Source organism: Vipera ursinii (genome assembly GCF_947247035.1).
Source record: "Vipera ursinii genome assembly, chromosome: 5".
Classification (NCBI taxonomy): domain Eukaryota; kingdom Metazoa; phylum Chordata; class Lepidosauria; order Squamata; family Viperidae; genus Vipera; species Vipera ursinii.
The window spans coordinates 57,077,110-57,149,198 of record NC_139518.1 but is presented as its reverse complement, the minus strand read 5'-3'; the positions used below and the strand labels follow the sequence as shown (position 1 = coordinate 57,149,198).

At 38.7% G+C, this 72,089-nt stretch overlaps 1 protein-coding gene across 4 annotated transcripts; it reads left to right on the top strand.

Moving 5' to 3' along the window:
- Nucleotides 1–25,669: 25,669 nt before the first annotated feature.
- On the top strand, nucleotides 25,670–65,495 carry CACUL1 (CDK2 associated cullin domain 1). 4 transcript variants are annotated; one of them, XR_014492609.1, is made up of 10 exons: nucleotides 25,670–26,227; nucleotides 28,103–28,229; nucleotides 29,889–29,991; nucleotides 47,467–47,562; nucleotides 52,912–53,014; nucleotides 57,525–57,614; nucleotides 58,052–58,190; nucleotides 60,489–60,532; nucleotides 61,884–62,051; nucleotides 64,826–65,495. XR_014492609.1 is itself a non-coding variant. In XM_083363397.1 (9 exons), the coding sequence occupies exons 1-9, from the start codon at nucleotides 25,885–25,887 to the stop codon at nucleotides 61,922–61,924; spliced, it is 1,086 nt and encodes a 361-aa protein (XP_083219523.1). In that variant the 5' UTR covers nucleotides 25,670–25,884; the 3' UTR covers nucleotides 61,925–65,495. The 4 variants fall into 4 exon arrangements, 1 of the variants encoding a protein (XP_083219523.1); XR_014492610.1 differs by having other exon boundaries at nucleotides 64,631–65,495; XR_014492608.1 differs by lacking the exon at nucleotides 57,525–57,614 and having other exon boundaries at nucleotides 64,631–65,495.
- The last annotated feature ends 6,594 nt before the right edge of the window (nucleotides 65,496–72,089 follow it).

Genomic DNA, 72,089 nt, shown 5'->3' with positions numbered 1-72,089 from the left:
AAGTTCAGACCAAATTCCATAGAAATGTTGTGTCAGGACATGATGTAAGCAGTTCATTCTAGGTAACACTCAAATGTACACGATGTAACAATATACTATTCAGTACTGAGTTAAGATTCCTACACTATCATGTAAGATACTGATAACTAGTTAATAACACTGGCCTCTAATTGATTTGGGGGTCTGCACCCAGTTTTTCACTACTTTTATATCTGTATAAGTTTACTTCTAATAAGCATTTTATAAATGAACAAAACGAACTAACAAAATGAAATTCAATGATGGGAAAAGTAAGATTCGACATTTAGGCAAGAAAAACCAAATGCCCAGGTATAGATTAGGTGATATCTGGCTCAATAGTAATGTGGAGAGGGAGTCCCAGTTATAATCACTTAAATTTGAGCCAGCAGTGTGTTGCAACTACCAAAAAAGCCAACACTATCCTGGGCTGCAGTAACAGAGAGACAGAATCAAGATCACATGAAATGTTAGTACCACTTTATAATGCCTTGATAAGACCACATTGGGAATATTGCATCCAGTTTTGGTTGCCATGATATAAAAATATGTTAAGACTGTAGGAAGAGTGCAGAGAAGAGCAACAAAGATGATTAGGGGCCTGGGGGATAAAACATATGAAGAACATTTTCAGGAGTTGGGTATGTCTGGCTTAATGAAAAGAAGGACTAGGGGTGACATGATAGCAGTGTTCTTTGTGGTAAGGACCACCACAAAAAAAGGGGGGGGTGTCAACCTATTCTCCAAAACACCTGAAGACAGAAGAAAAAGCAATGGATGGAAACTAATCAAGGAGAGAACCAACCTAGAAAGAAGGAGAAATTTCCTGCAGAACAATTACTCAGTGGAACGGCTTACCTTCAGAAGTTGTGGGTGCTCCAACAGTGGAGGTTTTTAAGAAGTGATTGGACAACCATTTGTCTGATTTGTCCTGTGTTGTGTTGTGAGTTCTGGAGAGCAGGAAGGATGCCAAGACGATGAGTACAGCACAGCAGCTCTTTATTAGGTGAAGGGACTGTACTTGGGGAATAGTGGTTACCTGTGCCCTTTATATACCTGGCCAGGTACACATCCAACCAATCAGGTTGAACCTCTGTTTCCCGCCAAAAGCTGATCCCGGCCACAACAGTTTCGGTTCAGCGCCACCTGGTGGTATCTGTTATGCCAGTGCTCAAGGTGTTCCCTTAAGCCCAATACATAACACCCTGAAAGCCCCCTTTCAACTCTATTATTCTGTTAATTATTTTTGCCATTAAACTAATTGTTATATTCTGGTACTATTAAGCATTAATAATAATGTGTACATTATTTGAAGTTTAAATTCAAAGTTTCTTATACCATAGTATAATATTTAACAAAATATTAATTATTTATAAAAATATGAGATATTAGTACATTGATACCTTGGTACTCAGCTGCTTTGAAACTCATGAAATTTGGTAATGCATTTTGATGCAAAAAATTTGTCCCAGTCCTTATTTGTTTAGTACTCGACACACAAGCTAGAACTTGTCACTGTCAGCTGCCTTGTGACTCACTACATCATTCCTTATGGGAAAAATCTGTTTGGTACTCATTGTTTTTGCTAATCATTGCATCTCCTGGAACAAATTAATGATGTAACATTTATGTTTGGAGTCCTTTAAGAAGAGATTCAGCTTTAAATCTGATAGATATAATAACACAAATCTATATTCAAGCAAGATCTTTTGTAAAAATACTACTGTATTGACTGAACTGAAACCCAATTCAATTAGATGCAAATTTGGGAAAGCTAATAGCATTAATGGAGTATTGTTCTATTACAAAATTAGACAGACAGACAGAAGGCATTTTTTTTGCCAGAGTTGTAAATATCTACTCCATTTAAAATTGGCTTTGCATTCATCATTATGGCATAATTCCAAAATTTCAACTTGATGTGTAATATTTACATCACACATATTTACTTCATTTTTATTGGATTATTGAACTAATTACCCATTTCATCAATGGATCTTGTATGACTAATTGGTCTGAAGTTCAAAATCTGTTAAATTTTGATGCACTATTATGAAAGAATAGTCTGCAAATTTGACATTGTGTTTCCACAACACTATGTGACTTACCACATTCACAATTACTGTAACATTAAAGTATAAATAATTAATACATCTTTGGCTTTGTAAAATATTTTTAAAGGGACTTTTTAGATACTGAATAATTCACATATTGATTTTTAAATATCACAAGTCTTTATCATGCTACTGTACATTTTACATGAAAATGGTCACAAAGAAAAGATGGTTTCATTGCTTTCATTAAAAAATTTATATAATAGTAAATATCACATAGAATTATTCTTAGTAAAAGATTCATTGCGGTTTGGTAAACAGTAACAGTAACACTATTACTTATTGAGAGCATGGTTTCAAAGTTAGGGGCAGCTGCATAAAAGCCACTTTCTTATGATAATCATGGCATGTTAATAGCTGCAGAGGAATTAAGCTGACTCACTAGTTCCATCTGTTCATTACATCAATGAACTTTGCAACATCCCACAGAATCCAGATTCTGAAGTTGTTCTTGGGCTGGTAAGCTGTCATCAACCAGTAACCATTTTGTTGTTGTTAGCTGCGAAATCGTGTCCGACCCATCACGACCCCATGGACAGCGTTCCTCCAGGCCTTCCTGTCCTCTACCATCTTCTGGAGTCCATTTAAGCTCACGCCTACTGCTTCAGTGACTCCATCCAGCCACCTCGTTCTCTGTCGTCCCCTTCTTCTCTTGCCCTCAACCTTTCCCAGCATTAGGCTCTTCTCCAGTGAGTCCTTCCTTCTCATTAGGTGGCCAAAGTATTTGAGTTTTAGCTTCAGGATCTGGCCTTCTAAAGAGCAGTCAGGGTTGATCTCCTCTAGGACTGATCGGTTTGATCGCCTTGCAGTAACCATAGAGGGCATTAATATTTCAGAAACTTTTAATGATGGAGTTGTTTCAACAAGTCTTCTCTATCCTGCAGTCTGTAAGTTTTCTTTTTCTTTTTTGCGCTTTGATGTTTGGCGGGTGCTAGTTTTTATTGTTTTTACGGTATTTTAGACCATAGATGTTTTATATTCTGGCAAAGCTGCCAGAGAGTCTTTTGTGATTGCAGTGGGATTGAAAAAAATTGGGCAAAATAAATAAAATGAATAAAATTGTGGCATATTCCAACCAACATTTAAGCCAGAACTGAACCATACATTTTTTAAAATTACATACATCTGATGAGCATAGCCACCTACCAAATTTTAAAAAAAGTGCTTACTGGTATTGCCAAGGTTTAAGACCAGTGACTCACGGGAAGTATTTGGCTGCGTTTACAATATTTTAGCTAAATGTGATACAACCAATTACTGAATCCAAGGTGGTAATTATTTTCTTCACATTGGACCACTACAAGCTGGATGACTTGGTTACGAAAGTTCATTCAGATCCTTATTTATCATTCAGTGGTATGATTAGGATTTCTAGGAGCTGATTCTTGACCAGAGATCTGATATCTAAAGCAGACATCAACTGTTGGTCTAACCAGGGCTGAGAATGTGATTAAGAATTATCGTTCCTGCACAAAATCAAGTCTTCCTTTTAAGGGATTAGCATTGGCGGAAGAAGATTCTGCAGAGCTTTGCACGATAATAACCCCTTTTTATTGTAGTTGATGTACACAATGCTTTCTGCAAGCCAGAATGTTATTACAATTGCTAACAGCAGATTGTGCGATGTTACATGTCAATTTCTTCAAAACAGAATAAAATCTTTCTGGGAACTTTATCAAGACATTAAAAAAAAAGTTATTGAATCGCATTTTGTGAAATGGGAAAGAAACAATCTCTGTGTTTCCTTCCTCTCGTGCCCTCAGGATGGTTTCTGGCCTTTTCTAAGAGCAGCTGGAATCAAAACAAGTTCCTTTTTTTTGTTTAATTTGTTTTCAATACATCAGAGCTATATTTAGCCTTTTGGCTTACTTTCTGAGACATAATCTTCCCTCCTTTGATTTAGTTGATACTTTATCAAATTTGGATCAGCAGAAAGGGAAAAAAAAACCAGTTGTGTTTATTTTTAAAAGAAAAGGGAGACAGTGCTTTTCTTACTAGGCAACTGGGCCTAAAGTGGATCTTCTGATTTAACTCTTTTCTTTCCAAACAGCTCTGATTCCTGTCATTATTTTTTTACTGTTGAGCACACTGGCTCACATTAAAAATGAAATTCTGTTGCCTGCTCTCAAAAGAAAGTATATATCTACCCATACACATACATAACACACATATACTCATGCTGGCTGCATGTGTGTGTGTGTGTGTGTGTGTGTGTGTATAAATATAAATATTAATATTAATCACAGTTGATTTTGAATATACAGAGGGAAAAAAAGAGTCTTGGGAGTTCACAAGGTTGATGCTATAAGGTGCAAAGCATTTTCAGAATCTGGTTGTTCTGCTTCGGATACCCTGAAGCCTCCTCTCAGGAGGTAATGAGGAAAACAGCTTGTAAAGAGGATGTGTAGCATCCCAGACAATCCTGCAGACCCTGCTCAAGCATCGCTCATATGCTTTGTCCTAGATAGAAGGAAGTGAAGTGTCAATAGTCTTTTCTGTCATCCTCACCACTCTCAGCACCGCCTTCCTGTCTGAAGCAGTGATGCTTCCAAACCAGACTGTGATGCAATATGACAGGATGCTCTCGATTGTTCCTCTACAGACAGTGGTAAGGACAGAGGAAGGAAGATGTGCTTTTCTCATGCAACGCAGGAAATGCAGATGCTGCTGTGCCTGCTTCATCAGTGTCTCACTGTTGAGTGACTAAGCATAGTAGTTGGTAAAAGTAGTGGTAAAAGATGACTTTTCTGGAGCACTGTAGGAATTGTAAATCATTTCTACTGATTAGGAATATTATGCTTGGATGCAACAACAAACAAACAGACATTCTGAAGAGCTGTATTCATCCAAGATAATAGTGGATCCATATGGAGAAGTGAAACATTTTTTCCTGGGAGAAAGCATGAGATACAACTCAGGCACAGAAATTAATGGTTCCAAGGCTTAAATGAGAGCTTCTTTCATATGGGACACTGGTCCCCAACCTTTCTAGCTCTGTGGACCAGTAGCAGTGACGGCGGCAGGTGGCAGAAGGGGATGAGGTAGTTTTGTGCGTGCAACCTAATTCATCGCATGCACAAATGAAAATTCGCACTCTCCCCCACCACTTGCACAGTCTTATTCCTAACAGGCCACAGCCCACTATCGGTCCACGGACTGAGGGTTGGGGACCCCTGATACGGGAGATACCATTTAACAATTATGCTTAATATCTTTGTTTATAATGTGAGCTGAAGGCATATATTTCCTATTGATAGAATAATTGAGAGGTGCAAGATAGGACAGGTGCTGATCTTAGAAAAAAGCTAAGCATGGTTGGACTAAGTAAGTAGTTAATAGGAGACCGCTAAGAAATCCCAGGATTTCATACTAGACTGGAAAGATAAAAATCCAGGAGAGGACAAGAGCATAACCATTCTATTGCCAAGAAAACAACATATGCCTACAATATATAGACACTAGGGCCTGACTTAATTTAAAAGAGTCTTTAGCTTTGTCTCAGATACATGTTTCCCAGTTGCTTTGTCTGTTCTCTTGTTTACAATGCTTCTTAATCCATGTGACACCTGAATTTTCAGAACTGAAAGATTCTTCTGGATGATATAAATAGGGCACACTTTCCTACTTCCACATGTAAAATTGGGAGTACCACTGATTTGGAGTGCAGAGTAATTGATAGAAAATAAAGATGTATTTTTCCAGAAAATATCAGATGGGGAGGTTGTGATGAGCACAGTGTGTTCGATCAGTGAGTAGGATATAATATTTTTATCTGTTTGCCCAGTGAACCACTTTTATTGCAAAACCCTCATTACATTCACTGAAGTTTCATATTCAAGGAGCTTCTGAATCTGATTTATTTTCTTACCTAGGTCCAAAGAAGGGCTGGAGTGTGTTAGTTCTGCCTGATCCAAGATGAAATGAGGTAAGGAAGGAAGATACAAGAAATGAAATAAAATTTGGCCTGCAAATTGTCACATGACTACTAGAGGGCAGTTAGTAGTTCTCTGTATTTGTTATTTAATGGTTGTCCGAATTTTGCCCAGAACTGGAAGACCTAGTGGAAGGCAACCAATGTCCTTTATATAAGGGAAAAGAAAGTAATAGTACTTGCTTTCTTTTTTTGGCTAGATTAAAGCTGGATATGTAGCACTCAGCTGAATTATATAAATTAAATTAAACTCATAATGGCATTTATGCATAACAGTTATCTTATAAAGCAGCAGGTAGATGTTCACTTACACTGTGTGATACTTCACATCTCACCTCTGTAGAAAACAATTTAAGTAAAACGTGTTAAAGATGAGTAGATTTGATTTGGCTATCCTGCTGTTATGGTAGCTCTTTGGCATGCTTTATCTTTTTATTTCCTTTTTTTTCTTCATCCAATTTGGAGTTCAGCAACTTGCAATAGATATTGTCCAGAACGTATAAGCAAATCCACTTTTAACAAATATTTTCAGTGTGTTCCTTAGGGCAGCCAGTGACCCACCAGTGGCTCGGGGGGGAGGGGAAGCGGGGATAGTTTCGTGCGCACGTGCTCTGCTTGCACAAATGCAGTTTGTGTGCTCACCCACTGCTTGCGCCATCCAGTTCCCAATAGGCCAAGGATTGGGGGTTGGGGGACTCCTGCCTTCGAGTTTTATTAAATATTTAGCTGATTTTTAAAAATCAGTTAAACTTGCTAACTATTAATAGGAATCATAGAAATTATTTAAATGTTCTCACCTCAGTGCAGATAAATAGTTTTCAAACAGAGGGAGAAATCTTACATTTGACTTCCCATCCTGTAAGATTCCCAACTTTTTTTTTCTGAAATCCAAAACCAGACATCCAACAGAAGGAAAAGGATGCAGTTGATAAGATGGGGAGAAGGTTAGGAGAACCATTGATCCGTATCATTTTGCTTCTCTGGGCTAACCCCTACTTGGGCTACTAATGCAAAATACACCAGTCCTGGAATAAGCATCAGTATATCTTTTTTGATACCATCCTGATGAATCCTCATCCAAGAAGGAACTGCAATAGGATGGGGAGCTTTGTTGACCAGATCACCCATAGTCAGACTCAACTGCTAAGAAAAATTACATAGTCAGTTCTACAAATGACCAAGGAAGAGGTAGATAAAGATAAAATCTGGCAATGGCTTACAACGTTAATAAAAAATAAAGAAAGGCTTTTGGTTGCTCAAGAGCAAGCTATTTGAACTAATGCAATCCCAGGCCAAAATTGAAAAATCATCAAATGATTCAAAATGCACTTTGTGCAAAGAAGGAAAAGAAACAGCAGATTATATACTCAAGAATCTCACACAGAGTGATATAACATGGTCAACAAAATGATTCATTGGAACATCTGTAAAAATTATCATGTGCCAGTAATGAAAAATTGATGGGAACATATAGTTGGAAAAAATAGTAAAAAATGAGCAGGTTAAAATATTGTGAGATTTACAATACAAACTGACAAAATCTTAGCTCATAATACATCAGATTTAACTGTAAGTAAAAATAAGGAAGTGTGGATAATTGATGTGGCAATACCAGGAGATAGTAGAACGGAAGACAAAGAACTGAAGTACATCACAAAGTATTATGATTTGAAAACTGAAAAATTGTGGCATAAATTAGTCATGGTAGTCCCAGTGATTACTGGCACTGGGTACCATACCCCAAAAATCTTTCATGACACTTAGAAACTCTGTGCATTGACAAAATTTCCACCAATCAATTATAAATGGTCCCACTGCTTGGGTCTGCACATATACTATACTGATACATTATAACTTCCTAGATTCTTGGGAAGAACTTGATGCATATGAAGGTCTACAGCAGCTAAAGGACTGTCAGCTGTAATTTCACATTGTTATGAGCATAATAATAACAAAACCACCATCAGTCAATTGCAAAAGGCAGTATTACTTGACACAGCTTACGTCCTGCAATGATACTTGCAGTTTGCCTGGGGACCCAATGTGGGAGTTTCACAGTGGAGGTAGCTAACTAGACTGATAGCAAACTCCTTCTCCTCCCCCCTCCCCCACACTCCTTGCTTCTCCCCATCCATTTTTAATCTCATATTACTATACCTTCATTGTTCATTCCATTGTTTATCTTTTTCTGATTCGTTACTTTGATACTGTTATGTTTATACCTTTTTTCATTTTTCCATTTTTTCTCTTGTAAGCCCCTCGGGGAGATGGGCGGCAAATAAATTTAACAAACAAATAAGTAATTCTTTTAACACCATCAAGCAACAATACCTGTCTATTCCAATGTGTGTCTATTAAGAAGGACTCACTTGGCAAATAAAAATGCCAAAACCAGTCTAAATATCTGGCTGACTGTGTGGCCAACCATAACATTTCATTAAACTTATATGTTGCCTGACTGTCAAGATTCAGGGTGACTCAAAATGTTCCTGGTGGATTTGAACTAGCACTCTCCTGCCTACAACACAAAATTCCTAACTATGCTATTTTAACCTCTTGTGAGATTTAAAAACCCCAAAATTTGATAATCTCAACTCGAAGACAAGACTGGTTAACAAAACCAAAGATTTATTGAAAAGAAAATTGAAAATAAAAGAAAAAGAAAAGCGATGGAAAGCGCGGCCTCTTAGACCCTTCCCAAATTGGATTAAGTTCAAAGAGCGCCCTGAGCAAGTTTCAAACTAGGCACTTTATACTCTTTCACGATACACACCACCCCTAAGAAGCTTAAGTCATTCTTTGAAGTTGTTTCCTATTTCTAAAGGGGTCATTCTGACCATTTCCTGACAATTTCCGTCCATCCGTTAGAACTTATCTCATTTACTTGTAATTTCCATTTTGGGCCGATGTTCCTGTCTCTCGGAAGCTTTTAGCAAGTCATTGCTGATTACCATTTGTGAGTCACTTTGCCTGGGCAGGAAACAGTTAGCCTCATACCTTGGTGTTACATTTTATACAATTCATTGGTGTTACATTTTATACAATTTATAAAAGAATAACCCTTATTTATTTCCTTCACTTTTAACCCTCTGGTTCCAGATTACAGCTATGATAAAAATTCCATTTTTCTATGGGAATCAAACTTCTTATCATATGCTGTATCTATATTTTATATCATAAAAGTTGTTGAAAATATTTGTATAACTGTCCATCTCAAAACCAACTCACATAAAATTTTGCCTTTTCTTTCTACTGATCATTGCATTAAAATCCTTCTTTGCTCATGGATCAAAATATTAAGGCTGACAAAATAGCCCAGATAACCCTGGACATCTCAAACAACTATTCTCTAGTTTAAGTGGATTTAATTAAATATTGCCATTTTGGTGTTCAGAATATCAGATTAGGAGCTGAAGGCACATTTATTCAAAAATGATATTGAGACTAAAGGAACACAGTTCAAACGCTTTGGGCATTTACAAATCACATCCCAAAATGGATAAAGTAGTTTTATATAATAGCACATATTGCAAATCCAAACAGATGACAGAGTGCATACAGTAAATCCAGTTAATGAGCCCCTCTTGAGTAAGGGGGCCACAATTTGTATTCCCCAAGTTACACTTTTTATAATGCAGTACATATATATAACATTTTAATGAGCTGCTCTAGGAAGACTGCACACAACACATACTGCATTACAGCTGCCTATCAAAAAAGGTGGAATGGAACTATCTCATTTATGTAATTATCACAGATCATTTGTCTCGGTATCAGGCTAATTAAATGGAAGGAAGAAGATTGTAATACAGTAATCTTCTGCATGAGACTTAGTTATAAAGCCAGCTACTGTTAATGCTGAAATAATTTTCTGCATTATTCAGCCAACAATCCAGCTAACTTTGCTCCTGATTAATTCAAAAGAAAATAATGGGTGAAAATTATGTTAGTTAATATTTCTATTGGCTTCAATATCATAAATGACTAACTTTAGTTAGTTAGGGACCATGATGTCAATCCTCCATTTATACTTCATAAATCAATAATAAAGTCCTGTTCTTATCCTGGATTTAACTTTTATAAATGTTGTTAATTTACACAGTACATTGGATCATATGAACCATATGAACATTTTTATTGTTCCCTAAATTTATACCTAAAATCTAACTCCACATAGGATATAAGGCTCTAATAAATAATTATATAATAGGTTTTAATAGTTCATTTTTTCAAAAAGATGCAGATATCAGGAAAGATCCCTGATTTTGGCTCCAAACAATTTGCTTGATGAATCCTGATCCTGATCCTGATCACAAAAATAAAAATATGAACTCATTTGAATGGAGATCAGGACCAGTTGATTTGTTGACATGTCCATTTCATATTTTTTTTTAGCTTTTGATTTGCCACTGCCAACCTCTGGAATATTTTCTGACTTTCTAGTCCATATTACAAACCATGATTTCCTAGGAGGTTTCTAACCAAATATTTACTTGCTCTTGCTTAGCTTTCCAAAATGTGCTGTCACCCATTTGAGTATATATCATGTTTACAATATTCTTAGAATAATGTATTTTTGAAATGGGAAGGAATTTATATTAATACTTACACAGGTAGTTCTCAATTTACGACCACACTTGAGCCCAAAATTTCTATTGTTAAGCAAGTCATTTGGTAAGTGAGTTTTGCCCCATTTTCTGACCTTTCTTGCCATAGTTGTTAAATGAATCATTTCAGTCATTAAGTTAGTAATACGGTTATGAAATGAATCTGGCTTTCCCATTGACTTTGCTTGTCAGAAAGTCACAAAAGGTGAACACATGATCCCAGGGTGCTATGACAGTCATAAATATGAGTCAATTGCCAAATGTCTGAATTTTGATCATGTGACCGTGGGGATACCGCAATGGTCGTAAGTGTGAAAAATGGTCACTTTTTTCAGTGCCATTGTAACTTTGAATGGTCACTAGATGAGATGTTGCAAGTTGTAATAATGTATCTATTAACCTCTTGTATTATTAGCAATTTTATTGATGGTGTTTTCCTGAGGAAAACTGACAGTATTTCCCTATGTGTAAAAGCTGTTATTAAAAATGAGTAAGTGCTTAAAATTTGTTTGAGTTGAGAAAGGAAACCTGGCTAAATTTCTGAACCTGTACATCTGGGGGAGGATTCTCCTATCCTAGGCTTGAATTGGCACTATCGAGAAGTTAATATGAGAACATTTAACAGTATGGGGGAAATGCACTTGGGAAAATGGGTACCATGGCATTCAGACCTTCAGAATGGAAAGCAAAATGTATGATTCACATCAACTAGGCCATCTTTAGGATGGAGCTGTTGCTGGCACTCAAATGGGACTGGTAAATGAAGGTTGCTTGCTGTTCTCTTATCTGACCTTTATATTCACATGAGCACCTTGATGAAGATTAGATTAGAGATTAGATTAGATAAGATAACCTTTATTGTCCTTTTTACTGTGGGCACAACGGCACACATTAAAAATGAAATTTAGTTGTTTGCTCTCACAGTGTACACATATATAATACACATTTAAACACAGTATACACTACACCCTTACATATAAGTAACACATAAATATTAATCACTGTCCATCTTGAATACATAACAAAAGGAGGAAACTTAAGAGTTCACAAGGTTAATACTGTATGGAGCAAAACTGGACTGAATCTGGATGTTCTGCTTCAGATACCATGGAGGCTCCTCCCAAAAGGTAACAAGGAAAACAAGTCATGAAGAGGATGTGTAGTGTCCCAGACAACGCTTCTGTGCTATGTCCTGGATTGAAGTGAGGGAACTGCCAATGTTTTCAGCCATCCTCACCACTCCCTGCACCGCCTTCCTGTCTGAAGCAGTGATGCTTCCAAACCAGACTGTGATGCTGTATGACAGGATGCTCTCGATCGTCCCTCTGTAGAAAGTGGTAAGGATAAGGGAAGGAAGATGTGCTTTTCTCATGTAACCCAAAAATACAGGCACTGCTGTGTCTGCTTCACCAGTGTTTCGCTGTTGAGTGACCAAGCCAGCCTACTTGTTAACTGCACACCCAGGAATTTAATGCTGGTAACCATCTCCACAGGTGAATCATTAATTCACAGAGAAGTGTGGCTGTGCCTACCTTTTCTTAAATTGTCAATGGTCTCTTTGTTTTTTCCAGTATTTAAAACTAGGCTGTTTTCCTTATACCAGTTCACTAAACCCTCAACCTCCTTGTGGTAAGCACCCTCATTGTCATCATGGATAAGGCCCACTACTGTTGTATCATCTGCGAACTTCACAATAGGCTTGGTGGCAAACCTAGCACAACAGTCATGGGTCAACAGGGTGAACAGCAGAGGACTTAGGACACAGCCCTGAGGAGAACCTGTGCTCAAGAAAATGGTGTTAGAAATATTTGTTCCAGCTCACACATATTGAGGCCTGCTAGTAAGAAAATTAAGAATCACAAAGGAGTGTTTAAGCCTAAAAGGCCCAGTTTGTCTACTAGATGCTGGGGAACTGAAGTTGACAAACAACATGAGTATTTCTTTCTTTAAGTGCTTCAAGCTCAGATGGAGAACAGAAGAAATAGCATTCTCCATACAGCGATGTGGTCATAAGATGTAAGTATGGGAAAAAGAGAGTTCAAGCCTATAAGGATCATGCAGAGGACAAAAAAGGAGAATACAGGAATCAAATCGGCCTGCAATAGCAATAGCATTGCTTTACAGCCCTCTCTAAGTGGTTTACAGAATCACCATATTGCCCCCAACAATTTGGGTCCTCATTTTGCCGACCTTGGAAGGATGAAAGGCTGCATCAACCTTGAGCTGGTGAGAATCGAACTAGCCTGCAGTACTGCATTCTAACCACTGAGCCACCACAGCTCATCTTTCCCTTAGCCTTTCATCAAGCCCTGAGGAGGTGATCTGCTCTGGTAGAATTATCCTCTGAACCAGGTATTTCAACAATAATCCTAGTGTATTTTACAATTGCATATGTTTCCCATCTTATTTTCAGCTACAGTTAGGCAACACAAAACAGGATTCAGAAGTTTAATACAGTCCAATGGATTTGGCTATCCCATTTCTTGTTTACTGAGTGAAACACTGGGTTCACAAAGCACATCGTGATATAATCCATGATGCAGTAACTAACCACAGCTAGGTTTGCACAATATTCTACACCAAAAATGTATCACATTTCGGTTGGCTGCTTACAAATGAACTCTGGTGTTGTGTTCCTATAATACAGTATATTTTAAATAACTGAAACAAAATTAAGTTACAATGATTTATTTTTCCTTTGAACATGACTGTTATGCAATTCAGAAGGAATATAGTTTTCATTTTAAAAAAAAGATAGTTGGCAGATTGTTGTGACAAATACATTTTATTTTCAGTTAGTTAGAGATGATTCCTTCAGCTTCAAGACTTTTAATTGGAACAGTTTTGTGTTGTCACGTCCTGTGATGAAGAAACAAGGAGCTTATAGATTGCAAAGAGCATTTTGCCTTCTCTTCATGCAAGAACATTTTGAGCTTTTGAAAGGTTATGATTGTCTCATCACACAAATATAAAATTAGTAATGGAGCAAGTCATATTTTTGAACATGTTAAAGAAATGGGATATTTTTGTATTGTTTGGTCCATCAGTTTTCTAGTACAAAACAAAACAAAAAAACATTACTAGATGATGGCAGATATAAAAATCTAGAAGAAAAGGGTGCTGTTATTTTTCCAGTTGTTCATAATTAATGTCAGGGCTGAGCCAAAATGTCCAATTATTCTTTGTCAAAAGCACACACTATTTTGAGCAGCGCCAAATCTTTTATATTTTTACTGCATGTTTTCACCAATTTGTCACCTCCGCTTGTTCTCACTGATGTTATCACAATGCTAGATCTGACTGAACATGTTGCATTGTGACATCCTATTTAGGGCATGATGACCCGTGGTGGCGCAGTGGTTAGAATGCAGTATTGCAGGCTAATTCTGCTGACTGCTGACTGCTGACTGCTGACTACCAGAAGTCTCACTCGGCTCAAGGTCGACTCAGCCTTCCATCCTTCCAAGGTCGGTAAAATGAGGACCCAGATTATAGGCTGACTCTATAAACCGCTTAGAGAGGGCTGTAAAGCACTGTGAAGTGGTATATAAATCTACGTGCTCTTGCTCTTGCTATGCTGTTAATTAGATGGGTGTCACTCATGTAACAATCCTTTCTTTTTCCTCCGTTATCATTATGACTGTAGATAAAGTGTAATCAAACACTTCCTATTTACAAATACAAATACAACGCAATGGCCTTCCTAAAAATTAACAGGGAAATTATTGTGTAATATATAAGATCTAGGGAATGCCTCTTAACGTCTTCAAAGTTTAAGGAAACGTCCCCTCCTGAAATAAAGTATTGCTCACCTCCTAGATCCAGGTAATCACATTAATTCCTGATCTCTGCAGAATCCCAGAGGAGCAGAGGACACATACTAAAAAGCAAGTATTTACTTCATTGGAATCCACATGCCCAAAGGAATCCCAGGAAACATGGCAAGACATTACCCCAGGATTAATACATTCTGAAAATCAAACTTTGCTGAATCTGAGCGATTGTGCAAGGGAAGAGATTTAAAAGCAATTGCAAAAGGATTTACCCTCTGCCCCCCATTCCCCTCAAAAAGACTTATGGCCAACAACTTGTGAAGAGAAGAATACTTCATTTACTGACACAGTATAGGCTTGAACTTTAGCTCATGCCTATGCTTAATCTGATTCACTTCTAGTCATCTTCCACTGGTGCTCCAGGTGTTGTTTCTGTCACTTCATTTCCTGCACTGCTCGGTAAACTAAGGAACCAACTGGACTTGGCAAACAGACTTGTGAGTGATTGATTCAAGAGTGTGTCCTGTGGCCTGTAGCTAATCAGGCAATCTGTAGAACCACCTACCAGATTGTTGGTGTTCTGTCTGAGGTCAAGCATGTGCATGCATGGTGGGTAAATGAGATTTACTATAGAGAGGCAAATATAGGTATTGGCAGACAAGGCATGAAGTACATGGAGATATAATTCCCAAGCAGTTCCCAAGTCCTTAAGAGCTTGTCTGGGTGAGCTTTCTGGTAGTCAGAGTCTAAAGGAGCAAACAGAGGAATAGTCTTAGTCAGAGTCTGAGGGACAGTGTATTGCAACATGATTGCCAGCCAATTTGGGTCACAAAGAAGCAGAGTGTCCATTAACAAGATTTAGAGGAAGCAAATGCATAGAAATGCATGATTCCAAAAAAAACCCCTGATGAGTAGTGATGGTTTTTAAATAGAGCTGGTGACCTGTGCAGGTAATCAAAGATGGGGATTCCCTTGATGGCGAGAGGCTGTGAAGGATGTCTTTATCCTACTTAGCAAACTTGGTGACATACCACTGGGGTGGATTTTGGATCTGATCTCTCATCACTTTATGCCACCAGCTCCTTAGCATGTTCCCCTAGAGCAGGGGTAGGCAACCTTGGCTCTTTTATGACTCGTGGACTTCAACTCCCAGAATTTCTGAGCCAGCCATGCTGGCTCAGGAATTATGGGAGTTGAAGTCCACGTCATAAAAGAGCCAAGGTTGCCTACCCCTGCCCTAAAGCAGGGGTGTCAAACCGCTGGCTGCCGAAACCGCCCCCACCCCATTGCCGGCAATGGGGGGAAAGTCATGATATATCTTAACATGTCACGTGATGTTGCGAGTTTGACACCCCTGCCCTAGAGCAACGCCTTCCAAATCTTTCTGGTGTTTGTATCATCAATGGCAGCATCTTCTAGTTCAGCTCCTTCCAAATCTGAGGTGACTGTGGCAACTGGGAAATTCCACAAGCAGTTGCTAAAATCCTTCTCAATCTATAAAGCATCTGGGGTAGGCCTTTCTACTTAGTCTGCTTACTCCTCAGGGAACAAGGGGCAGATAATTTCACTTAAACCAGAAATGAACAGACCGTGACAAAGTGCTAGATTTTAGTCTCAATATCCAGATCACTAAACAACTGTTCTGAGGCAAACACAAAGTCTAATATATGGTTGCTTAGATATTTGAAGCCAGAGCAAGGATTAACTCATGGCTGATATGGAGGCCATGAACTCCTCAGCTCTCCTAAATACAACACCTGAAACAAGGAGATTGAAGCCTCCCAACCCTTGCTGGCAAAGTGACTGCAACATCAGCCCTGAGATACACTAGCAGGATGCTCAGTTTTTCTCTCTGATCCACCTTAACAAATAGGCACTCATGCCAAGTCAGGAACAGATGCCCTGCTGGCAGGAAATTATTTTGAGTGCCACTCCAGGTTCCTAGTTTTGGCATTGAGGCTGAAAAAGAATCAAAACTTGGGAAAGCAGATATATGAGCGAGCAATATTAGGATCCTTACCCTATCAGATTTTAGTAATGCATGCCAGATCTACCAGCTGTTTCCTTACAGAGAAACTTGGCATTTACAATCATCAAGTGAAAGCGAATGTCACCAATCATCACTTATAATACTATAGAAGAGACAATGGCCAACAGCAAAAAGCAACTGCAAACACAGGGAGCACGACGGGTAGGGCTTTTTTAGGAGAATTTGTGTGTGTGTGTCACAATCATTCATTTGGATTCCCCTCTCCCCAAATAGGGAATATCGACTGCAATCTTATTTTCTGTGTTAATAAAGAACTTTTCTGTTGTACATTCTGCTCCCAGAAAGAACTATTCGGAGCACTCAAATTAGACTCTTTTACCATAAATGCACAAATCAGCAAACTAGCTGAGCCCTTCTGGATTTGTGATGCAAGGGCTGAAATGACAGGTCGAGGTAGGCAAGCTTCAATGAAAACAAATGGGTGCCAATTCGTTCCTCCAGAACACAGGTGGTGTGTGTTATGCAAGGAAAGTGAGCCAACTCATTTTGTTCAGGCAGGAGTGTGGCTGAGCCAAGTTTCTGACAGGCAGATAGCTTGCCTTGTAGAGTGGAAATCTAAATGAGAAACTCACAGCAGGCTGGTTTTTATAGATGCTGGTTTAAATGAAGTGTCAATACAAACAGAATAATATAACCATTTTTATGCCGGATAGAAATTCAGAGAAATATAGTAATAAAATAATAACGTGAAAGGGGAATGGGAAAAAAACCCCACAGAATTTTATTTTTTTATTGCTGCACATAACTAAAACATTTGTTTACATAAATATAGTAACAATGAATGTACTGTCTCTAGAGTCTAGTTAGTGGGAGGCAGGCAACAGTTACATTAGCAAAATAGCTTTTTTATTAGAAATTATAGCTTGTATAGAATGACTTGAGCAAGTTTGTAGTAGACTTTTGTTATGCTCCTGGCATCCTGGCCAATATGTGCCAGGATGTTCTCACTGTTAGCTGTGAACACTGCATGTCAGAAAAATATGACTAAAGCTGCTACATGTTGGGGGCAATTAAAGCTGACTTTGTAATAATGCCGCTTGGGGGGTGTATGAAAGCCCTAATAAGCAGGCATATACATAAAATAAAGGCTACTGCTAAGCTTGTAAGCCGCCCTGAGTCTTCGGAGAAGGGCGGGATATAAATGGAATTAAAATAAAATAAATAAAATAAAAATGTTCCTAAAAAGTATTATATGAAAGCCTTGGTTGACCAAAGCCACGATGGGTGGTTGAAATCATTATTAATAGACACATGTTAAAGATCACAGCATGTGGAAGATTGTGACTTAAAATATAAAAATGGTAAATGGTAAATTTCAGAAGTTAAGCAATTAAAGAAAAATGAGTATGTTGGGTGTCTGTGAAATTAAAGAAAAGGCAAAGGATCTAACAGATTGAATGAAGATGATCTGATCTGGTGGAGTGAAGCTGATGAGTATGTGTAGGGAAATGAAAGTGTAATTACTGTATGAATGAAAGAGCTAAAATGTCACAAAGTACAAATCAGTGCCATCTAGGTAGTTGTAACATGTTCTTTTTTGAAAGTAAAATGATTTTAGATTCAAATTTGCAAGATTCTACATGCATTTTTTTCTTATCTGTTAAACCAACCTTGTGACAAGGTTTTCATATCAATTAAAGTAACTCTGACTATCACCTTGTTTTTTGTAAGATGGCAATTGATCAATTAAATTCTCATTAGGATGATGAGCCATGCTTTCAAGGTGTCTGGAACTATCCAAGTTCTTGATCCTTATAGTAAAATAAGCAAAATTCCTCCAAATCTGTCAAAACATATTTTCTCACCTTACATGTGGTAATAATTTAAGAGTCACTAAAACATTGGGAATTTGGCTGATTCCAAATACACTGAACTACACCATAACAACAAACCTCATTACTCCTTATCAAGCCTGGTTCTTTCCATCAGTTTTCCATTTTATGGTTAAGCTATTACGAGGAGGATTTCTAAATTCAGCATGTTGTGAAATACATATAATCATCATGACAGAAGGATAAGCAATCTGTAAATAAGAGCAGAAGTGCAGTAGCAAATATTCAATTAAAAGGGTTTACCCTTGAAAAACATTTAAATTGATAGGTTTCACTGGATGCATTATAATAGCATAGTAATTAGTAAAACTGGATTAATAATGCATTAAAATGTATTGCATATGTGTGCTTTTACTGGCAAGAGGAAATGAAACCAGTCAGTTTAAATTAGGTTATTAAATGACTGCCGCACCTTAATGCCATTTCTTCCCCTCCTTATTTTCTGGAGACATATTTCTGCTGATAGCAATTCTTGAGGCAGGGGGCCTTCTCCCGGGTTCGACTAATTCGCCAACTACGGCCTTATCTGGACCTGGATTCCTTACGTACAGTCACCCATGCCCTTGTGACATCTCGCCTAGACTATTGTAACGCTCTCTACATGGGGCTGCCCTTGAGATCCACTCGGAAGCTTCAACTGGTGCAAAGTGCGGCGGCACGGACACTCTTGGGAGCCTCCCGATACTCCCATATCACACCTCTCCTCCGTGCGCTGCACTGGCTTCCGGCTGCCTTCCGTGTGAAGTTCAAGGTGCTAACGATGACTTACAAAGCCCTACATGGCATGGGTCCGGACTACCTTCGGGAGCACCTTCTGCCGATGTCAGCACCCCACCGTCCTGTGCGCTCCCACAGAGAGGGCCTCCTCAGGGTGCCACCGCTCAAGGAATGTCGGCTGGTGGCCCCCAGGGGGAGGGCATTCTCAGTGGGTGCGCCAGCCCTCTGGAACACCTTACCAACAGAAATCCGGATGGCCCCTGACCTCCGTACCTTCCGTCGCGACTTAAAAACTTTCCTGTTTCAGCAGGCTGGCCTGGCATGATAGCGTTAATTGGGGTCCCAGTTTGTGTTCATTAGTGTTTCTTATTATCTTTATTGTTCAATCTGTATACCTTCCTTCCTCTGTACACCGCCCCGAGTCCCTCGGGAGAAGGGCGGTTTATAAAAACTAATAAATAAATAAATAAATAAATAAATAAATAAATACTCCTTGCCTTTGGCTGCTTCTATCATTCTTACTTGTTAAGTTTCTTTTTCCAACTATTTCTTATCTCCCTCTTTCTGCCAAATAAAGAGCTGACATTTTGATCAGGAGAAGAAGCAGGGACGGAAATGCACATGAAAAGGAATATCAGATTGAAAGGACTCCCCCGAGTGGACACATGTATAAATGTATAGAGAAAAACTCATCTCTAATTCAACCTTGGGGACTTGAATTATTTACACTCTTTTAATCCCCTTAACTTCAAATCAAGATAACTCATATTGCTCTACAACCAAGCTTTCAGTTGTGCTATGTGTTCAGGAACAATTCCTGAGCAATCACTGAATTTAACAAATTCATAATCCACCTGCATTTTCTACAAGTATTTTGAGAGCTTAGGCACCTCTTCTTCATTCCCATTTACTTTTATCAAAATCATATTTACAGTCTGTATATAAGGTAGGCAAAATATTAAGGATACTATAGTCCACAGAGAACAGGAAGCAGAATTATCTGCTTCTACCCTATATAAGCCTTTTTGGAATGTGAGCGAGGTTATAAAGCCTAGATAGGCCCTTACAATTAGCTCTGATACTATTTACTATCTTAACGCTATTAGAGACTTGTTTGAAAAATTACTGGGTGAGTTTACCTTTACTCTGAATTAAAAAAAAATAATCACAAGTTTGAGAGCTTAAAGAATTTGAAATAAACAGAAAAAAACTAAGTAAGATTTAGTTATTAATAAGATCCAAGGAAGTTACATTGGATTAAATTTACAAAATTGCAACAATTAAATTTGAAATGTTGACTGATTCTATAACTTTTCTGAACTAATTATAGCAACAAAAAAAGCCTTCTCATGAGAACCACAATTATTTTGGATATCTTGGCTTATAACAAAGGTAAGTGACTTTATGATTTTAGAAACTGGACACTGGAGAGGACTAAGGATTCTATAAGGAAGGGAGAAAATAGAAGCCAGCTTTTAGTGTTGATTAACTCTGACTAAGAAAATGAGGCAAAACATCATAACACTAGAAATATTAAGAGACACTTTTATGAATGGAGCCAGAAATTAGCAGTTGCAATATCAGTGAGCCCTGGTGGCATAGTGGTTAGAATGCAGTATTGCCGGTGAATTCTGCTGACTGCTGACTGTCAGCAGTTTGGCAGTTCAAATCTCACTCCGTTCAAGGTTGACTCAGGCTTTCATCCTTCCAAGGTCAGTAAAATGAGGACCCTGATTGTTGCGGGCAATATGCTGATTCTGCAAACTGCTTAGAGAGGTCTGTAAACCACTGTGAAGCGGTACATAAGTCTACGTGCTATTGCTATTGCTACCAATAGTGAAGTAATGATATCTGATTCTATGGATAGGTTATGTTCACAGAATATAAGATATAACTGAGGGAATGACAGATATGGAGCAAATTTTGTCTGACAAGATAAAGTATTTAAAGTAGAACTACAAAAAAACAGGCCAAGAGAATATTGGAGGACAGCTCTGAACAATGCTGACTGGACATGAGTCAATATTAGGGATTACCTCTTGGCAATAAGAGGAGTGAGATATCAATATTTCTCTGCCCATATCACATCTGCTGATACCCATCCAGAAACTTGGTTTAGGCCTATTTCTTATTAAGTTGGGAGCTCCCCCAACATCTGTCTGGTGGATAAAGTCACTCTTGAACAATGATTGAGCAGAGCAGTCTGAAATGCACGAGGTATGGTCTGGTGGTGTGTTCTGTATCATCTGAGCTAGTGACTCCTGAGGAAGTGGACAGGACTTTCTATGTCGTCAGCTCAGCCACCTGCTTAATGGTTTCAGCTCTGTCCTGGGTTGTGAAATCAGGTAGGGAGGTGACCTCTTTGATGGAGAGGATTGTGCCTTCAGCTTTGAAAGAGGTGGTGGTAGGCCTCAAGTAGGCCATCTTTGGAACCAATGATACTCAATCTTTATGGGGAAATTGTTGAGGAGGTGGTCAGTGGTCAGTTAGCAAGAACCCTGGAAGAAAGATTATGTAGACCCATTTCAGTCACGTTTCAGGCCAAGATTTAGTATTGGAACAGCTTTGGTTGTGCTTGTTAATGACCTGTGGTGAAACCAAGATGGTGATGGTGCACCCATCTTTATGCTCCTTGATCTCTTAATGGATTTTAATACTGTGATATCCTTCTGAGCCAGCTTTGTGGGCTATGGATTGGGGACACCATTCTCTTTCTCCAGAGCCTTTCCCAGTTAGTTTTGGTTGGTGGGGACAGATTATTCCATATGTTCCTGATATGGGGGATGCTGCAGGCTTCTATTCTCTCTATCCTTTTTTTTCAGTATCAACATAAAATTACTAGGTGAGGTTATTTGCTGATTTGGGGTCCAGTATTATCAGTATGCTAATGATACCCAATTATATCTTTCAACTCCAGGCCAGCCAAATGAGGCTGTTGAGGTTCTATCCTAGTACCTGGAGGCTGTGTGGTTTTGCATGGTGAAGAACAATTTCTCATTCAATTCTACCAAGTGGGTATGGGTGTTTGAAGTGCCCAAATATGAAAATATTCCAACTTTGATCTTGGATAGAGTTGCACTTCTCCACTGAAAAACAGTGCAAAATGTGGGGTTCTTCCTGGACTCATAGCTTGTACTCAATTAGTAAGCAGAAGTTGTGGCTAGGAAGGCTTTTGCCTAGCTTCACCTGGGTGCCATTTTTGTCTTTTCCTAGATCAGGGAACCCTTCCGACAGTGAACCATATCCTTTCACCTTATGGTTTGACTATTGACATGTACTCTACATTGGGGCTGCTCTTGAAGATCACCCAGAACCTTCAGCTGGTCCAGAATGCAATGACACAGGCAGTGATAGGCATGTTTTGATATGCCCATGTAATACCTCTGCAAGTTATCTGGTTGCCACTTTGCTTTCAGGTACAATTCAAGGTCCTGGTAGCCACTGTGAAATCTTACATGGCATAGGGCCTTTTATTTAAGGTACTACCTGTCTCCCACAGCATCTGCCTGACTGGTTTGATCTGGAAGCATTGGTGCACTCCAGGTTCCATTCATAAATAGCACATCTTTTTCTTCTCCCTGAAGGTATAGACTCTGATTCCTGAGACTAAATAAATCATTTGGTTTAATGCATAGTGGGTCCTTGGTGAATTAAACCTTGTGGAATTCAACAAATTGTATTGATTAAAATATTCATTTAGCTTCAATACATTTAAATGTCTGAACTGATTTGAATAATTGATTCAAATATTTGAATTTTTGCTTTACCTCCTGACTCTTTTATTACAGTTGTGCAACCTTGTTTAATTAAGTAGTGCAGAACACTCTGCTGATACCATTCGCTTTCAACAGTATTGACACGTTAATAACCTATATCAAGTCTTAGTGGAAGGTGGAAACTCAATCTTTCATTTCCTAACATTTACTGGCTTTCAAGTTCCAGGGACATTACTGCTGATAAGTGCTCATGATTCTTTCTATGTCTATCCTGCCTCTCAATGGACTGTTATCTCCCAGAGGCATAAAATCCCTCCCAGACTGTATTTAATATTGGAAATGATGGATGGGGATGGAAACTGTTCAAGGGGGATGGAACTCTTCTAGAGGCAACAAAGACATTCAGGATCTCTGGCGAATGGAGAAGAAGTCAGGGACGATCTTCATGTGCTTGAAAAAGTCCCCTTGTATAAAAAAAATGAGAGATCTTGAAAGTTCTGTTTTCAGACATATCAGAGTTAATAACTGCCTTACTTATTTAATAAACTCTGCAGTAGTTTTTCTGTCATACTTTGAACACTTAGGACCTTAAAGGCCACATCCAGAGATCATGAGACTTCATTAAATTAGGTTGCATGAGGGCTAGTAGAGGTCATGCATATTCCAGACTGTAAGCTGGAAAGAAAAACAATATTGCCTTTTCCCAAATTAACTTGCCCATTTTTTGAATTGTACTTTCTTCATTTGCCTTTATTTTCACTAGAAAAAAAACATGCATGTATGCAAGTGTCATGCCTGTTGTAATGCTAGAAATATGCATTTGGAACCTGTATTTTTACTCCCTTTCCATCCCCCCAGTGTTTAATTGAAATTATACTTTTCTGCTACTAATCTTTTTCAATCTTGTTATGAACCTTCGTTTAACATTTCTTTTGATCAGCTGCTTTGGGCTGGCATGGAAGAAAGATTTTTTTGTTTATTTGTAGTATATAATCCAGCTTCACGCTTCCCCTCAATTTAATTAGGAATTAGGTGAAGCACTCAATTAGATAGAGAATCACATTTCTGTAATTCTCCTTATAGTGTAATAGTGAGGAAGATTATTTTAATTTTTAGAGAGACTTTGGTTCTTCCTGTACTTGAAGAGAAAATGTCACAATGTAATTCTTTGTGTATAAAGAAACAGAGGACTAAGCTTTTAAATCGGAGTCATAGCAGCTCATGCTTGATTGTCTGATTTGAGGGCAGCAATTTTTTTTAAGAGGAGGCCATAGAGTTGTATATACATCCTAATATTATTCACCATGACACTACAAACCAGAGAACACCTGGTGTACTGAAGGAGCACTGATATGAAAGTGCTAAAATCAGGCATTCAACCAATCAGTAATTTCTTTGTTCCCCTACTCAAACACCGGCTAACAGGACATCAGTATAGACTAGCTATGGGACAAATATATGAGTAAATTTGTTGTGAACTTCTGTGATATTCTCCTAGGAAATAAATAGATAAGAGAATATGATGTCAATGCTCCTACATGTCTGTGTCTTCAGATCTATTTTGGAAAAGCACCTGATTAGATAAATGAATGAATCACACTTTGCCCCTCCTTGTATTCAAAATATTAATGTGTCTGGCCTACAGAAATCAGTGTTATAATGGCTGAGGGAATAGGCGCAGGAAATTACATTCCTGAAAGCCTTGTCATCTTGAAATTCTTATGAAAAGTTGAGCTGTCATGAATAAACATTGCCTTTGAAATTGTGAGCTGCGGTTGGGGACTTCTACACTTTATTACCTTCTTCTAGTACCTGTGTAAGAGAATAGTGCCAGTGCGTTCTTGTGCATTTGTTGCCACAAAGAAATCTACAAACTTCTGAAACAAGTATGTTTTATCCTTTCCCCTGGTAGTCACATGGAACCAGTTCATGATGACCTTTTAAGGTTGGGGAGATGCGCAGGGCCGTTTCCCCCATCTTCCCATCTTTGGGTACAGTTAAGTGCCAAAGGAGGCCTTTTGTGATGCGAAAGGGGAATAATCCACAGAAGGCACAAGATTCCAGTGACTCTTGCAACCTGATTTGCATTTACCGAATTCTTTCCCCTAAACCAGGGGTAGGCAACCTTGGCACTTTTATGACTCATGGACTTCAACTCCCAGAATTCCTGAGCCAGCCAAGCTGGCTCAGAAATTCTGGGAGTTGAAGTCCATGAGTCATAAAAGAGCCAAGGTTGCCTACCCCTGCACTAAACAAAGACTGGTGAGTTAGGGTTTTTTTCCCCTCTAAGGCTCAGTGGGTTAGGACGCTGAGTTTGTCAATCAGAAGGTCGGCAGTTTGGCGGGTCGAATCCCGAGTGCCGCGTAGCAGAGTGAGCGCCTGTTACACGTCCCAGCTTCTGCCAACCTAGCAGTTCGAAAGCATGTAAAAAATGCAAGTAGAAAAATAGGGACCACAACAGTGGGAAGGTAACAGCGTTCCGTGCGCCTTTGGCGTCCAGTCATGCCGGCCACATGACCACGGAGACATCCTCGGACAAGCGCTGGCTCTTCGGCTTTGAAACGGAGATGAGCACCGGCCCCTAGAGTCGGAAACGACTAGCACGCATGTGCGGGGGAACCTTTACCTTTACCTTTAAGGAATATAGGCCCTCTCCTACTATAAATCAATCCGTTTTGGACCTGCAACCACTTATCGCTGTATAGTGTGGGGCACAGAGGGAGGGGTGTGTGCGCCCCCCCCCGTCTGCGTCCCTCTCTTTGTGTGTGAGTTGCATTACAGCGATAGCGCCCGACGCGAGGAGGCTAGACAACTACGATCCCCAGAATCCTTTGCGGCGGAAAAAAAAAAGACGGTATTAGTCGCCGTCGTAAATTGCTTTTTTTTTTAAAAAAAAAAGAGAGAGAAAGAAAGCCGTGTTCTATACCCGGGTCGCTTTACGGCCCGGAATCGGATCCGCTTCCGGTAGAAGTTGACGGAGGGAATCGGTCCGGGGGTTCCTTGTAGCCCGGAGACGTGACGCTTCTTGCTTGGCGATGGGAAGAAGCCGATTGTGACATTCTCTTCGCTCCCTCCCGCCCCCTCCTCCCTTGCCCGGACCAAGCGGGCCCCTCCAGGCCTGTCGGGATGGAGGAAGAGAGCATGGAGGAGGAGGGGGGCGGCGGCGGCGGCGGCGGCAGCATCAGTAGCAGCAGCAGCAGCTACGAGGCCTTCATGGATGACCAGAACCACAACAACTGGGATCCTGCGGCGGGCGGGCCGGGCGGAGGCTACGGACTGTCTCCTTCGCCTTGCCCGGGAGAGTCCCGTAGCTCGTGTGGGCGCAGGGGAGCAGAGGAGCTTGAGATCCACATGATGTCCGAAGCCGCCAACGGGCCAGGGAAAGGCTGCGAAGCCGCGCCGGGAAAAGGAGGGGCTGCCGCCGCTGCCAGCATCAACCTCAACCTCAACCCTTCGGCCTCGAAGTTCTGTGAGTGAGGCCCCCCGCATCCTTGGTCCATTCTTCTTGCCTCCAGGTCAAAAGAAGTGGAGTTTGTGGCCCGTGAAAGGAGGAGAAATTGAACTAGAAAGAGAGAGTTTGGCTCTTGTTCGCTTTTTTTCCCAGCTGATCAGCAAGCACCCTTTCCCCCAGGCTAACATTTAGCTCAGGGGTCTTCAAACTTGGCCCTTTTATGACTTGTGGACTTCAACTCCCAGAATTCCTCAACCAGCTTTGCTGGCTGAGGAATTCTGGGAGTTGAAGTCCACAAGTCATAAAAGGGCCAAGTTTGAAGACCCCTGATTTAGCTGGTAGGAGAACTTGGCGAGCCGAGCCATCTCTTCTTGCTAATTCAATTTCTCCTGTTTCACGCAACAACCATGGGCATCATTTCACTTTTGGCTGTCTCCTCCTCCTTTGCTTGGCAAAGGGTAGAGAGAACTAATTGATTTGGTGGTGGATTTTGCCCTGAAGTCTACAAGCGCCCATAAGTAAGTAGTGGAATATAGAGATTTGGTTTTGAAGTTCAATCTTAGAGGTCCATGTTTAGTGGTGGAAGAATTTCTTCTTCTAATCCCATTGAGAGGTGACCAGCTGTTTTACTGTAGGTACTTAAAAAAACACACCCATTTCATAATTTTGAAAGCTTATTCATTGTACTGTAATACTGTAATGTTGTAGTACTGTTTTATGTGTTCTTTAAGAGTTGTATCTAGATCAGGGCTGTACATAATTGGATGGTGGTTCATAAACCCAACATTTAAAAACAGATTTTGAATATCAGTAGAATCTTTTTGCAGTGATACCTTAAGCAGCAGTTAGTCTTCCCAGGCTTATAGGGTCCTAGAGAAATATGTAGCTAAACTTTTTGTGATTAGCAGTAGAAGATATACGTTAATATTTGTAAATATACTCTTTGAAAATATACAGTCTAAAATGCCAGTTTGTTTATGAAAGAAATATCTGTGTATATTTCTGCTATGTTTTCACTCAGTAATTTCAGACACACTTGTGTATGCTTGTTTATAAATATGTAAATCTGTGTTGGTAGGCATAGAATCAGAATCTGAGTTAAAATAGAAGAATGTCCCATTTGAGTCAGAAATAAGATGCTGAGGCCCTAGAAAGCGTACAGAGAAGAGCATAAAAGATGGTAAGAGGTCTGGAGGCTAAACCATAAGATGAACGGCTAAGGGAATTAGGAGTGTTTAGCCTAATGAAGAGAAGACTTGGGGTGACATGATTGCCATCTTCCAATACCTGAAGGGCTGTCACGGAGGAAGAGGGAATCAATTTGTTCTCCAAATTGAAGAAATGTGTGGAAGTTGGTCAGAGGGAGATCTAACTGGAACTAAGGGGAAGTTTCGACAGTGAGAACAATTAATCAGTGGAACAGCTCGTCTCCCAGAGTTATGGGTGTTTCATTGCTGGAGGTTTTCAAGAAAAGACTGAACAATCATTTGGTATAGAATAAGGATTCCTGCCTTGGTCAGGGGGTTGGAATATAAGACCTCCAAGGTCCCCTTTCCAGCCTTATTTTATCGCCGTCCCTTTTATGTCAAACGGACCATTTAAGGCACTTCTGGGTTGAAATGCCTTGGGGGCTCTTTTCATGTCTCTATCAGAGAGAGCTGGAGCAAATGACAGGAGCTCACCCCGCCACACAGCAGCATTTGGGTCTCGAATGCAGGCTTGGTAACCTCGAACCCAGGGTCCTAACCACATGAGCCACTACACTCCTGTATTCTGTGATGATGTAGAAATACTTTTGTCTCTATGGTTTGAGCTTTGCATTTAAGTTTTGTATTTGTTGCTAATTATGCTAAGTGCATTATTTTATCAATTACAGTATACTTTCTCTTCTAGTAATGAATGTTATAACAATAGAAGATTATAAGAGCACATATTGGCCAAAGTTGGACAGTGCCATAGATCAGCTTTTAACTCAGTGTCCTGGTGACTATATTCCCATTTCCTATGAACAAATATACAGGTAAGGAAATAAAAATAATAAAAACATTGATTATACAATAAGATTATTTCAAGCTTACATTATTTCAGTTGCTTGCAAGATGCTAATGAAAACTTTTAGTAAACTAGTATAATATTTAAAAGTATAGTGGTAATTCTGGCATTAGATTTCTAAATATTTTAGGCTTTGGTTATTTAAACTGAAAAGAAATGTACTTGGTTAGCATCTTTCTTTCTTGTTTCTACGTTAGAAAAGCATACTCACATGATAGAAAATGCTTGCATTTCTTTGTAAAATAAAATGTGCAAGACTCACTTGCATGTTTTCAAACTGCAACTGAAGACAACCCTGGAATTTCACTAATCAAATGAAAAACTTAATGTATCGATAAAGGAGAATTTATAGGTTCTCTGTTAATGCGAAGTTACATGAGTGTGCTTTGATTCTAATCAAAGAATTGTCATCTCTAGTACTTCTTTCTTCAAGACAGAGATCCTATTTTTAACTCTGATTTTAATGACATTTCAACCAATTGTTAATTCAAGTGGTGTGCTCTGTGTTTATGCCATAAAAATCAACTCTCAGAATAGAACTATTTCTATTTTGGTGTCTTTAAGGGATAGAAGTAAGATAACAATATAATGTAGTTCTAGGGTTGTGCTTCCAGAACTCTATATTAATACACAGTTGTATGGTTTAGAGTTATATTCTTAGAAATATTAAATGCGAGGAATTGATTTTCTGCTTTATGTAATAGTTAAAATGTTCAGACACTATTAATATTTTAGCCACATTGAAAACAAATGAAGTTAACCTAATTATAAGTAACTAGTCCTGTTGACTTCAGTGGGATGAAAAGTCCTAACTAAGCCAAAATTCAGACCTTGTAATCAAATATTGAAAAGGGGTTCTTTTCTTAATTCTGTTTTGTCCCTGAAAAGAAATGTTTAGAATATTGTATTATGAATGCATGATTAAAATATAAAATATAAAAATATAATATAAAATTTTGAAAAGGCATCAATAACAGAATTAAATGATATGTTTGGTTAAAACGTATCTTTATAACATGATGAGTTAACTAAACAATATTGCCAGACTTTAAAAATGGGATCATTATATGTAAAACAGACTTGAGTTTTTAGATCTTGCGCAATTCTCTGTGACAAATACAGATATGCTTCCAGAAACCTGTTAGTTAATGTGTTTAGAATGTAGTAAATGTATATTTAAAATCATGTACAGGAAATCCTCGACTTATATCAGTTCATTTAGGGACCTTTCAAAGTTACAGCAGCACTGAAAAAAGTGATTTATGACCATTTTTCACACAACTGTTGCAGCATCCCCATGGTCACATGATCAAAATTCAGATGCTTGGCAACTGGTTCATATTTATGACCATTGCAGTGTCCTGAGGTCATGCAATCCCCTTTTGCGACCTTCTGACAAGCAAAGTCAGTGGGGAATCCAGATTCACTTAACAATCGTGTTATAACGTTAACAACTGTGGCAAGAAAAGTTGTAAAATGGGGCAAATTCACTTAACAAATGTTTCACTTAGCAACATAAATTTTGGGCTCAATTGTGGTCATAACTCGAAGACTACCTCTCTTTAAAATACATTTCTACAGGTTTAATAGTGTCAATTCATCATTATTCCTGTATTTATTTCTGCAGTTGTGTATATAAATGTGTGTGCCAGCAGCATTCGGAACAGATGTATAGTGATCTAATAAAAAAGATAACTAACCACTTAGAGAGAGTCTCAAAGGAGCTGCAGGTAAGAAGTTGCACAATTTTCTTTCCTGGGACAGTATCCCAGTAAAATGCCAGTGATCTGTTGGAGTTATTGCTATCATAACTTCTGTTGTTTCCTGTGCAGAACTTGATTGACCTGATTTGTAATGCATTAGTTGTGCGTAATTCTTCTCTAGGGAATTCAGATATTACTGTCCATGTGAGCTCATGTATTTCAAAAGGGATCATGATGCCAAAAATGAATTAGTATGGATTTGCCCTGAGCATATATAGCTGTGAATAATAAAAATCCCCACTAGGTTGAATTGGATTCCTAATGATTTCAGAGGCATGTTCATATAATTTTCTTGGCAACTATTAGATTTGCCATTGCCTCCTGAGGTACTCTTTCAGCTTCCTGGACTACCCTGTTACTGTGATATTTCTTGGTGATCTCCCTTCTAAGTACTAACCAGGTTTGACTCTGTTTAGTACTTTGAGATCAGCCAGTGAACAAAATCTAGGATAATTGCTCAAATGAACGTGACCACTTTTGATCACTTTGTCCCTAAAGAAATATGTAGTGGATGCGTGCCTATATGTATCTATTATTTTTAGCTAGCTTAAATTAGCCTTTAATTGTCAACTCTGTGACAAACCGAACTGAAGCCATTTTTGTTTTGTCTTCGTTACCACATTTTAGTTTAGAGATATTAGATGAAGGAAGAGGGATGGGAGATACGTAGTTCTCAGTTAGCCAAAACAATTCATACGCGTGAGAATCAAGGTCAGTAATAACATTTTGGCAGGCTGAAGAGCTGGGAGGAGACCCCGCGTTTTGTAACAATTGGTGAATATGATTTATGACAGCAATTTGGGGTAGGAATTGCAATAGTAACTTTATAACCAAGGGAAGGGGATTTTTAGTCTTGGGTACACCTATGTACATGCCGATATTTTGTTTCTTAAATAAAATGTTCTCTAAGGAAGAAAGTTTTTCCTTGACATTCTTTTTAACGGTTTTCATCTATTGGAACCATAACATTAATCTTCTTGCAGAATTTTGGTTTGGAAAACTTTTATCAGTGTTCAAGCAATGTTTTATTGTATTGTACATTCATTTGTATTTCATTAGGTTGATCAAAACATGCTGTTCATTTTTACTCAGCTTGTCAGTTTAGAGAAAGAACCTTCCTAGTTTTACAAAATTAGGATTTTTACTAAGAAACTTGTTTTTTTATCACAGGCATTGGGGTTTTTATTTAGAACCTGATTTTAAAACTGACCTCCTTCTATATGGACATTTGTTGTTTATTAACAATTAGCCAACATGATATTAGAAAATGAGCAATGCGCTGACAGGAGTAAACGGAAATAAATTAGTTTGCTTGTCAATATTCAGTTCAGTCTTTAATATCAGAAAAAATACAATTTCATATTTGTATTTAGCTGTGCTTTTGTTGTAGTCAGGTATTAATATGTATGAAGAATGTAGCTTCATCTTCAAACTCTTGAGGTTTGTTTGTAAATAGGACTTCGAGGAAAAGTATGTTGCTTTGGCATGCTGTCAGTTTTCTACTACCATGTTTCACCAAAATTAAGACCAGATTTTATATTAATTTTTGCTCCAAAAGACGCATTAGGGCTTATTTTCCAGTTGGGTCTTATTTTCAGGGAAACACGGTAATAGCAGCTCATTGAAGAGATGTGTAGCTAGCTGAATATTGTAACTTTCTTCTTACATGCCTGTATTGAAATACAACACCAGTGTTGCATTTGCATGTGGAGGCTTCTTCCTCCTTGAAACACTGCATAGCACACAAATTTTTTCGATTACAAGTCACACTTTATCTTCAGCATGTGGCAAGCTCTGTCCTTCAGAAAGTACTATAGACACTTTCCCCCTTGTTTTTACTTGAACTTTTTTTCCATTTCATTTTCATTTAAAATGGAATTAAAATAAAATAAATAAATTTGGATGAAATTAAAAAAGAGGTACTGAAAACTAAACTTTATTCCAACATTTAGAACTCAGGTTTATTAAAATTAAATATCACTAGTGTTAGTAGTGTAGACAATCCTTCAAATTTTAAAACATTCAAATGCTGAAACTAATGATTTAAATTTGAATTTTTTGCTCATTGCTTGTTAATATGATTATTCCCAAATATGCACTTATTTTTCTTCTGACATCTTAAAAATTATAATATGGAAACAACTTTTGAAGGTTGGTAGGAGCCACATTCAAGTTTTTTTGGGAGCTACTTGCCATCCTGAGATTGTACATTTCTGTTAGATTATATTTCAGTTGAAATGGCTTTGGCTTATAATTGCTAGAGTACTGGGCGGTAGCCATTGTTAAAAGCAGCAATATTAGTTTGTTGAGCTGAATGGCTAGTTATACTCTGGCATCTTTTCCTGTAGCTGAATGTTCCTATAGAACAGGGGTGTCAAACTCAATTTCACTGAGGGCTGCATCAGCATTGCGGTTGCCCTCAGGGGGCCGGGTGCGTATGGCCTGGGTGGGCGTGGCCTACTGAGTGGGCGTGGCTGGAGTGCATATGGCCTACTGGGTGGGCGTGGCCAGCTCTACATCGTTCGCATCAAGGGTGCCTATGGGTGCCTGGGCAGGAATGGGACAGATCTGAGGGTCTCTGGCAGAAGGAGGGTCTCTGGGCCAGGGCCAAGGCAGTGGGGGCCGTTCCCCCACTGTTTCCAGGATGGCTTCACGGGCCACATGAAACCACTTTGCGGGCCGGATCCGGCCCCCGGGCCTTGTGTTTGACATGTCTGCTATAGAATAAAGAATAGAATAAGGATCTTCCCTTTCTTGAGGATACGCATAATCCTTTCCCAGACTTCTTTAAGTCTATACTTTGCACGTGATTTTGCAATAGGTAATTTAAGAAACACCTCATTACTATTCTTATATCTTAATTACAACTTTGTCAATTAAACATGTGTACTACTTGGTTGATCTGCAAGCACAAACACTTGAGGTTTCAAAGTGGTTAAACTCTGGTCTGATTAGTAGGTTGTTCTTTTATCATGGGGGAGGATGTTGGTTGGTAAGGCACTTCTTGAGGTAACTGTTTTCTATCCTGCAGCAAAACAGAACATTGCTGATAATATGCAAAAATCAGCTTTCCAGAGCAGTGTTTTTAATATAATCCAGCATTCAAATGAGGCTAAATCATACCTGAATTCAGGAGCAAGTAACCAGGAACAAAAGTTGAGGTCAAAGCACTTCAAGTTCAATATATGCTACCTATACACAAAAATCTGATCTACTAACTGTCAAGGCAAATTGGCGCTTAGATAGGAGCAGCAGAATTCAAGGGGGGCTGGACTTAGGTTTCTTTTGAGAGCAGAGCAACTCCAGATTGATGATGCATTTGGCCCCACCACCCTCGAGCTCAGCCTGGTGATTTCCTACACCTGGGGCATTGAAATACTTCACTTCCTGGAAAATTACTGTCAAGCTAAGCCTGAGGACAATGAAGAGAAATTTCAGCCAGAGTTCACTTCTTTATTTGCTTACACACAATAGAAAGAATCTTGCAGGCTAAACCCTTAACTACTCTCACCCTATACCCTGGGAGATTCTGGACAGTGGGTATCTCTATTTTTTTCTATGTAGTTCTCCCCTGTGCTGCCTCTTGTCTGCCCCCCTTTCTGCAATGTGCTCCTTTCTGGGAGACTGCTGCTTCGCTATAGTCTATCACATCACATAAGGTCCCCCTCTCACCTATACGTCCAAAGGTGAACAACTTCCAGAGCAGTATGTTCCAAGGGGGAAAATAAAGGATCATCCCTGTGGAATACTGGGCTGTTCTATATTCATTTGGCAACATAAGGATGCATTCTTCTGTTGTTATGAGGTTGAGCAATGAAATTACCCTTGGGTAGGCAACCTCGGCTCTTTTATGACTCATGGACTTCAACTCCCAGAATTCCTGAGCCAGCCAAGCTGGCTCAGGAATTCTGGGAGTTGAAGTCCATGAGTCATAAAAGAGCCGAGGTTGCCTACCCCTGCCCTAGCATTTTAGGGAAAGATTCTTCCCTCCTATTTATATCTGACTGTGCCCTTACTTATATGGAACGGAACGGAACAGAGCAGAACAGAACAGAGTAGAATAGAAAAACAGTTAGAAGGGACCTTGGAGGTCTTCTAGTCCAAACCCTGCTTAGGCAGGAAATCCTATACCATGTCAGATAAATGGTTGTCCAATCTCTTTTTAAAAACTTCCAGTGTTGGAGCATTCACCACTTCTGGAGGCAAGTTGTTCCACTGATTAATTGTTCTAACTGTCAGGAAATTTCTCCTTAGTTCTAGGTTGCTTCTCTCTTTGATTATTTTCCATCCATTGCTTCTTGCCTTGCCTTCAGGTGCTTTGGAGAATAGCCTGACTCCCACTTCTTTGTGGCAGCCCCATAGATATTGGAACACTGCTATCATGTCCCCCCTCGTCCTTCTCTTCATTAGACTAGACATATCCAGTTCCAGCAACCGTTCCTTATATGTTTTAGCCTCCAGTCCCCTCATCATCTTTGTTGCCCTTCTCTGCATATATCTTGCCTTTATTATTTTTATAAATAACTCAGGGTGGTGAACATATCTAATATCCTTCCTCCTATTTTCCTCCCAACAACAACCTTGTGAGGTGAGTTGGGCTAAGAGAAAGTAAGTGGCCTAAGGTCACCCAGCCGGCTTTCATGCCTAAGGTGGGACTAGAATTCAGTCTGCTGGTTTCTCGATCAAAACCTTCATCGCTAGACCAAACTGGCGTCCTCTGAAACATGGTCAGAAAGTGCTCTCTGTATGTACAGTGGAAGAAACAACTGTTTCACTAAATGAATTTCCATCTACCACAACTCCATTGATAAAATAGGCTATTTCTTGTGTGTGTAACATTTATGCTGGAATACTCAATGATGCATTTTTCATTTTATCAACCAAACTCATTAGTAACCATAGATCGTATAAAGGTAAAGGTAAAGGTTCCCCCGCACATGCGTGGTAGTCGTTTCCAACTCTAGGGGCCGGTGCTCATCTCCATTTCAAAGCTGAAGAGCCAGCGCTTGTCCGGTCATGTGGCCGGCATGACTAGACGTCAAAGGCGCACGGAACGCTGTTACCTTCCCACCGTAGTGGTCCCTATTTTTCTACTTGCATTTTTACGTGCTTTCGAACTGCTAGGTTGGCAGAAGCTGGGACGAGTAACAGGCGCTCACTCTGTTACACGGCACTCGGGATTCGACCCGCCAAACTGCCGACCATCTGATCGACAAGCTCAGCGTCCTAACCCACTGAGCCACCGCGTCCCCATAGATCGTATAGTAGAACCTTATTAAAGAATCAAGAAGATATATAAAATGTTTCTTTAAAAATAAGGACATACATTTTAATTACTAATTAGGTTAATCCTTAAAAAAAATCATTGCATAATCAGAAAAAAAATCTATTTTTAAGGTAATTTTTTTTGAAGCAGAGAAAATATTCACAGATTAAAAAAAAACCATGGGGAACTTACATGATTGGCTCTGCGTGTATGCATGTCAGATTTTTGGGGGGAGTTTCCTGAGTGACTCAGTTGAACACTAAATATTGACTTTTGTGTACAGATCTCCACTACTTGCTTTTGAAGAGCTAATAAACTCTTCTGTCGTATATTAACTTTTCCATTGCAATATGCTCATTCTTCAGTTTGACATTAGGGTCATAATTAGTGCTAGCTGTTGGTTTCCATATTTTTTATTATGTGTTTGAATTCATTGCAAACTTCTTTGGGTGTCCTCCTTTAGAGTGAAGAGTGCATTTCAAGTCTCATTATGTAAAGGCTGGATAATTATTGTGTGGAGAAAGACTTCAAATGTGATGCTAAGTATCACTTTGGTGATAGTTTAGTTGATCCTGTTTTGCAAAATTGTAGTTGGGTTTGGACTTTTCTTTTTATAATTAGATTTTTTCCAGCAATTACGTTGCTTCAATTTTGCAAGCACATGCCATATGTTGGCATATAGGGAGGAACTAAATGTTTCTAAATGGCATTAGAAGTAGTTATTTTACTACTGCTATATTACATTATTAAAACTGTTGCAAGATACTGCTGACAAAGGAGGGAAGGCCTAAACAAGTCAGGGCATTATATATCTTCTGTAGCTGCAACTCTCAGCCCTTTGTGATAGAACAGATCAGGAAATAGATTCCACAGGAAAAATTAGAACTATGTTTTACTAGAATAGGCTATATTAACAGAGTCAGCTAGTTTGATTGTGCTTCTCCCCGCTTTCCTCTTATACACCAGTTAGTCAGGGAAGAATCATCAGTCTCTTTTTAATACTCCCCGGACTTAAGAAGCATACTTTTGGTTTAGGTTTGGTTTTGTTAATGATTTTTGATTTATGAATATTGCTATAAGGCCATCTCTGTAGCTGTACACCAGCTGATCCAGTTTAGATGTGTGTCAGTGTGGGACCTAGAGGAGAGTTTTGCCTGATTTTTGCAGTGATAGATAAGGTTTGAGGGACTGGGGGCTACAATTCAACCTTTTGAGCTTTGAGGAGTCCCATTAGAATTGGAGGACAAAACTTTTTCAACCATTTGAAGAATAGTGGTGAGTATGCTCAGTATGGAAATAAAAGGAGAAATTTCTGTGAACCAAACTCTCCTATCCCTAACTCTACCTATAAAACTGTTCAACGGTCTGAAAAGCTGTGATTTTTGCCTATTGCTGGCAGCAGACTTTTAAGAAGTGAGGATGAGAATGATTTATCTTCCAGACGCTTCCCACTTCTATTCTTATCCTAAAACAAAAACAACAAATCAACCTTCTGAAATTCAAACTTTTGCTGTTGCATATTGGCAGTATATTCTTGGAAGTACTGGGGTAGGGAACATATTTGGGATACCGGTTGCTCTTCCCGAATTATTGAGATATAATATGGAATCCTTATCAGAACATTTAACCTCTTACTTTAAACAGTTATCTTGTGACAGATGAAGGTCCCTGTATGCAACTTATTTTTATAGGTTGGGTTGCCATTGCATAACACTAGGACAAATCTAATTAGTAATCTCCTAATAAAGTAATAGCTGTCTTTTCAAGTATCCTAAGTAGAGAGATTTCATTTAAATCCTGAGTCTCTTCTTTTTAAACACTGCCTTAAAATGTTTAAAGTGCATATTTAATAGTTTGACTTTTAATCCAAGGCAGCATTTGATGAAATAACTTGGTTCAAGATCTAGGAGATTAAAATATGTTCATTCTTTTTTATTCAATCATGCTGTAGGTGGCAGCAGAATACTTTCACTGGCAAATTGGTTTTTTTCCCCTCAAATATTGAACCATCCAGCTGAAAGAATAAAAAAAAACTTTTTAACTGCTCCTGTGCATCAAATATCTCTGTAGATTTACAAGTCTCTAAAACATACCGTAGTCCTATACTGACATGTTACTTTGTCTATTTCTTTCTCGTCCTTCATTGCCTATGTATATCACAATAAACAGCAGCTAATGCATTCCTTACTTTTTCTATACCGTGGAATAAATGTACAATATATCTATGGAGGAATTCCAGTAATTAGGCTTAATTTGTTATAAAGAAGTATGCATTTAAAAAAAGTAAGGATGTAAGGATAAATGGTAGCCTGTTGTGCAATTGCCACCATAAAAAGGAGAGTTCATAAGTAATGTGTTATATTGATTGTTAATGAAAATTAGCACTATCTAAGACTTCTTTTAAAATTGTGTACAGTATTATATGTAGAAGTTAAGGAAGCACATAATGGAAGAGATCCTGGAGACAAGTTCTACTCCTTTCCAGGGCAAGCAATCCTTCCCATTTTTGTCTTATTTGTAGATTTGATGATCATATTTTCCATGCTTCATCCAAGTCATCATAAATAGGTTAAATAGCACAGGGCCTATAACTGAGCCTCTGATATGTTGTTATCCAACCTTTCTCTTCTGTTTCTTTGGAGATATTGGCATGCGATTGTTTAGTCAACATAGTATCTGGCTAACTGTAGCATAGTCTACATTTTGCCATCTTCTCTACTGTATTAGGACCCCATAGGAGAGTTGAATGCTTTGATGAAATCATAGTATATTATTCCAATTGGATTTTCATCGCCAACTAATTGGCTACCCTACCAGAAATAAATGAGAGCGAGAGAGAGAGATCAGCTTGGTTTGACATTATTATTATTATTATTATTATTATTATTATTATTATTATTATTATTATTATTATTTCATGTTAAAGATATGCTGACTCCCTCCAAGAAAGATATTCTTATGTCAATATGCGCTCTAAACGTCATGTAAGTCACAACAATAGAAAAACACAGTCTGCTTAAAATAATACTACACAAACATTACCTTTTGTCATGTTTTAATTGAACATAAGATGGAACATTCACAGTGCGGGGTGGAAAAAGTATGTGAATCTTTGGACTTAATAACTGGTTGACCCTCCTTTGGCAGCAATAACCTCAACCAAACGTTTCCTGTAGTTGCAGATCAGACCTGCACAACTATCTGGAGTAATTTTGGACCACTCCTCTTCACAAAACTGTTTCAGTGTAGCAATATTCTTGGGATGTCTGGTGTGAATCGCTCTCTTAAGGTCATGCCACAGCATTTCAATCGGGTTGAGGTCAGGACTCTGACTGGGCCACTCCAGAAGGCGTATTCTGTTCTGTTGAAGCCATTGTTTTGTTGAATTACTTGTATGCTTTGGGTCATTGTCCTGTTGCATCACCCATTCTCTGCGGAGCTTCAGTTGGCGGACAGATTTTCCTGCAAAATGTCCTGATAAACTCTGGAATTCATTTTCCCATCAATGACAACAATCCATCCAGGCCCTGAGACAGCAAAGCAGCCCCAAACCATGATGCTCCCTCCGCCATGTTTTACAGTGGGGATGAGGTTTTGATGTTGGTGTGCTGTGCCTTTTTTTCTCCACACATAGTGTTGTGTGTTTTTCCCAAACAACTCAATTTTGGTTTCATCTGTCCACAGTATATTTTGCCAGTAGTGCTGTGGAACATCCAGGTGCTCTTTTGCAAACTTCAAATGTGCTGCAATATTTTTTTTGGACAGCAATGGCTTCCTCCGTGGTGTCCTCCCATGTACGCCATTCTTGTTTAATGTTTTCCTTATTGTAGATGTGTCAACAAAAATGTTAGCATGTGCCAGAAATTTCTGTAGGTCTTTAGCTGACACTCTAGGATTCTTCTTTACCTCATTAAGCATTATGCACTGTGCTCTTGCAGTCATTTTTACAGGACGACCATACCTAGGGAGAGTAGCAACAGTGCTAAACTTTCTCCTTTTCTAGACAGTCTGTCTTACCGTGGACACATGAACATCAAGGCTTTTGGAGATACTTTTGTAACCCTTTCCAGCTTCATGCAAGTCAACAATTCTTGATCGTAGGTCTTCTGAGAGCTCTTTTCTGCGAGGCATGGTTCACATCAGACAGTGCTTCTTGAGACCAGTAAACCCAAAACAGGTGTGTGTTTTTAAAGGGCAGACAGCTGTCAGCAACACATCCAATATCATCCACTGATTGGAGTCAAGGTTGGCTCACTCCTGGCTCCAATTAGCTCTTGGAGACGTCATTAGGCTAGGGGTTCACATACTTTTTCCACCCTGCACTGTGAATGTTTACATGTTATGTTCAATTAAAACATGACAACAGCTAATGTCTGTGTAGTATTATTTTAAGCAGACTGTGTTTTTCTATTGTTGTGACTTACATGATGTTTAGAGCGCATTTTATGGCCAATTCATGCACAACTCCACGTAATCCCAAAGGGTTCACATACTTTTTCTTGCAACTGTATTCTGTAATAACTGAGATTGAAGTTTCCAGAAGGGAAGATTTTTGCAGCAGAGCAATAAACAGACAAGTAAACACCTAATGGCTAGGTGGAAAATAAAGAAAAAAACCTGATTCAATTGTATTGTGACACAATATAATAGGAAAAAATCAATATTTCTCTGTTTATGTGAACCTCTAATCAAGTATTGTGAGATTTTCATCACTATATTTTGGAATGTTAAATGAGTAACTTGATAAATGGTACAATTTATATTTTCTGACAAGATTTACTACTTGCAAAAGCCTCTCTAATGTTGTTTGCTCATTTTAATTGAGAAGCGTATTGCAGTGAAATTTCATAATCATTATTCAATTTCAGAGAATTAGATATTTTGGATCTTACTGCTCCTCTGGTTAAATATATTAATACTCATTTATAAATTGCATATTAACTGACAGTGATACTACATTGTTTTTTAGGAGCAGTATCTTCATAGATGCAGAGACAATGAAATGAAGGACTTTCAATGTTCCTTCATTTTTGTTTTCAGAATAACTAAATTGTACTTTTTATTTCCTCTTTGAACCATTTTTGTAAGACAAAATGAAAATAGGAATTTGGGAGCTGGGCAGTATTGAAATATATGTAATAAGTATTTTTCTTCAATGTATATATGCGACTGTACAGCCAAATGAAAACAAATTATTTTAATGTTAATACAGTTATTTCGGTGACATTTTAAACGATCTTTGTCAAACATGATCCTAACCCTTCTACCCATTAAACTTTTGTAAGGCAGCTATGGTTTCATCACCAAAATTGGATGATTTGTTTTAACTTTAAAAAAAAATTATGTACGCATAAACATCAAAGCCAACCTGAGCTGGTGTCAAAAACATCGAATAGAATTAATCCTGATTAGTAACTGGGTAGGAGTGCCGCGTAACAGAGTGAGCGCCTATTACTCGTCCCAGCTTCTGCCAACCTAGCAGTTCGAAAGCACGTAAAAATGCAAGTAGAAAAATTGGGACCACTACGGTGGGAAGGTAACAGCGTTCCATGCGCCTTTGGCGTCTAGTCATGCCAGCCACATGACCACGGAGACATCCTCGGACAAGCGCTGGCTCTTCGGTTTTGAAACAGAGATGAGCACCGGCCCCTAGAGTTGGAAACGACTAGCACGCATGTGCGGGGGAACCTTTACCTTTTACCTTTTTAGGAGGCCATTAGGAAATCCTGTGTCAATAGACTTAATAGGAAAGCCAAAAGAGAGACCTTGGAAGAAGGTGGTGGCAAATTACTTCATTGTTGTTGTCAAAACAATATGGGCATATCCAGTGCTTTTTTTGTAAATAAATAAATAAACCTTTATTGTCAAAGCACAACATGTGTACATTGAGATTAGCTGAGCCTCCCCCTGTGCTCTCTCCCCCCAACACACAGTGACAACAAACCCTCCATCCCACCACACTATGTGAACCAACTACACCAAACACCGGCCTCCCAAGTCAATTCTGCATAAGATTATGTCCCATTTAAAAGCCTAACAGCCCATGGATAAAAGCTATTTTTCAGCCTGTTGGTACGGCTGGCTATATTCCTATATCTCCTACCGGATGGTAGGAGAGTAAAGAGATACCGTCCAGGGTGTGAGTCATCCCTGAGAATCTTCCTCACTCTTCCAAGGCAACGAGCCCTGGCGATGTCATCCAGTGGTGTCAGGGAACAGCCCACAATGTCTTGTGCTGTGCTCACCACCCTCTGCAATACTTTCCTATCCGCGGCTGTCAGACCGGCATACCAAAAGAAAAAGGTGCCGGAACTCACACATGTCATACAACCCGCCTTGCCTACCCTACAAGTTTCCATCCAAAAAAGGTGCCGGAACTCCGTTCTGAGCGTTCTATGAGGAAAAAAGCCCTGGGCATATCCATGGATGCTCTGTCGCCAAAAGTCATATTCAATACAAGGAAGTCTTAATCACAGAGCGAAAAAAGGACACTTCAGAAAAGAATATACATACGTCAGGGTTGATCTGTGAAGTCCTTAGTGCTCTCTGTGGTGGTTGCTTGCAAATGAAAGCAAATAAGAGTTTGCTGTCCCAGAATAGTGTTGCAGAATGTGTCACATTCTGTTAGAGAGAAATTCCTGAAGAGGTGCTCCAGCATGAGTCCAAAAGCTCGGAAATCTAAACCTCTGGTCTCGGTGGTGATCCAGATTGGATCCTGGTTGTTTGCATGAACGCATTTCATTACCCAATTAGGTAGCTTGATCAGTGCTAGTGGTGCTACTACCAGTGGGAGTTCCTCTGTGTATTGCTTCAAATTCAGAGCAAAATAGTTCCACCTATTGAAATGTTGCACGGTGGCTCTCTCCCAGTAAAACAAAACTTGAAATGCTTTGCTTGCTCTACTGGGTTGTTGTTGTTGTTGTTTTTTAAATAAAAGTTAGCTTCTTGGCTGGATTAGCAAGCAGTAGTCAGTCAGATTATTTCCTCATTGTGTCCATTAAACACAATGGTCTGCAGCTTGCTTGTTGTTTTTTACTTGTTTTTTATGTTAGATATCCAAGCAAGTCAATCAAAAAAGCAGCTCTGTACTTTGAAAAATGCTGCGAATGAATAATAGTAATACAAACAAATAAAACTATTTTCCAGGCTCTCTACACCGTTAAGGTTTATAGTACACAAGAGTACAGATGGTCCTTGCTTACCAATCGCTTGATCAGCGATTGGTCAAAGTTACAGCAGTGCTGAAAAAGGAGACTTAGGACTGGACCTCAAAGTTGCAGCCCTCGGAGTGTCCCCACAGTCATGTAACTGCAATTCAGGTGATTGGCAATTGAATTTTATGATAGTTGCGGCATCCCGCAGTGACACGATTACCATTTGCAACCTTTGCCGCTGACTTCCAAGAAGCAAAGTAAATGGGGACGCTGGCAGGAAGTTTTAGGTCACAGTTTATGTGACGTCATGCTTAATGACCAGTGGTGATTCCCTTAGTGTCCACAATCAGCACCGACATTATAAATCCGTGTGGTCACATAACATTTCATTTAACAACGGTGTCACTTGCCAAAGGATTGCTCGGTGCCAATTGTAGTCCATACAGGGCTACCTATATTTGCAGTTGCATTGGTATCAAAAGCAGTAAGGCAGACATGTCAAACACAAGGCCCGGGGGCCGGATCCGGCCCGCGAAGTGGTTTCATGCGGCCCGCGAAGCCACCCTGGAAACAGTGAGGGAACAGCCCCCTCTGCCTTGGCCCTGGCCCAGAGACCCTCCTTCTGCCAGAGACCCTCAGATCTGCCCCACTCCTGCCCAGGCCCCCATAGGCACCCTTGATGCGAACGATGTAGAGCTGGCCACGCCCACCCAGTAGGCCATACACACTCTAGCCATGCCCACCCAGTAGGCCACGCCTACCCTGGCCATACCCACCTGGCCCCCTGAGGGCAACCGCAATGCTGATGCGGCCCTCAATGAAATTGAGTTTGACACCCCTGCAGTAAGGCAAAACACAAGATTTTGCTGCTTTAAATACAGCTGGAGTTTAACAAGGCACAAGAACACATAGTGTAAAAATTCAGCAGTTCAGCAAAACAACCCATGCTGTTAACTTTGTAACTTAAACCTCTGCAGCTTTAATAGCATTTGCCATTTTCAGTGACAATGACTTTTTTTTAAGAGTAATTTAGCTAGCCAAGCAGGCAGATGGTTGCAAGCAGTCTTAGCTCCTTTTGGAAACATTAGCAGAATAGATTTTTAAAGTAGTTGTTTATCTCTGAGCCAAGTGCTTAATGACAACTGCTTTTTCCTAACATTCCTCCTGCCCATTTCACCTTATCCAGCATCAAGCCAGTCAGTCTGTGCCGACTGTCTAGCATGAAAGATTAAAGCAAACCAATTAAAATCTGCCATGCAAAATTTCAGTTGGAATACTCGGAACAGCCTGGACTACGCAGAACAAAATTGTTTTAAAAAGCCAAGATTTGTTGAAAGCTGAAAGCCAACTTCTTTACCTGTGATTTGTGTTAAAATCTGAAAGTTTTGCTTACCCATAATTTATTAGTAGTGAAATGCAAACTCTTTGACTATTTTGGTCCATGGAAATGCAGGCACAGTTATTTTGGTTTTCACTTCCTCTTCTATTTTCAGTCTTGCAAATCTTTTCTTTATTAAAGGAGTAATTTGATATACTGTTATTTATTCAGATAACATGAAGAAATTGCCAATGTTTTGTTTCATTTTCCATAATTCACAAGATTGATAGTTTGTTTTAGATGAACGCAGTTTAAATTTTAATCAGAAGAAAACATTTTAGCTTGTTAAGTCTTGTTAAGTTCCTGATTATTAATAAAGCCCAGTTATCATCCTGATCTGATTTAAATTTTAATTTTATTAGATGGGTGAATGCTTATATTCTCCATTTTCCTTCTCCTCTGTTTTGTTTTCTCCTGTCAAAACCAAACTTACAAGGGGAATAAGAAAATCCTTGAAACCAGTTTCTCCGGAGGCTCAAACTCAGAAATGGTGATTTAAAGATTTTCCAAAATAAATAGGAGAGTTTGTCATTATGTGTTCCTTTTTTATTATAAAATCCTGTATTCCTTTTTGATTATAAAATTAACACTGTCATAATTAACCAAATCACAGTCTGCATTGCTGTGTTGCAATATAACCGTTGTGTCTTATGTTTTAAGGTTACTGTAATCAGTGTTACTGTGAATTTTAAACAAAGCAAATTAGGCTACAAAATGGGAATAGTTGTGTCTGTTAGGTGAGTTTGCTTAATAAATGCTTATACTTGACTATATCAAGTGTATAAAGTTGGGATCTAGAGAGGGTAACTGTGATTTCATTTTGCTATGGATCATTGAAAGCTTTTGTTCTTTCTAAGTGCTTTCTTTGCAAATAGAGCAAACCTAACAATCTCTTTTCCCTGTTCTGTTGTAAAAGCCCTTGAATGCATTATATAGCACAGTCTGTAATTCTAAGGCCACAGTCCTATATGAGTTTACCAACTATGTTCAGATAATAACTTCTGATTTGAAATGCAGCAGTGCCGTAGACCCTATATGTAAGCTTTCAGACTTGATGTCTTACTTCCTGAGTTAGTTGTGAACTGTGCTGTCCATTAAATTGCCTGAGAGACTTGAACACGTAAACCTATTATTCTAACTACTTATGTGCCACAATGATGGAATTATTGCTGTTCCTTTGACATTACAGAAAAGAACTACTGTATCTGTTGGCAGTCCTGTGGTAGTTAACATTTGCTAGAGTAGAGCTGGTTTCATCACTAAAGCACAAGACTCACTCTGCTGCTAGAAATCTTATCTGTTCTGTTGTTGGCAGCTGTAAGCAATAACTTACATAAATGGCTGTGAGAAAATAAAAGCAAATCCATGTGTATTTATTAGATTCTGCTGCTGCATAATAAAGACATGACAAACAAGGGAAAAACAGCTACTATTAAGGAAAAATAAAATCAGTTGTAAAACAGAAAAGCAGATTACCTGTATGCAATAAGATGTTATAGTTTCAATAGTTATATGTGTTAAACTTTATTTAATATTTTTTAAAAGAATGTTAAGTCAAAAAACGATGAAGTCCCCTTTATATCAAGCCAAATTCCTAATATCTATGTTGTTTTCTTTGTAATAGTACTGAAAATGTTTCCCTGATATGTTTTTTTTTTACTTCTCAGTCTTGTTATAGCTCTGGAATTTCACTGGGCATAATATTAGACATAGTAGCCTGGGAATGTTAAGCTCTACCTAAAAGGGTGCATTTGACATTGCTCCTTATAGAGGATCTGTATATATAGCATAAACCTAGATGGAGGGGACAACAACCTTTCTCAGAAATATTACGTTCCACCATTTTTATCCACTTCCCACCCAAGCCTTGGCATCCAGCCCGTGGTGAGTTAAGTGATGCCATGACCTCCCTCTCGCAGTGCCCGAAGGCTGTTAGAGGCTGGATGGGGAGCAATGGGTGGAAACTGAACCCTGGCAAGACCGGGGGGCTCTGGGTTTGGGATTCTTTGACCCAGGGAGAATTGCCATCCTTGGTCTTGGATGGGGTGGCACTGCCCCAGACAGACCCTGTGCGTAATCTAGGGGTACTCCTGGACTCGCGGCTCCTGGTCGAAGAGCAGGTGGCAGCTGTGGCCAGGAGGGCTTTTGCACAACTCTGTATTGTATGCCAGTTATGCCCTTTCCTGGACCAACAATCCCTACTCACAGTCGCTCGTGTCTTAGTCACCTCCCGCCTTGACTATTGCAACACGCTTTACACGGGGCTGCCCCTGAAGAGCTTCCGGAAGCTCCATTTGGTGCAAAATGCAGGAGCCTGCATGGTTTTGTGCATACCTCAGTCTGCACATGTGACACCTCTCCTGAGGGAGCTGCATTGGTTGCCAATTTGCTTCCGGGTGCAATTGAAAGTGCTGGTTGTCACTTTTAAAGCATGGCTTGGAGCCAGTTATCTGAGGGACCATCTCTTACCGGTCACATCTACCCAACCCACTAGAGTGGAGAATGTTGCAGGTCCTGTCCCCTAAGGAGATGCATCTGGCAGGACCCAGAAGAAGGGCCTTCTCCGTGGTGGCTCCCTCTCCCTGGAACATCATTCCTTCAGAGATTAGACTGGCCCCCACTCTAACACTCTTTCGGAAGGCACTGAAGACCTGCTTGTGCCAGCGGGCCTGGGGCACTCGGAGTGGGATAGAGCCCAGCAAATGGCTAGTTTAATGTGTGTGGTAGTGGAGGGGTACATCATTATTATATCATTTTATTTTTCCTCTTATTTTATTTTTATAGGGTGTTTTTCTATTTATGTAAGCCGTGTTGAGTCACCATGCGCGAGGAGACAGCAAAACAAATTTTCTAAATAAATTTGTTGACAATAAGCACACTTAGGTATCATTGGGTTAAGGATGAATATTTCAATCCTGGAGTTTGTTTCCTCCCCCTCTTCCCCCCCCCCCCCCCCCGTTGATATCTTTCTTTTTCTTTCCTAATGGTACCTTTTTGAATACCCAAGAAGAAAGCACTTATTAATAGTATACATATTCTTATTATATGATGGACTGTCAAAGTGATTCTTCCTTGACGTTTGCAGAGGGGCGGCAGGGTTGGTGGGTAGAGAAAACATTACAGATAGTCCTAAGTTACCATCATTTGTTCAGCAAACCTACATGCACCCCACACCCCTTTCTGCAGCCCCACTGCAGCCCCACTGCACTGGCACACACCCTGCACCCTCTTTCCCTGGACTTTCTGAGCTCACACGACACTGCAGCACCCCACTGCCCCAAATTGTATGCGGTTTGTGCTGGCTTCCCCCACCCCATGCATGCCCGTCTCACTCTTTACCCAGGACTCTCTCTGCTTCCCACTTAACAACCTGTGCATCTGTTATTACGACAGCAACCAGTACTGCCTGGGTTGTCATTGCTAAGCAATGTGGTTAAAACATGACATCATGTTTTACAACCACATTCCTTAGCAACAGCTATTCTGGTCCAATTGTACTTATAACTAGAGGACTATCCGTAATGGTAAAATGCTTGTTTTAAATCATTTTTAATCTTTCACATTAGGGTTTTTGTTTAAATCTTCGAACTTAACCTGGTTATGCCAAAATTAAGGTTCCCTTCTTTTTTCTTTTTCTTTTGCAGGCCAGCCCTCCAGACCTCTACATTGAAAGATTTAACATAGCACTTGGGCAGTATATGGGAGCATTACAGAGCATTGTGCCTCTTTTCATATATATGGTAAGTTATTAGACTTGAGAATGAAAAGAATTAGCTAGGTGATAGTTATTACTAGATATCCAAATCAGCAACTAGGTTCTCATATAATGTTTATGGTAAGATAGGAAAGAGATTGATAATCACTCAGTTTTTCTAACTTCCTCTATTTCAGTTCTTTCCTCCCCACTCCCTAAATGGTTAATACTAGTTTCCATTTATTTGGAAGGTGATGATCCTAGGTCACATTTGTAGTTGTGGCAAGGAATCTTCTATGGTTATTCTTCATCTAGCTTTCTAGAACCGCGTTGGAATAATCACTCTTAATCTTTGACAGAATAACTTCATTTTAGTAATCCATTAGCCTCATTCAGGTTGATTTACACTAGTGAAATCACGGTTTTGTGTTGTTGTATATTACGTGTCTGTTTCTCTAGTTTGTGTGTGTGGGTTTAGAACTTTAGAAGACCAGATAAAGTTGCCATTTGGCAAGGAAAAAATGTATGCACGTGTAAGCATATACAAGCACATGTGCTGCTCCTAGTGCAAAATCTGTAGAAATACATTGGGCATAGGATTGAAATGATTGTGGCATCAGAGCTTTATATAGCTGAGTTTGTTTATTTTCCAGTAACAGAAACTAGTATGTATCTTTCCGCTCAAGAAATTTACAATAAAAACTTAGAAGGTCACTAGTTGATTAACAGGTTGTGTCATGGAAAATATTAGAGAAGAAGGAAGTTTTCCTGAGGAAGAAATGTAGGAAGATCAAATGAGAATAGTTGCTCAAGCAGGCAAAGAAAACATGCAGCTGTTGCAAGGTGGTCAACATGGGGAGTGAGTTGGATGGCCGTCTAAATGTTCTTAAATAAGTAAATTCTACTGCGATGGATACTTTCATACTTTGTCAGCCATTCTCAAAAGTTGTAGGTAGGAGATTATTGCCCTTCATATGGTGTATGTGCTGTGAGAGTCCATTTGTTCACTTAAATTGTAGGCATTGGTGATATTTATAATAAAATATCATCAGTACGATGCCATAAAAGTTTAGTTTTCATTCTCAGCTAATGAAGTGAATCATTCCCAAGGTTAAATAGTTGACAGACTGAGGAACAATATGAAACTCAGTCTAACCATGAAAGTGTGGTGTTGACAAATAATTGATCTATCTGGAAACGTATCACCAACTTGTTCTGGGCGTTGCTCCATTTTTGTTAAAACAGTTTAATTTCCTTGGGACAGTGCTTTTGTTACGAGCTTTTCCACATAGTATATCTTATTACCTATCTAGGAACAGATAAGTGGCTTGTTATGCTACTGAAGGATATGGGGACTTTTTGTAAAGATGTTAATTCAAAATTCTATAAGCTGCTGCTTTGACAGTTGGTTCATAGCCTTCTAGGTCCAATTAAATCGACAGTGCTGACCTTTAAAGCCCTTCTATAGTTTAAGGGTGGATATTTAAAGATGAATAACATCGATATAAGCCTGATTGTTTTAGTGAGATTATCAGAGGCCATTCTGAGTGTCAGAAGTGCAATGAGTGGCAACTGAGAAGAGGCTTTTTGTGCCTGAGATGAAAAGTGATGAAATAATTGGATTAGTGATTTGAGCAAAGGCAGCAAGTAAAAATCCATCCTCAGTCTGCTGCTGAAAAATAATAAGTTCCTTAAGCTATTCTTTACAATTCTTCTAGCAGGAAGGGACTTATTGAATGCAGTAGAACTGTTTCAAGCCCAGTGGGCAAATCTGTGTCATATTTTGTGCATAAAATTATTCTTGTTAGATCCAGCTTAAGAATTCTGAGATGGATATTAAGGCCAGAGAAAAGAAATGTACTACATTGATTCTGTACTTAATGCATTTCTAAGTTCATTTGATTGGGAGTTAGGTTATCTGGAAAATAATTTGTGGCCATATCACACTCCCTGTGTTTTCAGGTCAGCAAAGGCATGTCTCCATGCTGTTAAATTGTATTACAGTGGTGGCCCTAATTTCTGGCCTTTTAATGCAAAACAGAAATGCTTTGATGTTCAGAGTCAATGTTTGATCATTAATTTTACTAGTTTTCATTTTCTGTTTTCAACTTAACTTATTATCTTAATTTTTATTGTATATGCTGTGTCATTGCATAGTGCTGTAAAGCTAGGAAGGTTTTTGTTTTTTAAAGTAGGGTAAAAATACTTCTAATGAAATAAAAGCTACACAGCTTAGATGACTCAGTGAAAGCATGTCTTCATGAAAAGAAACGCTGTCAGATAGAACAAGACATGCTAAAATTAATTCAAGGATTTAAAAGAACTTTGTGTTATCTTGAGATTTTAAAATGTGATTTTAGAAATTGGCTAGGATAACACTGAAATGTTGCTAACTTTCCATCTTTGTGATATCACACGAGCATTCAAGCATCAGTTATGCTTGTGCAGTTTTTTTCTTCCTTTCCAGTGTTTGAGTCAATGGCCCATATGAATAGGCTGGAAATATTCAATATATCTGCTGATTGCATATTTACCCTTGGAAAAAAAAAACAGCAAGGGAGGGCGGGGGAGGAAGGAAGCTTCTAAATTGTTAGACAAATTATTTTCTAGACTCTCAAGGGCTTTTGATATTTGAAACTTTGTTAGACCCCAGGTAAGTTGTTTGTAGTAACTTTTACAAAATCATGCCATAATTTTTAAAATTTATTAATCCAGAAATCCAGAAGAGTACAGAATTTTGGTAGTAAATCACTGTGGCATTAAGCAAGACACTCATGTGACTGCCTCACTCACTGATCATAATGCCCGCTCTCCTGATTGCATTTGTTAACCGATCACCTAGGGAAGCTCGGTGCTAGTCAGCACACAGAAAGCCGCCCAGGCCCAGCAGCTGGCTAGCCCAGGGGTAGGTAACCTTGGCTCTTTTATGACTCATGGACTTCAACTCCCAGAATTCCTGAGCCAGCCATGCTGAGGTGAAAGGGAGAGGTTTCCAAGCTGAGCCATGCTGGCTCAGGAATTCTGGGAGTTGAAGTCCACGAGTCATAAAAGAGCCAAGGTTGCCTACTCCTGGGCTAGACCAAGCCACAGAGGTCTCCTCCCTCTCTCACTCTTGAAAGGCTTGGTCTTCTCCCTGTATCATCACATCTGGAAGAACTCAGCTAGATCCAGTAGCATGCAGGCCTTCTTACCCACCCCCACGGGCCACTCCCAAGAATTCTGGGCCCATCATGGAAGGCCTTAGCATATTTATCATTTTTTAACATTAGAAAATCCTGGTGCCCTTAGATCAGCAGTATGTGTCATATTCGAACCTGGGGTGTCCTGACTCAGGAATGTTTATTTCCTATAGAATGTTAATTATTGAGAATACGTAAATTAGGTAGAAGTGGAAATGGAACAGAGTGCCTGGAACATTGAGCAGCTGTGTAAAATCACATTTGGTTGCAGGTCTCACTTCATTTCTGATAAAGGGAGAAGACTAGTTTACTGTGCCTGTTCCCTTGAAAAATCTACAGCAATTTCATTTTTTCCAGGAATTCCCCAAAACAACTTCTAAAAATGCATGAAATTTGACTACAATTCAGTTATTCTCTGTACTAGCACAAAAGATCAAAAAATATCATAAAGCACTTAATTTTGATAGCAACCTTGAATAGCTTTAGATGTTTAGAAATAGGTTTTTTCTTTGTTCACCAGTCTGCTTGATACAAAGGGGAGTGAAAAGGTTCAACATTTATTGTCATTTTAGAAGCTGTGGTACTCACTCCTTGTCTCTTGACATCTGTTGAGCTGCATTTAATTGTGCTCACTTGTAGAGGAGAAAAGTATGATGATATTATGAAACAGCAGTTCTGTATAAGTCTTGAGAAAGAATTGACTGGCTTCTATGCTTCTTCTTAGATTGGCATTAAACAATTGCTTCACACCATGTGTAATTCCTGTGCTAAGGAAAAACTAAATAGGCAGAAAGAAAAGACTGCTTCTGAATTGTGTGGCTTACTTTATATGCTTCAACCACTTAAAAGTAACATTTCTAACAATGTTAATTGTTATAAATTATTGGGAACTTTAAACTTAGGACCTTAATACAATAGAAGATAATAAAGGTTTAAAAAAGATTTGTGAAGTTGCAGGAACTAGGTTTGTCTAGTCCAGGGGTCAGCAACCTGAAACAGTGAAAGAGCCACTCGGAACCGGTTCCCTCACAAAAGCAAAAACTGGGAGCCACAAAAAATCTGTGCACATGTGCGTACAGAACAGGGTTTGACTGAAGAGTGGAGCCAAGGCGAGATATGCACCTACCCTGCATATTTGAATTGATTGGTTGAACCTTTTTAGTCCCACTTTTTTTTTTTTTTTGGACTGCACATGGCAGAGGACTGGGAGCCACAGGAGACGGCTGAAGGAGCTGCATGCGGCTCTGGAGCCACGGGTTGCAGACCTGTGGTCTAGTCTAACAAAAAGAAAGACTAAGGGGGTGATACAATACCAGTCTTCCAATACTTCAGGGGCTGTCACAGAGAAGAGGGGGTCCACCTATTCTCCAAAGCACTTGAGGGCAGGACAAGAAGTAATAGGTGGAAGATTATTAAAGAAAGATCCAACTTAGAATTAAGGAGACATTTCCTGACAGTAAGAGCAATTAATCAGTGGAACAGCTTGCCTCCAGAAGTTGTTGGTGCTCCTTCACTGGAGGTTTTCAAGAGGAGGTTTGAGCAGGTGGGGTTCTACAACCAAAGAAATAATCCTGGTTTGTCAGTCTCTTCACAAAGTAGTAGTGCAATCCTTATACTACTCAGGCTCTTGAATATTCAGGCTTCTGTCTTTTACACAATGATGAATTGATTTGAAGAGTGGTTAATGAAGTTAGGATCCAGTTTAACATTCATATTGAGAGAAAATGGCTGGGTTCGTTTACCTCACTACTTTATAATACAGGATGGGTCATTCATTTTACTCATACATTTGTTCTACCAGTTAAGGTCTACTTAAACATGTTTCTGTTCCTGCATTAAGACTTATATTTCTTCCTCTTTACTGCTCATACACTGTGCATTTGATGGACATGCTGGCTCTCTTTAAGTTCAGTACTGGATGCATCCACACTCAGTGTATGGCTTCCAGTCCTACTACTTTGTATCACAATATTTTTGAGCTCTATTCCCTCTGTAGCATTGATGAAGATCATAATTGTAAAGGTCAAGCTGGCATATCAAATGAACTTAGAATTTGCTTTCAACTTTTTTTCTTTCTAACCGGACTCACTGTATTATTTGTTTTTTGTTCACAAACAAATGATTTGGGTTATGAGAAGTGCAAAAGCAGAAGTAGTTTGTAACAGTGCTTTTATATTGCTGTCATTTTTAAAAGGATGTTATTTTTTTTCCCTCAGAATAAATTTTACATAGAAACCAAGCTTAACCGAGATTTAAGAAATGATCTTATAAAACTGTTTACGGAACATGTTGCAGAAAAGCACATTTACAGCCTGATGCGTAAGTCTAAAGTTTGAGATGATTCGTTTTTTAATATAGCAATAAATTGCTGAATCATTAGTCGGAAAATGATAAAAATGGAAAGTATCTTAACACTAAATAACCTGTCAAGAATTTAATTCAAAACAGGATTAAAATGCCAATTATAGCTGTTGGTTGCTGGGGAAAATTGCAATGTAATTTGAGTACTTGTTTAATTAAATGCAAGAATTTCCTGAGCCAGAGGGTATACAGGTAGTCCTCGCCTTATGACCACAATTGAGCCGAAAATTTCTGTTGCTATGATAGTTGTTAAGTAGGTCCCCCTCTTTATGACCTTTCTTGCCAGAGTTGTTAAGTGAATTGTTGCTGTTGTTAAGTAACATAATTATTAAATGAATCTGGCTTCCCCATTGACTTTGCTTGTCAGAAGGTCACAGAAGGTGTTCAGATGACCTTGAGACCCTGTAACAATCATAAATACATGTCATTTGCCATGCATTCAAATTTTGATCTGTGACTGTGAGGATAGGGCAATGGTCATAAGTGTGGAAAACGGTCATAACTCACTTTTTTCAGTGCCATTGTAACTTCAAATGGTCACTAAATAAATGGTTGTAAGTCAGGGACTACTTGTAATACGTATTTCTTTGGCAGTATTATTATATTACAGTACAGCTGTCTTCAATTATCTTTGCTTTTGCTGTAAGTGCTGTCAATTTCTTCAGATATCACTGTTGACATTGATTAGACTGCCGCGATTTCCACCAGGAGATCTATAGAGCAACAAAATAAGAAAACCTGTGTGCCAAACTTAGCCTTTGCTGAATGAGTTTATCTTGCAATTGGGCCTCATTGTGGAAATGCCATTTTCATGGTGGTTTTTCCTTCTTAAAGCTTTCGGTCCGATAAGATTGTTTTAAGCCTTTAACGTAGTCCAGACCAGGAAGCAAAACCAAGAGTATTAATATTACCTTGCAAGTCTGAAACTTCTTCCTCCACTTTTACCTTCCAGAGAACTAGGGAAGAGTCACTTATGAAACACTATCCCTATTCCCGCTTTGGACTCAGACTTCTTTCATCATACTGTTGTCTAGACTGCAGCTCTCCTTCCTGTTTTTCAAGGTTATTCTCACAGTCCAATTATGCAGCAGTATAATAGTAGCCCTTCTCATTATTCATATGGAGATCATTTTAATTAGTAAGCTAGCTAAATAGAAGAGAGTTCATTGTGTGTATTTATATTCAAGGAAGCAACATTGTTTTAGATAGTTACTAAAAGAAAAGAAATCTTTCTAAATGCTAAACTGCTCTCCCAACTTTAAACTTGCAGCTGAATAAACTATTTTATTTTTTTATTTTTATCCCATTTATATCCCTCCCTTCTCCGAAGACTCAGGGCGGCTTACAATCTAAGCACAAATCAATGTGCTTAGCCATTTGCATTGCCATTTTAGCAGCAGGTTACTGTTTTCACAGTTTATGGCTGCGTCTTCTATATATATATATATATATATATATATATATATATATATATATATATATATATATATATATATATATATGTATATAACTAATACTTATCTAAATCATTATCAGTGTTATTTTAACATTACAGACATGCTTATGACATAAGCAGTACTTGGCAGTAATTTTATAACATTTAGGGTGAGAAGGCAGTTGTTAAAAATAAAAAATCAATTCCATATATTCCAATTTGTTATGATGGAGTTATTTAAAATAGCACTGACAGAAATAGAATCTTCTCTATGAAGAAAGGCTGACAGAATTTTAGTTTAAGTATACACCTCATTTGCCTATGGAATAAAACATAATATGGTATGGGTTTTTTTGTAAACATACTCATTTTAAGAAATAAACTGAGGTACAAGGGGCAGTTTAAATTCCTAACACAATCTTTATTATCATGTTCTGTGCCACTTGTTCTGAGTTGGTAAAAGAAAAGAATTATTTAAGCAAGTCAGGATTACAGTACTTTTCTTATAGCGTCCTTAGTGCTTTCTAAAGGGGGTGGTTACTTGTAGAGTTTCATTACCTACTAGGCAGCATAATCAGTGCTAGATTATATACAGAAGCTTGCCCTGCCAGTGTTGGTGGAGGCTATAATTTAACTTTTAACTTTTTGTGGTTTAATTTAACTTCTGATTTTTATTTCTCTTAGGGTAAGAAGCCTTAATCACTTAGTTAACAAATTCTTAAGTTGTGAGATTTATAATTGCAAGATGTTCTGTTTGTACCTGGCCACATTGCAGTAACCGGGAATTTATCTAATGCATGAATTTATTAGTCACAATAGTTAAGTAGAACTTCATATTGTACGTTAAGAGTCTCTCTTGCCTTTATTCCTGAAGTCTTAAAGGTGAAGCTATTGAAACGACTTTTTAAGCACCCACCTGGCTAAGACTAAGAACTTGTGTTCTGTCTTCATTGTTGTCTACACACGCTTGTAAAGGATGAAAGCAAAGGATTGTGGAAAGCTGAGAATCTATGAATTATTGTTTTGTATTCTCAGCTGACCTTCAACAGTTCTTCCTTTGTCATACACATTTTAAAAATACAGTGAAATCATTCTGCTGGTGTGAGTTTAATACAGTTTCTTGATTTTTTTAAATATATCTAGCCATCTGACTTTAAACTGACAAAATAACTATTTGGTATATTTAAAATAACTTTGGGGGAAATGAATCATTTTTAATATATGAAGCTACTAGCAAATAATTTATAGTTCGTATAATTTTTATTCTGAAAAATATCGGTAGGCCAGCATTAGCTGCTACTGACTCTACCATCATATCTCTTGACAAGCAACTGATAGTAGGAGCTGAAGCAGAATTTCAGTTTCAATTTACTTTTTAACATTTGGGTTTTCAAACCGAAGTGTTAATGCTTCTTAAAATTTTTATCACTATCTATTAAGTTGTTGACTTATGTATAAAACCGAATATCTCTGTTGAAATAAGATGCATAATATAAATAAAAATTCAGAGAGAAATATATACGAGAAATGTATGCAGCCTTTTCTTCATGGATTTTCTCCTTTGGAGCACCTGTAAATGAGATGTCTATTTAACAACTTATTTATAAGAAATATAACTGATTTTATCACATCAGGTTATCCTCACATAGTAGAGAGCCGTTTTAGTCTAGTGGTTAAGGCATCAGGCTAGAAATCAGGAAATTGAGTTCCGGTCCCACCTTAGACATGAAACCTGATTGGGTGATCATGAGCCAATAACTCTTTCTTAGTTATGACATCAGGCTTGAGTAGCAAGTCAGTAGTTTAATTCTGTTGCAACCAATGGATCAGCACTTGGTTGATCAAAAAAAAAAAAGCAGACCGTTCACTTGTGGGAAAAATGCTAGGAGGAAAAAGAAAAAGTTTATACTCATGTAATGGAATCCCCCTTTACAGAGATTAGTTTGATCATATTTAACTGCTTAACAAATAAATTCTCTTGTGGATAGAGAAGAAAAGGAACTTCAGTTGCTGTTTGATATTGGATAAAATGCCTAGAGAATTATTTTTATCATAAATTTGGTTTTAGCTACTCAGTTGAATGAAAATACAATTATGCTAAAAGTTTTGTAGAGATCTCACAAAGATTGTCTTAGGGTCTGACAAAAGGAACATTACAATGAGGAAATTCCTTGCTGAGTTTTCTCATCCTATTTACAGATAGTCCTCACTTAACAACCATAGGACTAGAATCTCAACTGCTAAGCAAAGCACTCATTAAGTGAGATGTCAACGTGACTCTTTTGCTCAACGAGCACAATCCCGGCACTTCCAGTTGCAGTTGTTAAGCAGTCTCCCAAGCTATTATGCAATGATGCAAAAGAGCTGCCTACTGAAGAATTTGACCCTATCATTCTCAAACATTCCTGTAGCTCACCAAAGGATTTCAGCTCCCCTCAATGCACAGAAGGGAAATCACTTGTGAGGCTGTTGCAACCTTTCTTGCTAACTTCCCTGTTGACTTTCTGGGTAAGCAGGCTGAGAAGATTGCAAATGGCAATCACATGCTTGTGGGACACTTGGCAAGTAGATGAAATGTGTCAGATGACATGGAGGGTGGATATTAATGATGGCTAGAAGTGCTTACAAGGCCATTAAGCACTCTTTCCTAGGCCATTAAACTTTTGGACAGTTGTTAAAACAACCGGTCATAAGTAGAGGGCTATCTATACTTAAATCAAAAATGTAAAAAAGTGATTTAAACTTTTTAATTGGTTTGCATATGTAATTATTAAGATGTTATCAGGAGACATGAATTCTGCATTCACACTGAAAAGAAAAGGAATAACTTGCACATGATTTGACATTTGCATGAAATCTTTCTGGATTTCTCTTGCCATTTTAAAACTTCTGAGAAAAACTCCTCCTTTAAGATTTAAGTAGAATAGATTCATCTGGTAGACTAGAATAACAGTATATTGCACACATTTGTGTTACAAAAATCAATATCTTAAGTAAAATTAATTTGCAATTGAGTGTATTTTCTCCTTTCAGCTTTACTTCTAGAAGCTCAGTCCACACCTTTTTGGATAAACCCTTCCACAATGGCAAACATTGTCAAAGGATTATACATGCTTAGGCCAGGTAAATCATCTTTTTGAGTACTTGTTCATTATTATCAAATGATCTTGTCAAAAGCTATATGTAATAAATTCCTTGAAGAGATCATATACACATATAAGAAACAAATCCAACTCCTACATTAGAACCATATCAAGATAAGATACTTCACCATACAAGTATTAATAAATTCTGCAACAATTTGTGATAGTGTTTATTTATAATGCATTTGATATATTTGTTCCATCAATACAACTGTTGTCTTGTTCTCAAAAAGAGAGATTGAGTAATCTAAAACCTTTATTAAAGATGATTCTTAAAAGCATTCTCATTTATTACACAGCACCTTAGATTTGATTTTTCGGTTTAAAATTGTGTCATAAGAAAGAATTTGAACTTAACCTGTTAAGTCCCTTAAGTATTTTTTTTCTCATTAGCTATTGCTTTCCATTTCTACACAGAATGGGTTCAGATGGCACCAGCTTTATTTTCTAAATTTATTCCAAACATCCTTCCTCCTGCTGTAGAATCTGAGCTTGAGGAATATGCTGCTCAGGACCAGAAACTTCAACAAGAACTTATTCAGGAGGGATTTTCCAGGTAATAAGGCCAACTTTTCCAACATCTTTGTTTGGTGATCTGTAAATTGTGCAGATAAATTTGGGTATCACGTGGTTTTTAACTATTTTAGTGGCTATATTGTATTGAATGTTTAACTTTTATTTTAATTGTGTTGTCTGCCCAGAGTTACATACAAGTAAGATGGGTGGCTGTATAAATTCAATAAATAAATAAACTAGCGTAACATACCATTTGAAGGCCTTAGGAAATATCACTCAGGTAAAACATTTTTCAATGGTACTTTGGTTTTGCTTCTTGATAAACCTTTAAAAATTCAGTGAATTAACTTTTGTGGAAGGAGGACACCTAGTGTAAAAACTGCAGGTCCACATCATCCGTTCTCCTTTAAAGGTCTAGTTGTACACAAAAGCATGGTGTTGTGTGTATTTCTTCTTTCCAACTTGGAATGCTCAGAGAGTTGGGGAAAGAAAGAGGCAATAGAAGTAGTCTCAATGCACTCAGTTAAAATACTGAAGGGGGTTATAAGGCATCTATAATCTTCCTTAAACTGTGTACTTGAATCCCTCCCAGACCTTCACTAATACTGTAGTGAATACTCTTGTTTGCTAGTAAAAAGATGTATTCAATTACATTCGGATGTGTGCATTTAACATACCTGCTTCCACACCCCCACCTAATAGCAACTGCAAAGACTATATGCTTAAACTTTTTCTTCTGTAGAACAGTTCACGTAAGAAAGCTAGACTGCACTGATGGTACATGAAATGAATAAATTATGCTATAGCTTCTTATGCTACAAATCTATATACTACTAAAACTCTCGTCATGACATTTATGTGGGTAAAATGGTGCATCATAGAGCAACAGTTTTCAAACCAAGGTTCTTCAGATGAACTAACTTACAAAAGATGTCCAAAGTCCAGGACCCATGAATCCCAACAGAATGAACTTTGGGGAAGTTGTTGCTGCTTCAATGCTACTGCTGCCCTGCTGGGCTGCTGCTACAGTCATGTGGATTCATTTTCAACATTCTGTGACAGTTTCCCAGCCACTCTCACAATCCTTTGTTTCATACCCAACCCAGCAGCAGTAGCAATTCCCCTGATTGCTGGAAAGGGGAAGGAAAGGAAAGGAAGACAAAGGGAGAGGAGATTTCTGATGCTCCTTGTCAGATTCCTGCAGACACTCAATGGGGAAGCCAGCAAGAAGTTGGAAATTGCTCCTGTTCATGCTGCTTTTTTCCTGCCCATAATCATTCTGTTTCTCTGTTTAGGGCAGGGGTGTCAAACTCGCAATGTTACGTGTTGTGTCGTGACATATCATGACTTTTTTGCCATTGCCGGCAATGGGGTGGGTGCGGTTTTGCTATGATGCATCTAGCCCATGGGCTGGCAGTTTGATACCCCTGGTTTAGGGTAAGGAAATATCTCTGAAATGGTTACCCAACAGGGCATGGGTTATCTGGTTGTTACAGCTATACAAAGATGTTCACTTGTGGTTTCTTACTTCAGCTATTGTCTCTTATAAATAAAATATAATTTGTCACTCAAATTAACAATTTGTCACTCACTATCAGGCCTAAATCCTGCACTTAAGCAGGATTCTCTGACTTTAGCTGCATTTATTTAAAATGTCTGCATTATCTATGGACATTGTTAAAAACAAAGACTTGATTGGGTTAATTTTGAAGTCTAGGCCAGGGGTAGGCAACCTCGGCTCTTTTATGACTCAGCATAGCTGACTCAGGAATTCTGGGAGTTGAAGTCCATGAGTCATAAAAGAGCCGAGGTTGCCTATCCCTGGTCTAGGCTGACATGTTCTGTTGGAAATGGCAACTAGACTTATTTGGCACATGATAATAGGTTCATATTATGCATATGTTAAAATATCTACATTAGTTATCATTTGCTTTCTAACCATAATTCATATAGTCTTTTTAAACTTTTAAATCCTAAAGGGCTACGTTTCTAAACCTGGCATTAGTTTTGGCAAGAGAAATCCTCTCAAGAAAAGCTCTAATTATGGGGGTCATTGGGGCACATAATAGTGGGTTTTCCTCTATATTACTGCTGAACTATTGTTCACACTCACTTCCTTAGGCATTGTTATTTATTTCCACTTCAGCAAGAACTGATTATTTGAACTGAGCATTATTTTAGCTCCTTTTTTCTGGGTTCAAATATTATTTCTTATTTTTATGTTGCTTGTTATTCATCTTGAATGACCTAGATATCAAAAGGTAGGCCAACATTGAATGAAACAAATAAATAAGTACAGTAAAAAAAAACCACATTTGTCTGGCTTCCTTTTTTTTAGAGGCGACCAATCACGTAAGCGAGCTGGAGAAGAATTAACCTATAGTAAGTAACTTAAGCTGCTATTCTCATTAATAATGGATGATATTATATAGTAATACATGTGAATCTTTTTCACAGAGAGAATGTTCAGATTTCTTCAAAGTCCCCCCAACACTTTTTAAGGAAGCCCCCCCACAAGGTCCCTTCCAATGCGCAGGATAGTTTGAAAAACTGTTGTCTAAGCACATAATAAAAAGGGACGTGGTGGCTCAGAGGGTTAGGATGCTGAGCTTGTCGATCAGAAGGTCGGCAGTTTGGCGGGTCAAATCCCGAGTGCCGCGTAACAGAGTGAGTGCCTGTTACTCGTCCCAGCTTCTGCCAACCTAGCAGTTCGAAAGCACGTAAAAATGCAAGTAGAAAAATAGGGACCACTACGGTGGGAAGGTAACAGCGTTCTGTGCGCCTTTGGCGTCTAGTCATGCCGGCCACATGACCACGGAGTCGTCCTCGGATAAGCACTGGCTCTTTGGCTTTGAAACGGAGATGAGCCCCTAGAGTTGGAAACGACTAGCACGCATGCGTGGGGGAACCTTTACCTTTACCTTTAAGCACATAATAGTATATTATTGAAAGGATTAAAAACCTATTACATGTATTCTCAATATGTTTACATATTGGCTCAAAATTCTTGTTATGAAGGTCACGTATATCTGAAATGCAACAATAATGAATGGATGGTCTATTAGTGGCAGGGTCAAAGTTCCCTCTGATACATCAAACTGTTCTGATATCTGTTGCAATGTGGATGCTCACTGTACATTTTCCTTTAATTTGAATTGAACTTCTTGATACTTTCTGGACCCTTTCATGTAGGGTGTGGTCCTTGGCTTTTGGCTATTGTTTTTGACAAAAATGGTTTGCCAATGCCTTCCCTTTGGGTAGTTATTTGCTTTCCAATCTAACTTATAGCACAGGAAGTCTTTGGTGGTTCTCCATACCCAAATCTGAACCAGCCATGCTTAGCTTCCTTACAAACTCAGCCCAGTGTTGTAGTTGTCTGGCAAGAGATTTGTGGTACAATGGATAATTACATACCATTTCTGGTGTTCTGTTTCTTGGGCCACTGGTACAGGCAGTCCTTGACTTAGGACCACAATGGAGCCCAAAATTTCTGTTGTTAGGTGAGATATTTGTTAAGTGAGTTTTGCCCCATTTTACGACCTTTTACGATCATAAGTCACTTTTTTCTCAGTGCCATTGTAACTTTGAACAGTCACTAAAGGAACTGTTGTAAGTTGAAGACTGTAGGCTTAGTAAAAATGAAGGGGAGGGGCAGCTTTCAAGAACTGTGAATAACGGTGAGAGGGAATTAACGCAAGTGCTGTTTTCATTCTTTTTTTCTTGACTTTTTCAGATGGTTCGGCATCGTGTGCAAGCTCAAGAGGGTGCAGATAGGAACTGTGCTAGAAAGCTGACCAATTGGAGTGGACCTTTGGAATGGCATTCGAAGGGAGGGTAGCCTGAGACTCAGCCAGGTTGTTCTGATACTCAGGTTCTCTGATGCAACTCTATCTAGAAGAAGGTGTTTGGACTTATTTCTTGCCATGTAATAAAATGTCTGTTTGCTGCTATTTGGGCTAGCTTGGAAGGATGTGATCAATCTTGAAAAGGGGTGAAGGTATTTTTTTCCCCCTAGAAGATTTCTTGTGAGGACTGTTATCTTTTTAAGGCTCGGTTTCTAAAACATCATTAAATGCTAAAAGTTGATTATCAAGAATAGCAACTTCCTCTGAAAAGATCTAGAGTGGTGTTTTTTTTGTTTTGTTTTGGGTTTTTATTTTTATTTTTTGCACTTTCTGATATGTGAATATTGCTGTTAGAAATCTGTACCCATTAGATTTTGTTCAGAATGTTTGCTCGGTAAATTGTGATCATTTTAACAGTATTTCCATCTGGGGGAAAAAAGTGGTTTGTCTCTGAAGGCCAGTCATAGGACTGACTCTTCAGATTCTAGACAATTCATCTGCTTAGCCCCTCAGTAGTACAGGCCACATAATGTATCTTAAAACTGGGATTTGATTAAACAGGGTGCAAAGTTGCCAGATTTTTCTTACCTTCTTCGATTACATTTAGGAAAATAAACATCAAGCTGTGTTTTAACCCAGTCCCTGCCACACTGTTGGCAAATCAAATGTTTATTGTGTTATGTTGTTGGCTTTGGTAATGATTGTAAAGAATTAGAGCAAATGCTTTTCAACATGGGATTTCTATTCAGAATTGAAATGCTAGTATATAATGGATGAAGGTTTGGCAAGAGATTGCGAACCAGGTTGTATGCTGATACCCTGTGTGCTGCCTAGTGGCAATACAGAAATGTTGGTACTGATTTTAATCAATCAGTTCTCTGAATGATATTGGGGTGGTATAATAGGTTTTCAAATATGACTGAAATGGTGCTTACCTCTGAATAACGAGCTACTTGAAATCAATGTTACACCTGTGGCTTGTACCATTTCAGAAGGCAACTGGAGAGAACTGCATATTTGATTTGTACATACTCTTTTTTAAAAATTTCAACTGTTAAAGCTTGAACATAAAATTTTAATCTGCAGCAGCACTTTGCATTGCATTATGGGTATGATGGCAATATGTACCTCAGAAGGGATAACTGGATCCCTGCTTTCTGTTTCTGGTCTTGAACTGAAGGCTAATCACAAGATGCTGGGGAGCTTGTTTATGTATTTGTTCCTTGGCTCTCTGTGATGAAGCACCACACGCGTAAAAGGGAGGTGGTTCTCCAGCTCCTTCTCCACAAAATGTAATTTTATACACCATAATTAGACTTATCTTGGGAATAAAAGGGAAATAAGGATGAGTTTGCCACAGTGAGGTAATAAAACCAGGCTCTGCTAAAGTATTAGTGTCGGGGAAGCCCCAGTTGGAGTGAGTCTTTTAATGTGGAGCATTGTACATTATTATGAACAAGAGATGGAAGTTTACCGCATTTGTGGAAAAGATAATGTGATGCATGACTTTCCAGCATGAGCAGTGGCTTATCTTAGCTTGTCTGATCCACAAAGAACAATTCTAGCCTTTCATTTGGTAAGATTCCAGGATAAGTCTTTCTGTGATGTAAAAGTATCATATAAAAGAACAAGTATACTTTTTAAAAAGTGTGCAGTTTAGGGAAGAGAACGGTAAATGAATAAAAAAGAAAAATATATTTTGATTTAATCAAAGTTTTACTCCTTAATTTGTTGAAAATAAAGCATTCCTTTAAAGCAAATATATTTAGAAAACAACTATTTCTAAGTTTACATAGACTGTCCTTTTCTTTTGGATATGTAAATAAACCTCTCCAATTTACCAAATTAATTTAAATGTTCTTGCATTGATGGAACTAGTCAGAAATTACAGAATCCTTCAGATTTTCAAACACTTTCTTTTAAACAAGATGATCTGAAGAATATGTAAATAGAATTTCAGGAGAAAGTTTGTGAGAGAAACTCTTGGATTTCAATTTCAGTTAAGTCAAAAAAGTAGGCCATACACTTAATTATAACTGTGTTTCCATAAAGTTACTATAAGCCACTGTTCCCCAACTTGCTGACCTTCAGGTGAATTGTGCTACTGGCTACATTAGCTGGGAATTCTCAATACTTTAGTCCAACATAACTGGAGAACATCAAGCAGGAGAAGGGTAGTATAACCCAAGCGCCAAATCATCCTATCCCTTATTTAGAAGAGTTGTTCACACTGTAGTTAATGAGGATCCATCGCTACTGCACTGTGCCTCTATTATTTTTGAGTAGTGCAGGAATTCTGAAACTTATGTAGGAGGCTACAGTATAACATGTTGATAATAATAATAGATGCTAGGCATTCGAACCCAAGAACACTGCCTTTTTTTAAAAAAAAAGTAGGAAGTTTGAACAAATCTGAAGAAAACTAAATAAGGCAATGTGAAAGATTTTTGCTGTTATTCAAAAGTTACAGGTGAAAAGTTTGGACAAATTTATATCTAGAGTCATGACAGTAATTGCCTGTTAAACCCTCTACTTTTATTCCCTATTGAATTTAACCTTAAGAAGTGCCCAGTCATGAAGGACATGTATAAGTATGGTTGTTTCACAACATTTATTTCTCTTCCCATAACTACAGACTAAATTGTGTCCCGGGATATTTCATCTTCGGCTGGTCTCTGGTTCTGTTCCTGATTCCAGTTTGACCCCTATAACTTCCAGCATTAACTTTACAGAATACAGTGAGAATGAAAAGAGGATGTCCAATGGATGTGGATTTGATGCACTGGTTTTACCTTTTACAACAGTCTTTCCTGACTACTTGGGTTTACAGTTTTGCAGATTTCAAGAATTTCCCAGCCAGTATAGCCATTACTGAAAATTCTGGGTATTGAAGTCCACATATCTGGAGGGTGCCAAAGTAGAGGAAGGCTGCTTTACTAGTTTATGGTTTGTAAATAATATTCTGAACATTCTGCTCTTGTTTCCAGATAAAGTTTTATTTGTGTCACTCTTCTCAAGAATATTGCTTCGGTCAATATTCTAAACATGGTTTTACATATTTTAGCTCTATGTAGCATCTTGCCTGAAGAGGAAGCCTGTTTTTTATATATGTAAAAGAAAAGAAAGAAAAATATATTATGTTGTAAATTAGTATTAAAATTTCTGTATGTTTTGGCATCTAATGCTGAAATAATTTGTTTTTCTATCCTCCAAGGGATATATCTTTTTAACCTTGTACGAAAGAACACAAGAAAACTTAAGTTACTCTGTAAACATTTTTCTTCAATATATGTTGAATTAACGAGTGGCCCTCTAAAGCCATGCCTTCAATAAAAGCAGCATGGTCTTGGCTGTGGTGCTCCTGTAAATTCAAATTATTTGCCATTTTTTGTGACTGTTTTCCACATAAGACTTAACATGGCAAAGGTTTATGCATTGAGTGTCATATGTCATATTTGTTTCCTGGGAAACTTGTTATATTAAAATATTTTTAGACAAAACATTTTGATTCTGAATTTGCCATTTTTAATTTGTATCCACTTGCCATTCTTGACTTAGAGACATCATAGTGACATAGGCAATGCTTCTTTTTACCCACAGTTTGTCAGTCTCATGGTTTCTTCAGAATGTGGAATGTGTAAGGTCTGTGGTTGATGGGAAAGTTTAAAAAGGGTTTTTTGTAGGAAGAGGGGAACCATGATATGTAATTTGGGAGGGCGGAGATTGAAGTTACTGTCTGTAACTGCTGCAAAGAAGATTGTAAATTGCTTCTTTAAATACTTCTTTTCCTTTCTTTTTTGTTATATTTCACTTTTTAATTTTTCTTGGAGTTTTATATTTCCTTTGTTCTTTTACTTTTCTATAGTATTTTTTTAAGCGTGTGTACATTTTTCTTTTAATAAAAATTACAGTGAAAAATAGTTGATGGGAAAGCTAGCTTATTGAAACTGTTGACACTCAGCTCATTGATATGCGTAGATTCTCAGAATCAATCTATAACAGGGGTGTCAAACTCAATTTCATTGAGGGCCGCATCAGCGTTGCGGTTGCCCTCAGGGGGCCGGGTGGGCGTGGCCTACTGGGTGGGCGTGGCTAGAGTGCGTATGGCCTACTGGGTGGGCATGGCCAGCTCTACATCGTTGGCATCAAGGGTGCCTATGGGGGCCTGGGCAGGAGTGGGACAGATCTGAGGGTCTCTGGCAGGAGGAGGGTCTCTGGGCCAGGACCAAGGCAGTGGGGGCCGTTCCCTCACTGTTTCCAGGATGGCTTCGCGGGCCACATGAAACCACTTCACGGGCCGGATCTGGCCCCCGGGCCTTGTGTTTGACATGTCTGACCTATACTATGTAAAATGGGAATATTCAGCCATCTACTGGCCTGGCTTTTGAGTATAAAGAGAGTAGTGAAAATAGCTTCGCTCCTGAGTGTCTCTTAAGTCCTCTTATGTCTGCCAGACACAATATTAGCTGACAGCAGAGGACTTGGACACAGCCATGTTCATGTCTAGGTCAGTGAAAAGAGTTTTACAGTTCACTCAATTCTCTGCTCATGATTTGTTTTTATGTACCCCCATTTTCTGAAGGAACCCCACAATTCTGCAAGTTGTAGATGTTTGCTGTTCTTATTGGTTTGGCTCAGAAATTATTGCAAGGAGCTTCTTGTTTTTAAACTACTTGTTTATAAATCCACATAGTGATACCATTTTCTGAAAAAGACTGATGTCTGTTCTTTCTTGAAAGAAAGGGTTATCTGCTTTATTTGTGTTCTCTGAAGAACATGAATATTTATTTATTTATTTATTTATTTGTTTGTTTTTATAAACCGCCCTTCTCCCGAGGGACTCGGGGCGGTGTACAGAATAAGGTAGGTATACAGAATGAACAATAGTGAAAAAACAATAGTAAAAAACAAACTGGGACCCCAATTAGAGCTATCAGGCCAGGCCGGCCTGCTGGAACAGGTAAGTTTTTAAGTCGCGCCGGAAGGTGCGGAGGTCGGGGGCCATCCGGATTTCGGTTGGTAAGCTGTTCCAGAGGGCTGGCGCACCCACTGAGAATGCCCTCCCCCTGGGGGCCACCAGCCGACATTCCTTGAGCGGTGGCACCCTGAGGAGGCCCTCTCTGTGGGAGCGCACAGGACGGTGGGGTGCTGACATTGGCAGAAGGTGCTCCCGTAGGTAGTCCGGACCCATGCCATGTAAGGCTTTGTATGTCATTGTTAGCACCTTGAACTTCACACGGAAGGCAACTGGAAGCCAGTGCAGCGCACGGAGGAGAGGTGTGATATGGGAGTATCGGGAGGCTCCCAAGAGTGTCCGTGCCGCTGCACTTTGCACCAGTTGAAGCTTCCGAGTGGATCTCAAGGGCAGCCCCATGTAGAGAGCGTTACAGTAGTCTAGGCGAGAGGTCACAAGAGCATGGGTGACTGTACGTAAGGCATCCAGGTCCAGATAAGGCCGTAATTGGCGAACTAGTCGAACCCGGGAGAAGGCCCCCTTGGTCACAGCTCCTATGTGATCTTCCAGGGAGAGCTGCGAGTCTAGGAGGACACCCAGGTTGCGGGCCCTATCAACAGGGGGTAGTAACTTGTCCCCGATGTTAAGGGATGGGATGTTCTGAGTATCCTGGCTTGCCGGTACGTACAGCCATTCAGTCTTGTCCGGGTTCAGTTGAAGCCTGTTCCTCCCCATCCATTCCCGGACCGCTTTCAGGCAGCTGATACCAATCTTTTCAAAAAAAGAATTACTTGCTAGAAATAAGAGGATGGTGGAATACATCCACGATGCAGCTTATGCCATGATTATAGGTAAAGTTTTCCCTGAGCTGAATTCAATTTCTGTTGACTACATTTACATATATTTATTCTTCTTGGCAGCAAAGCAAAAATGGTTGTTACTGCTTTCTCCCTAAGATATTTTACAGGATATTTATAGCATGATTTACAGCCATGGTAGATAGTTTCAAATTCCAATCCATTTCCTGGCAGTTTCCAATCCTTAGTAATTCTAACAGGAAACTTGGAGTTGCTTCATTAAGAAAGAAGGAAAACTATTAACTCCACGTAGAAGGAAAATGCATTACTACACAAAAATGGCACCATTATTTAAGTTCTTGATCACCCTAAAAGCTTTGACAGTGAGAGTGGTGGGAGACTAACTCTTCTACATAATTTATAATGTATGTACATGAACAATTACATCCAACAATTATAACTGATTTTTCCCCCCTTTCCTGTGATACAATGGTGTTTGAAAGTTTGTGGACTTTTTTTCTCCACATGGTACCTGAAACTAGATAAACACAACAATGAGAAACAAATGAGTCAAAAAAACATTATAGTTGTTCATTTCTTTATGAGTAAATGATCTCTGTCTCCATTTTTAAAAGATGACAAATATCTTGAAATGCACTTTTAATAGGCTAAAAGTGGTATCATTGTGTACTCCCTGTGTTATTAGATAACAATGAAACAGCAAAAAGGGTTTTTTTGCCGAGGATGTTACCTTGCTTAAAAAAGAGTTTAAGATGGAAAAGATAATGTTTACTTGTACATTAAAATTGCCTTTAAAAAAAAGAAAATATGTAATGGTTGCTTTATCATTATCTTTGAAAAAGTTCAGTCATGGGTGAGTCCACCAAACCTGTGCCTTGTCTGTTAAATTTGAGCAAAAAAGGAAACTGTTTTCACACAAAGTTATTTTCTACAGCTATAGCAGCCCCTGTAACCACAAATGAGAGAGACCCATTCAAATCATCATTTGGCATTGATCATACATTTAAAGATGTATCAGAATTTTTATTTATTTTATTGGATTTGTATACCGCCCTATTCCCGTAGGACTCAGGGCGGTTTACAGGGCAGTTAAAACCATGAATACAAAAAATTAAAAACAAATAAAACAATTAAATTAAATTCAAGCCCCAAGAGTAAATCTAAAACCCAGTTAAATTAACAACCCCACAGTCTGGACCAAACAGATCGAAGAGCCAAGTTTTCAGGTCTCGGCGAAATGAGCGAAGGTCGGGGGCAGTCCTACGTTCTGTGGGTAGTTGGTTCCATAGGGCAGGCGCACCCACAGAGAACGCCCTTCCCCTGGGAATAACCTGCCGGCATTCATTAACCGGCGGTACCCTGAGAAGGCCCTCCCTGTGGGGGCACACAGGACGATGGGAAGATGATGCCGGCAGCAGGTGTTCCCTTAGATAGTCCGGACCCGAGCCATTTAGGGCTTTATAGGTCATTACCAGCACCTTGAATCTCACCCGGAGGGCAACCGGAAGCCAATGCAGCTCACGGAGATATGTATGTGTACATATGTACATAGCTTTAATTTTAACTCATTTTAATTTTTTTTCAACTATTAACCTGAGTGCAGATTAGAAGAGAGGGAAAATTCTAAATTCTTTAAATAGTAATTTGTTTTGCTGAAAGCAAATATGTTTGGCGGGCTAACACACTTGTACTTTTGAAAAAGTCTGTGTTATCCTGGCTGCCCATTCACAAAACAGTTTCTATAATGGGACAAACTGGTCACTAAATCTCTATGAATGAAAGGCAAACAAGTGAGACTGAGACAAATCATGTGACCCAAAGCCTTAATATCTGGCAGCAAGACCGTCTGGGGCCCGAAACCTAAAGTTACTTATTTAAAACCATGGAGTATTTTCTTGCACGTTTTTGTGGTCACATTTTAAAACCCAAATTCTCTTTTTTCTATTCCTGTTTGCTCACTCAATTCTTTTCTCCATCTCAACCCTGGTCTTTTTGCTACTTCCTGTTACTCCATTGGCTATCGCCAATCCTCCTTTAGTTAAATTAGAGGCAGCAGATAAAAATGAAACTTAACTAAACTTAATGTGCGTCATTATCATCATTATGTTATATATATCTTTCTCTTCTTGGAAACAATCTATGCTTCCTCTATGTCCATTTATTGAGTCATACACTGGATTTTTAAAATAATTTTACTGAATTTTTTGAAGACAGTTATAACACTGACCTCAGAAAGGAAAAGTAAGAGGAAAGAAAGAAAGAGGAAAAAATAACAAAAATTGAAAGAAGTGACTTCCAATCTTCATCACAAGAAGTATAATTTTACCCCTATACAGTTGCATGCAAGTATCTCTTCTTTCTATAATCCACCCCTAAAACTGCACAAATCATTTAACATTTCAATCCTGGTGTCAGCAAAAAATCCATAAGGGTTCCCAGAATTTTATAGAAACATATTAGTCAAACAATCCATCTTCGTCCCCCTTCCTTTTGCTTTAATTTGTTCAGATGTCGGATTTGATCTCTTTAGTTTTTCTCAACTCAGGCTTTTTCCAAGCTTCAGCAAATGTCTTCTGTAAATCCAATAAATAGTCATTATTCAGGTCATACTCTTGGCTCAGCCTCTTTATGCCTCTCACTTTTTCAAGATTTCATCAGCTCTGTTTAACCATGTTTCTCTTGGTATTCCTTTCAGTCAATTCACTCTTCCCTTGTATATTTGTTTGCGATTCAGTCTTAATTTCTATATAACAAACAATTTCAGTGTATTTCTTTTTAATGGTTATTTGTTATGTATTCAATTTGCATTCGTTTAGCACCCATTCATTCTTAAACGCAATTTGTTTTCCTGCTGTGTTCAGAATTACATTTGTGTTTGTTTTGATTGCCCGAACTTCGTTTCTCTTAACTGCATAGAAGCACACTACACTACACTACACAACCATTGTTGCTTTTTTTATATACCCAGGAGACCAGACAACATCATTTGTATATCTTACATTAATAATTTTCTCAAATGTTGTCAAACATTCGACCAAGATTCACAAATTCATCTACTTTCTCTGATATTTATGTGCAGTTTGCAATCCATTTTCCCACCAAACCCAATTACTTGAGTCCTTGATACATTAATTTTCAGACTCATATTTGTTGCATCATACAACCTAACATTTTTACAAATCATTTTAGTTCTCAGGTAACAATATAACCTTTCTACAGCCAAACGTTCAAACACAATCAAACACCTCTGATGTCTCCACCAGTAATTTTTATATAATTATACATACATTCATTGACAGCCAAGGAGACAGCACACATCCTTATCTTACTCCTTGCTAAATGTTGAACCAGTCGCTTCATTTTCCTGATAGCTTTACTTCCACCACTTATAGGGCTCCAGTTGAATTCAGCAATCAGCATTTCCTTCCAGCTCGATATTTGCACATATTATTCCATTTGTCAAACCTTTATAGTGTATCATTCATTTTCTCAATAAATGCTTTTTTTAATTCTCTGTGATCTGCTTGAAGAGCAAAGATCTGGTCTGTGCACCAGGCATCATCATCATCATCATCATCATCATCATAAAATTGGAAGGGACCCTGGAGGCCATTGAGTCCAACCCCCTGCCCAGGCAGGAAACCCCACACCATCCCAGGCAAATGGCTGTCCAGTCTCCTCCCAAAAACCTCCAGTGTTGGAGCATTCACCACTTCTGGAGGCAGGTTGTTCCACTGGTTAATTGTTCTAACTGTCAGGAAGTTTCTCCTTAGTTCTAGGTTGCTTCTCTCCTTGACTAGTTAAGCTATCCTGCACCGCCCAAATGTTGCTCTGGGTCTCTTGTATAGAATTTAGCCAACTATCTTGGCTTTTTGTTGTTGTTATTGCCTGATTTAAAAAAAAACAGGAAAACTGAGAAGATATTTTCCCTCACTACCAACTGAGTGGGAAAGGAGCAATGGCTAAGAAGCAAGCAAGAGAAAGTGGACAAGTGTCACTCTACCCTTTTTTCTATCTGAAGGGGCCAAGGGTATGATAGTTATGCAAACTCCACATATGATGGGCTCTTTTTGCTAACTATTCCATTCCCCCCCTTTTTCCCCCCAAAAGAGCACCACCTTAAAACTCTCCATCATATAAATCCAACTACTTAGAGGTTATTATTTTCTCAGCTTCAAACAAATTAATTCCCTCTCTTTTTCCAGTAGCTCTTCCTTCTCCCTCCTTCTTTGACAATGCTTACTTACTGCCTTGAAAAGGGGACAGACTGCATGAGCAGATGAAACAGCATACTGAATAAACTACCCTACAAGCAAGTAATA

Coding starts and splice junctions, on each gene's coding strand:
- CACUL1 (XM_083363397.1), top strand. CDS start 25,885: ATGGAGGAAGAGAGCATGGAGGAGGAGGGGGGCGGCGGCGGCGGCGGC. Junction 29,992..47,466: donor GAGTCTCAAAGGAGCTGCAG/GTAAGAAGTTGC, acceptor TTTCTTTTGCAG/GCCAGCCCTCCAGACCTCTA. Junction 57,615..58,051: donor ATTATACATGCTTAGGCCAG/GTAAATCATCTT, acceptor ATTTCTACACAG/AATGGGTTCAGATGGCACCA.